The sequence below is a fragment of the Wyeomyia smithii genome, chromosome 1 (genome assembly GCF_029784165.1).
Source record: "Wyeomyia smithii strain HCP4-BCI-WySm-NY-G18 chromosome 1, ASM2978416v1, whole genome shotgun sequence".
Lineage (NCBI taxonomy): Eukaryota > Metazoa > Arthropoda > Insecta > Diptera > Culicidae > Wyeomyia > Wyeomyia smithii.
In genome coordinates this window covers 105,791,171-105,863,259 of record NC_073694.1, presented here as the reverse complement: position 1 = coordinate 105,863,259, position 72,089 = coordinate 105,791,171, and the positions used below count along the sequence as shown (strand labels likewise).

At 39.3% G+C, this 72,089-nt stretch overlaps 5 long non-coding RNA genes across 5 annotated transcripts; all 5 read left to right on the top strand.

Annotated features, from left to right (window-relative positions):
* The first annotated feature begins 51,106 nt into the window (after window positions 1-51,106).
* LOC129718463 (uncharacterized) lies at window positions 51,107-51,531 on the top strand. Its single transcript, XR_008726906.1, has 2 exons — window positions 51,107-51,232; window positions 51,297-51,531. It is a non-coding gene; the product is annotated as an uncharacterized LOC129718463 (long non-coding RNA).
* Window positions 51,532-53,003: 1,472 nt separating this feature from the next.
* Window positions 53,004-54,677, top strand: LOC129718466 (uncharacterized). Its single transcript, XR_008726909.1, has 2 exons — window positions 53,004-53,945; window positions 54,010-54,677. It is a non-coding gene; the product is annotated as an uncharacterized LOC129718466 (long non-coding RNA).
* Window positions 54,678-55,355: 678 nt separating this feature from the next.
* Window positions 55,356-57,391, top strand: LOC129718460 (uncharacterized). The gene is made up of 2 exons (XR_008726904.1): window positions 55,356-55,982; window positions 56,047-57,391. It is a non-coding gene; the product is annotated as an uncharacterized LOC129718460 (long non-coding RNA).
* A 772-nt stretch (window positions 57,392-58,163) lies between these two features.
* Window positions 58,164-58,993, top strand: LOC129718461 (uncharacterized). Its single transcript, XR_008726905.1, has 2 exons — window positions 58,164-58,694; window positions 58,759-58,993. It is a non-coding gene; the product is annotated as an uncharacterized LOC129718461 (long non-coding RNA).
* Window positions 58,994-62,814: 3,821 nt separating this feature from the next.
* On the top strand, window positions 62,815-63,740 carry LOC129718459 (uncharacterized). The gene is made up of 2 exons (XR_008726903.1): window positions 62,815-63,441; window positions 63,506-63,740. It is a non-coding gene; the product is annotated as an uncharacterized LOC129718459 (long non-coding RNA).
* The last annotated feature ends 8,349 nt before the right edge of the window (window positions 63,741-72,089 follow it).

Here is a 72,089-nt window from a genome sequence, read left to right as displayed (position 1 = left end):
GTCACGATTCCGCATGCGCCTGGCGGTATCCCAAAGAGTGCTCATCGCTGTTTCCCTCGACAACGCGTTTACGAACCGCCGCCAGTACCCGCGTTTTTTCACCTTTACTAAGCTCTTCATCTGCCTGCCCAGTGCCTCGTACTTTCGTAGTAGGTTGACAGTGCCGTACTCCCGGTAGTCCTTATACGCCGCGGACCTTCGCGCGTACAGCTCAGAGCACTCTTTGTCCCACCATTTGTTGGGAGGGCGTTGTCTAATCGTTACCCCGTGTATCGGTTTCGTCTGAGCTTGCGTCGCGGCGTCGATTATCAAGCCAGCTAAGAACGCTTATTCTTCCTCCGGAGGAAGTTCCTCGTGAGTCTCGATAGATTCCGCTGTAATAGACTCATAACGCTTCCAATCAATATTACGTGTAAGGTCGTAGGAAATATTGATTAGGTTCGGGGGAGTTGAACCATTAGCAATTGATATAACGATTGGAAGATGATCACTACCGTGGGGATCGTTGATTACTTTCCACTGGCAATCTAACGCAAGTGATGTCGAGCAGAGGGATAGGTCAAGCACGCTTTCACGTGCTGGAGGATTAGGTACACGTGTCGCTTCCCCAGTATTCAAAAGTGTCATATTGAAGTCGTCGATCAAGTTACAAATTAAAGAAGATCGGTTGTCGTCGTACAGCGACCCCCATAGCGAACAGTGAGAGTTAAAATCTCCCAAAATCAAAAAAGGTGCGGGAAGCAATTCTGCTATATCAAGGAGTTGCTTCTATTCAATCCGCGCGGATGGGGGAATATATAACGAAACAAGGCAAAGGTCTTTTCCATTCATATTCGTTTGAATGGCAACAACTTCAATATTCGAGATCGAGGGGAGGTCGATTCTGAAAAAAGAATAGCACTTTTTGATCCCTAAAAGTACCCCTCCACCGTGTGAGTCTCGATCTCGACGAATAATGTTAAAATCGTGGAAATTAAGTTGGTCATTTGAATTGAGAAAAGTTTCACAAAGCGCGAACGCATCACAATTGTATGTGTTTATCAAATGTGAAAATAAACCAAATTTGGGGATGATACTTCTGCTGTAACACACTGTAACATAGTGACAAAATTCCTAACCTCTTTCAACGTATTAGTCATCGAAAGATACGATAGCTGAAATGAGGGGCCAAGTTGCTGTGAGTTGCTTCAAAAAGGTTTTCACTGTTGGGAGAAGGGCAAGAAGAATGTTTTGAAGGGGATCTGGTATGTTGAATGTTTTAAATATCCAGTCCACAATATCAGAGAATTTTATGAACCCTGTTTCTTTTATGTCTTCTGATCGAGAAATGGGTGCACGAGGGGTTTTTGGTGCCCCAGGAAGCGGTGGGTACTCCTGGTTTGATTTGAAATTAAAACCGGGGGGTACTTGCTTCGGTTTTTCTTCACCGCTTCCTTTTTGTGTTGTCTTATTGGTCATTCCGCTAGGGGTTATCTTACGACCTTTACGAGAAAGATTAGGAGAGTTGAGCATTCTCCTCTTCCTAGATCCCTCTGGCAAGGCATAGGAACACCCTTCGACGGGATCGTCAGATGTACCCTCATCGGTTGGCAAAAAGGAAAAGATGTTTCCTGTCGAGGGTGGCTCAGCCCTCTTAAGCATTTCTGCAAAAGAGCGCTTTGATCGTTCCTTAAGGGAACGCTTAATTTTTTCCTCGCGCTGTTTGTACGCGGGACATGCCGGAAGGTCATGCCGAGTTCCCTCGCAATAAAGACACTTTTCAGTATCCCCACTGCAAGCGTTCTCAGCATGATTGCCTCCGCACTTGCTACAGCGTGCCTTGTTGCAGCAGTAGGTGGCTGTGTGACCTAACTGCTCACAGTTTTGGCAATGCATGACATGGTACGAACAGGCGTACAGGTAGACGAACCCTGTCCAAGCGGACGTAGTTCGGCAGCGCGGATCCGGCGAATGTTACTCGGAAGGAATCCGAAGGGAGGAATTTCTTCTTCCCTTCTTCGATGGATACTGAATGCAATTGCTTGCAATCCAGTATCTTTACACTTTGCATCAAGGGGTTTTTAAAACAGCCAACTCCATGACGCAAAATGTCATCGACAGTGAGATTCCCCTCGGTAACCACACCGTCGATTTCTACATCCTTGGCAGGGATGTACACGCGATACTCTCTCGTGAAGAGCTCGTAGCTAGCAATTTCGTTTGCTTGCTTCAAGCTACTCACGACAACTCGCAGTTTGTTCGGCCTCACCTTCGTAATCTCGGTTACGGCCGAAAAATGTTTTGCCAGGTCTTTGCCAATTTGAATAATATTCAATGGCTTCTTTATGGGCCGGAAAAACACAACGTAGGGACCGCCAGCGGCATCTGGGTAAGCTTTTACCCGTACTTACGGTACTCTTGGTACAGGACTTGGCAAAGGGGAGGGCACAGGGGAAGGTAGGGGTGAGCTGATGGGAGAAATTTCAATTTCTTCCCCGTTTGTTTCCACCTCCAGGAAAAGTTGCACCTGCATGTCGTCCATTTTGCGGGAGCGTTACGCTCTACCGCACACAAACGATAAATATTCGAATATGGGGGGGGGGGGTTCAAGTAGTTGATGTTAAATTTTAAAAACAATTTTTCAATCTACAATGGATCAAATAAAAAAAAAGACAGTAATACTAATTCTAATAACAATAGTAATAATAATAATAATTATTATTATAGTAATAATATTAATAATAACAATAATAATATCAATAATAATATTAATAATAATATTATAACATAGTAATAATATTGATAATAATAGTAAAAATTCTAAAGGTAATACTTCACCGAACGTCTAAGTCACGACCTCACGGCTGATAGTAGAATTAATCGAGCGTCTCCGCAGAACAAACAATGACGATCCAGCTTGGTGTTGAGACGCAGTGGCCGTGTCGTACACGCGACCTTGTAGATGCCACTTGTGTGCATAGTCGTGTTTAGGTCTCAATTCGTAGGATTTTGCTTTCATGATAACCCGTTCTACGCATATTTGTCCCATGCTCCAGATCAAACAAACGAGTGTTTAGTGGGACGAATTTGATTAGAAAATGACAAGTGGGTTAAATATGCGTGGAAAATCATTGATGGGACAAACAGGCTTAGTATTGTTTTTGCAGATTTTCGGAACGAACAATGCTATTTTTAATATATTTTGAAAAACCCCTCCCTTAGTTAGCTTAACTAACTTCAAACGCTTTTCGAAGCTGTCACAGGCGGCACGGATTCCCAGATTTTCTGGATAACCGCTTTAACCGCTTTACAAGTTGGAGATTTTGTAAAAAAAATGTTTATTGAGTTGAGATCAGGTGAACTTAGCGGCAATTTATTTCTATTCAAAAAGTCCCTCGAATTGTCCCTATACCAACTTTGAGTCAAGTTCGCAGTATGCGCTGATGCACCGTCTTGCTGGAACATATAGTAATTAGCTCCAAAGAGTTTTCGAAACTACCGTATTATAATAAACAGCCATAAATTCGGCGTCTTGTAATTGAAATTCAGAGGAAGTTTACTCGCTTGCAAATTGCTCCCGAAACCATCACTAAGCTGTACTCTGCAATCGAGGAACACTCCTTTAGAACTCTGAAATGTTGTCTCCTGCTGCTGCCCACATTCGTTTGTTTTGTGTAACCAGTCACACTCCAGGCCAAATAGTTTCTCATCAGAAACAATGAACTCGCGAACAGCGAGTTGTGAAAGTATCATTTTCACTCTATCGAGCCTCTCTTTCTAAAAGAATCGGCCAAAATATTATGGACCGATTCAAGAGATATACTCAAATGGGTGGCAATTACAAACTGAACGTTATCATTTCGCTGGACACGCTTCTTTATAACAGTCACAATTTTACGACTTGCGGCATCCTTGCAGATCGTGGCCGACAGAATTTTCAACGATCCCCCAAAGAGAATGTTTCCTTGTATTTTTCGATGGTTTAATAAACGAAATCTCGCCTAGCTTCACACGATTTGAGATGTTGAATATTGTGCAAGGGCAGTCACTGACCAATAATCGTTTTACTACGACTTTCCGGATTTATTACATCGCACATCAAGAACTAAATACAACTGACAGACCACCAACACACCAATGTGTATTCGAGAATGCATACATTCGTTCACGTACTTTCATTACCTCTATAACTCGAAAACTTGTATTCGAATATATTGAACAAAGTGTTATTACAACCATTTTAATGTGAAATTATGATATAGATTATAGTTAGACTATTTTCTACGAGAACAAGTCATTGCACATCCTATGTTTTAAAGACGTAAATTTCAAATAAAATTCAATTCATTTATGGTTCAACAATAAATTTCAAAACCCTCTTTTGTATATTTTTGGTCACTATTTAGTCTCTATTTGGTCACTATTTTAATGAAAAAGTCACTAAGGTCACTATTATTTTGCTACAAGCTCGCTACTAGCCCTGTGTGTGGCTAGCTGTATAGCGTGTGTGTATGTTCATAGCGTGTATGCATGTCTGTAGCGCGTGTGTGCATGTTTATAGCGTGTGCGGTTTGCTAAATAACGTGTGTGGCTAGCAGTATAGCGATTGAAATTTTCATATATAATTGCTAATAAATCACCTCATATAGAATTTAATTATCACCGTAAATCATTCAAAACTAAAAAAAATTGCCATGTTGAAAAGAAATTATTCAGTTTTCAATAAATTGCATTGACGAACACAATTAACCTCAAAGTTTATCTGACGATTTTCTGAGCTAGTGAGCCTGAATCACATAATTTTTCGCGCAAGTCTTACTTTATGCAGCAATCAGTTGTAAAATTATCTACGCTATCGTAAAATGCAGAAAATTGTTATTTGAACTGTTCTACTACAGATGGGGAATGCACTATTTGCCCCTGTCTATAGCCTCTTCGTAGCCACTGCCTAAATAAGATATCTTAGTGCAACTTGATACAAAAGACAGCCTCAAAACAATTCAGTTTGATTCTTGTTTTGGATACGGCAGCAAGTGAAACCGTGGTGCCGGCTACAGGTGTAAAGGTCATCTGGAGCAAAGAGACTATTAAATTAATTAACCCCAATTGAGTATATTCCCAAACCTATTCCTATGTTTTGACATAAGACAGGCTGTCGTATTCTACGTTTACTCTGTGTCTTATAAACAACTTCTTCAACTACTTTTGTTCCTGGTACAATCGAAACGCCACTGTATGTAGGTCGGACTGGATTATATATCATTTTTAATTCTACTTTTTATAGTAGGAGATTTTTCCCTGATTACCAACAGCCTCAAAAGACAAATATCTTTCAATATGAGAATTTTTGAACAGTATGATACCCAGAATCCAAAAATCAACGCCATTCTAAATTTTTGGATAGTAGCTTCCAGTTTCATTACCCAATGCGAGTTTTTCAGGAAACGGGATAATGCTTAGAGACCGAGAATCAACTCCATACTTCATTTTAAAATCCGATTTGGGACTTATGGTTTCTGGAAAACAACCTTGAATCGCCAAATTTAATCCAATAAAGGTATAATCACTCTTTGGGCTCTAGAATATTGATGTTGTCTTTGAAGTAATAATTGATGTATAAAATGTGAAAGTTGACCTAATATTTTTGCTAAAGAAATAGCGAAATAAAAAAAATGACTCCTAATTTCAAACACTTTAAGAGCTATACCTAGAACGTTCAAATAGTGCTGTAAATTTTGATCAATCAATTTCGTTTCTTTCCGTAACTTTCAAACCACATATCAAATTGTTATGTGTTATGTGTTATAAGTCGTGTAATCTTTGAGTTAATAGACTTTCGCTGTTTTCAGAACTTAATACATAACGGTTGAAATAAAAGTCCGATTATAATGGAATGAAATGGCAACCAAACCTTTAAGCTATGAGATTGTGAAGTTATTCCAGCCATCTTTGGGAAAACGAATGAATTTGAAAACTCATCGGAACATGTTCAGGGTGGCGACTACAGGGAAAAACCGGGAGAATCAAGGAATATCAGAGATTTAATTTTTCGATCAGGGAAATCAGGAAATATCAGGGAATTTAAAAAGTCATCAGCGAAAATTTCAGAGGTTTGGGATTTTTTTACGGAGTTAGTTCTGAATTGGATTTATTTATGCCAAATGAGTTAAAAATATGCAAAAAACAATCTATCATTTTTGCCTTTCTCCTAGAAAGGTATAGAAATTACTAAAACCTATAATAATCCACCTAGCGGTCAGACTCAGCCTTTCTCATTTAATCTTATTATTTGTAAAAATTAGATTTATATGACTGCTTAAATCTATTCACTCTTGGGTTCTAAAATATTGATGTTGTAATTGAAGTAAAAAATATGAAATTTGACGTTATGTTAGTGCTTAAGAAATAGCGAAATAAAAGGAATGACTCTTAATTTCAAACAATTTAATCACGAACGATACCGGGCCGCTTCCCCACTAAAACCTCCTTACTCTTCGTTTGCCTCGATTCCCCCGGGACCACTTTTAAGCGACTACTTCGGGGGGAGGCTGTGCCCTTGCACTTCTCGTTTACTCACAACTTTAGCTTACACCACTAACTTGCTGGCAATTTCTCCAGATTCTTTGCAACTCTGTCATGATTTGTGATACTGCACTGTTGACGACATTCCAAGTTTTCTGTGCACATCTGTGCTACTATTTTCTCGATATTTAGCGTTGAGATCTCCGCTCTTTCTGCTTCGAATCTTGGGCATTGAAAAACTACATGCTCCGAAGTTTCTTCAACATCCCCACATACCACGCAAAAGGGAGTCGTTGCATGCCCGAACCGATGCAGATAGTGCCGGAAGCAACCGTGACCGGACAGAAACTGTGTCAAATAAAAGTTCACCTCGCCGTGTTTTCTGTTCATCCAAATCGAAAGATCCGGAATGAGTCGGTGCGTCCAACGGCCCTTCGCCGTCCCATCCCAATCTCGTTGCCATTTGGCCATTGACTCTGGTCGTAACATCTTTCGAACTCCTTTGGTGTTTCTTGGGTGGGAACACTCACTGTCCTCCGTCAGGGTAATACCGATTGGCATCATCCCAGCTATGACACATACTGCCTCCGACGAGATTGTTCGGTACGCACTTGCGGCTCTAATGGCCATGAGCCTGACCACACTGCACAGTTTCGTCTGATTCCTCTTAGTCTTTAATGCCCCAAGCCAGGCTGGACCTCCATATCGCAGTATTGGAGATGATACACTAGCCAGTAGACGCCGCTTACTACTGCTAGGACCGTAGCTATTTGGCATGATCCTGGCGGCCGCGTTGACGGCCTTTGTCGCCTTCTCGCAGGCATAGTCGACGTGACTATCAAAGTTCAGTCGGTTGTCGATCATTACTCCTAGATACTTGAGCGCGCGCTTCGAAAGTATGACTTCGTCTCCGAAGGTGATTTCTGCCCGCTGGACCGCCTTACTGACCAATAGCACCTCCGTTTTGTGATGTGCAATCTTCAGCTTTACTTCCTGTATCCAGTTTTCGATCATTCCGATCGCCTCGGTAGCCAGCATTTCCACCTCTTCCAAAGACTCCCCTGTCACCGATAGCACAACATCATCTGCAAAACCCACAATCACCACCCCTTTGGGCAGCTTCAGGGTCAGCACTCCATTATACTTCCCGTTTCAAAGTGTTGGACCGAGAATTGAGCCTTGCGGAATTCCAACTGTGATGTTTATGGTCTTCTGTCCATCGGCAGTATCGTATACCAAGACCCGGTTCTCAAAGTAGCTACCTATAATTTTACACAGATATTTTGGTACTAGCATTTTGTGTAGCGACTCGGCGAAGGCCTCCCAGCTGGCGCTATTGAAAGCGTTCTTGACGTCTATTGTAACTACAGCGCAATAACGATTACCTCTCCGCTTCTGTTTGGCCGCCTTTTCGGCTATCTCAAGCACGGTGCGTATAGCCTCAACTGCAGACTTGCCTTTCCGGAATCCGAATTGCATCTCCGACAGGCCTCGTTCGCCTTCTGTATACTGCGTCAGCCTGTTGAGGCTAATCCTCTCCAAGAGCTTACCAGCTGTATCCAGTAGACAAATCGGCCTGTACGATGCTGGATCCCCTAGTGGCTTGCCCGGTTTCGGCAACAGCACTAACTTTTGCTTTTTCCATCTGGCCGGAAAGTGACCTTCCTCCAGACATCTTTGCATCACCGTTCTGAACATGTCCGGGAATGCTTGGACCGCAGCTTTCAAAGCTACACCGGGAATTCCATCTGGACCAGGCGCTTTTTTTGTCTTCAGCTTGTTTGCCACCTTCAGGAGCTCTTCATTGGAGACTTGCAGCCCATTGGCGTCGCTCCCATCTTCTTCACCGTAAGGTGTAGTCGGCTAAGTCACCGGATTATGTGTCGGGAAAAGTCCCTCAACGATCGTTTTCAACGTTTCTGGGCTTTGGCCCATAGCTGTCATTGGCCCTTTGACCTTCGACATCACGATTCGGTACGCTTCACCCCAAGGGTTAGCGTCCGCGTCCCGACATAGTTCCTTGTAGCTGTTCATTTTGCTTAGCTTTATTTCTCGTTTAAATGCAGCCCTTGCCGCCCGGATCGCCCTTTGGCGCTCCTCTCGGTCTGCTGCAAAGCATGCTCTCTGGACGCGTCTCCTGGCCCGGAGACAACTAGCTCGAAGGCTGCTAAGTTGCTCGTTCCACCAATAAACTGGCAGACGTTTACTCCTCGGCTCCTGTCTTCTGGGCATGGCGGCATCGCACGCCCTAGCTAGTGCATTCGTCAGCCCATCCGCATTTTGGAAGAACAGCCTTCCATCAATACGCAGGGCCTCAACAAAAAGGTCTTTATCAAAAGCCTTCGTCTTCCACTTTCGTTCGCAAGGTCTTGTTCTTTGTACTGCTATAATGTTCTGTTGACCAATGCAGTACCGAATCACCTGGTGATCGCTGTGTGTATACCTCTCACACACTCTCCAGTTCATATTTGCCCGCAGCGACGGGCTGCAGAAGGTGACGTCGATAATGGATTCTCATCCATCCCTTCGAAAAGTGCTTACGGCGCCTTCATTACATAGTGAGACTTCTAACTTCGCCAGAGCTTCTAGCAAACTGTACCCTCTAGCGTTGGTATATTTGCTGCCCCACTCCAGGGCCCAAGCGTTGAAGTCTCCGCCAATAATTACTGGTGTTCGCCCGATAATTATCTCGGTTAGATCATCCAACATTTGTTGGAACTGCTCCAAGGTCCATCTTGGTGGTGCATAGCAGCTACACAAAAAGATGCCGTTAATTCTGACAATCACAAAACCTTCATGTGAGCTTGAGATCACTTCTTGGATAGGGAATTTGCCCATAGCGTAAATCGCGGCCATTGCCGCTCTGTCCGCCACCCACTAGCCGTTTTCGCGAGGTACTCGATAAGGCTCTGCAATCATTGCAACATCGCATCCTGTTTCTGTTGCCGACTGCCACAACAGTTGCTGTACAGTGTCGCAAGATTGAGATTATTCTGCGTTACCTTCATTACTGCATTACTTCATTACTGCTGCTGTCTTTGCGTTTTTATACATAGGGCATTTGAAGCACCCCGTCACATGGCCAGTACCATCTTGCGGTCTGCAGAGCAGGCATTTTGCTGGCTTTGCGCAGTCGCTCGCAAAATGCCCATCCTCGCAACATTTTCTGCACAGTTTAGCCTTCGCAGTTTCTAGCATGGTGACCAAATCCCATGCACCTAAAACAACGCTCCATTTCCTTAGTCACCCGGAGGGCGGCTTTAAAGGGGCAAACGGACCACCCGACTTTAATCTTACCTTTTTCCAGCAAAATATTCGCAACTGTCACGGACAGGCGTATCGTCGCCGTCTGCGTCCCACCGTACGCCTTTCTCAACCGGATCGCCATCAGAACATCGGTAGGCAACTCGCATTGTTCTCTAACCGCTCCCAACAGCTCGTCTACCGTCTAAATTCTTGCACTCGATCACAGTCTCCTGGGAAAGCGCTCTAACGTTCGCTTCCTCGCCAAGGGACTTCTCGACGAGCTGCTTAAAAACCGAACTCTTCACCGCTGGGTCATTCTTCAGCTCAAAAATCATTTCACCCCTTTGGGTGCGCCTTGTCTTCACCACATTTTCACCTAGCTTCTTTAATGCCGGATCCGCTCTCACTTTCCGGAGGAAGTCGGCATAGGTAGTTCCTACCTTCATTTCCCGGATCAAGGCGTCGCCCTTGGACCGCTGTCTTATTTGTTTTTTTTTTTCTTCTGCCTTTTTTTTCTTTCTTCTTTTCTTCTTTCTTCTTTTCTTCGTTTTTGCCTTCGTCTTTTTGTTTCTTCTCGGCCTTCTTCTCATTCCTGCTCGTGATGGTCTTCCACTCTTCGCCTTCACATTCTTCATGTCTCTGCTTATCATTGTCTTCTCTTAATTTCTTTGGAATTCATCTTCACCGGGCGTATCACGATCTCTTTTATTCGCTCGGGGGTTTTCGGAGCTGTATGACGCCACACTAAGCACTTTTTCCAACTCTTTCTCGGCCTTTTCTGCCCTCGTTTTCCAGGTTTGCTGTTCCCGCTCTACAGCTAGCATACCTGTCTTCAACCCAGTCACTAAAGATCTGATTACGTGATGCACACTATGTTTCCCCTTGATGAATTCGTAGAGTTCCTCCACTTTCCGTTTCATTACTCCTACTCCTGATCTACACATTTGCAGATCTAGCCGCTCACCCTGTGGGTCACTGCTACTAGACTTAGGAGTAGACATTTCGCTCACCCCTAGATTCTAGAGCAGCTGTTATCGCTGAATATGTGAAAGGGTACAAACCCAGACACATATTCAAACACCTAAAATCGCTCGGAATCAACCGGAAATTCGTGTACCGGACCATAAATCGGTACCTAGAGACCGGAGGCACCGAGGACAAGGCACGATCTGGACGACCAAGGTCTGTGAGAACTCCAAAGCTGAAAAAGATTATAGGAGACCGGATTCGCCGGAATCCCGCCCATTCTGCACGGAAGCTGGCCAGAAACCTTAAAATGAAACGAGAATCAATCCGCCTGTTTCTGCGCAAGGATTCAAAATTTACACCGTACAAAAAACAGGTGGTTCATGGGGTTACCAAAGCTACAAAGCACAAGAGGTACCAACGGTCGTGGGAGTTGCTCGGTTGGCGCGCAGATGACGAGATTATTTTTTCGGACGAGAAGCTGTTCGTTTTGGAGCAAACAGTCAATCGCCAAAATGATCGAGTTTGAAGTGTGAGCCTCCAGCAAGCTCCTGCGGACAAGCTGAACGTTTCCCGGTTCCAAAACAAGACGTCAGTGATGGTTTGGGGAGCCATTTGCAAGAGAGGTAAACTGCCTCTTATTTTTATCGATAAAGGGGTCAAAATCAACGCAGCGTACTACCTGGACACGGTTTTGTATAAAAATGTTCTGCCGCAAGCTGAACTATTGTTTGAAGACGATTACTACTGCTTCCAGCAAGATGGCGCCCCATCCCACACCGCAAAGGTTGTTCAGGCGTGGTGTGAGGAAAACTTGACCGATTTCATTTCGAAGAATGAATGGTCTCCGTCGTCTCCGGATCTGAATCCACTGGATTATTTCGTATGAGGATACATGATGTCGAAGCTGAACGACTATAAAATAACAAATTTGGAGCAATTCAAGCGAGTTATCACGAAAATCTGGGACGAGATGCCGATGGAGCACGTGCACGCCGCTTGCGACTACTTTCCGAGACATATGAAGCTGGTTCGATCAGAGAAAGGTGGTGTAATTCCAAGATATCGTCTGTGAAGTATCTTTATGAGTTACTGAATAAAGCTATGAAAGCCATGTGTGTGTGTATGTATGAGTGTTAATATGCAGATTTTTATTCTCACTCTCTTTTCTCAGAGATGGCTGGACCGATTTTCATAAAAGTAATTGCAAATGAATGAATGCCCCATAAGCCCCTATTAAATTTCATTGTAATTGGATTTTTAGTTTAGAGGTTATGTATCAAAATGTGAAAATCATGAAACATCATGAAATATCATTATCTCAGTAACTACAAAACCGATTTGAACAGGATTGGTTTCAAATATAAAAAAAACTACACGGTGACAAAAAAGTCCGGTCACACATTTTTGGGGTCGCCTGTAGCCTACACGTTGTATCTCTCTGGCGCCATCTATATGTCAAATGAAAGGGTTAACTTTGCTACCCAAAGTGACAGAGTTTCGTTTTTGTGCAGTTTGTTTACATTGAGTTGTGAGCCATGGCAGAGTTTAGAGCAGCTGTTATCGCTGAACATGTGAAAGGGTACAAACCCGACACATATTCAAACACCTAAAACCGCTCGGAATCAACCGGAAATTCGTGTACCGGACCATAAATCGGTACCTAGAGACCGGAGGCACCGAGGACAAGGCACGATCTGGACGACCAAGGTCTGTGAGAACTCCAAGGCTGAAAAAGATTATACGAGACCGGATTCGCCGGAATCCCGCCCAATCTGCACGGAAGCTGGCCAGAAACCTTAAAATGAACCGAGAATCAATCCGCCTGCTTCTGCGCAAGGATTTAAAACTTACACCGTACAAAAAACAGGTGGTTCATGGGGTTACCAAAGCTACAAAGGACAAGAGGTACCAACGGTCGCGGGAGTTGCTCGGTTGGCGCGCAGATGACGAGATTATTTTTCGTACGAGAAGCTGTTCGTTTTGGAGCAAACAGTCAATCGCCAAAATGATCGAGATAAGACGTCAGTGATGGTTTGGGGAGCCATTTGCAATAGAGGTAAACTGCCTCTTATTTTTATCGATAAAGGGGTCGAAACCAACGCAGCGTACTACCTGGACACGGTTTTGAATAAAAATGTTCTGCCTCAAGCTGAACTATTGTTTGAAGACGATTACTACTGCTTCCAGCAAGATGGCGCCCCATCCCACACAACAAAGGTTGTTCAGGCGTGGTGTGAGGAAAACTTGACCGATTTCATTTCGAAGAATGAATGGCCACCGTCGTCTCCGGATCTGAATCCACTGGATTACTTTGTATAGGAATACATGATGTCGAAGCTGAACGACTATAAAATAACAAATTTGGAGCAATTCAAGCGAGTTATCACGGAAATCTGGGACGAGATGCCGATGGAGCACACGTGCGCGCCGCTTGCGACGACTTTCTGAGACGTCTGAAGCTGGTTCGATCAGAAAAAGGTGGTGTAATTCCGAGATATCGTCTGTGAAGTATCTTTATGAGTTACTGAATAAAGCTATGAAAGCCAGATTCAGATTTTATTCTTATTTTTTGAAATATTGAGATTTTCCTGTGTGACCGGACTTTTTTGTCACCCTATATATAGCGTGTGGCTTGAGTGTGTGGCTTGCTATATAGCGTGCGGTTAGCGTGCGTGGCTTGCAATATAGCGTGTGTGGCTTGCTATATAGCGTGTGGCTTGCGTGTGTGGCTAGCTGTATAGCGTGTGTGTATGTTTATAGCGTGTATGCATGTCTGTAGCGCGTGTGTGCATGTTTATAGCGTGTGCGGCTTGCTAAATAAAGTGTTTGGCTAGCAGTATAGCGATTGAAATTTTCATATATAATTGCTAATAAATCACCTCATATAGAATTTAATTATCACTGTAAATCATTCAAAACTAAAAAAAAATTGCCATGTCGAAAAGAAATTATTCAGTTTTCAATAAATGGCATTGACGAACACAATTAACCTCAAAGTTTATCTGAAGATTTTCTGAACTAGTGAGCCTGAATCACATAATTTTCCGCGCAAGTCTTACTTTATGCAGCAATCAGTTGTAAAATTATCTACGCTATCGTAAAATGCAGAAAATTGTTATTTGAACTGTTCTACTATAGATGGAGAATGCACTATTTGCCCCTGTCTATAGCCTCTTCGTAGCCACTGCCTAAATAAGATATCTTAGTGCAACTTAATACAAAAGACAGCCTCAAAACAATTCAGTTTGATTCTTGTTTTGGATACGGCAGCAAGTAAAACCGCGGTGCCGGCTACAGGGGTAAAGGTCATCTGGAGCAAAGAGACTATTAAATTAATTACCCCAATTGAGTATATTCCCAAACCTATTCCAGGGAATACTTTGACATAAGACAGGCTGTCGTATTCTACGTTTACTCTGTGTCTTATTAACAACTTCTTCAACTATTTTTGTTCCTGGTACAATCGAAACGCCACTGTACCCATATGTAGGTCGGACTCGATTATATATCATTTTTAATTCTACTTTTTATAGTAGCAGATTTTTCCCTGATTACCAACAGCCTCAAAAGACAAATATCTTTCAATATGAGAATTTTTGAACAGTATGATATCCAGAGTCCAAAAATCAACGCCATTCTAAATTTTTGGATAGTAGCTTCCAGTTTCATTATCCAATGCTATGAGTAATCGCCGAAATAATGCTTATAGATCGAGAATCAACTCCATACTTCATTTTAAAATCCGTTTTGGGACTTATGGTTTCTAAAAAACAACCTTGAATCGACAAATTTAATCCAATAAAGGTATACTCACTCTTTGGGCTCTAGAATATTAATGTTGTCTTTGAAGAAATAATTGATGTATAAAATGTGAAAGTTGACCTAATATTTTTGCTAAAGAAATAGCGAAATAAAAAAAAATGACTCCTAATTTCAAACACTATAAGTGCAATATCTGGAACGTTCAAATAGTACAGTAAATTTTGATCAATCAATTTCGTTTCTTTCCATAACTTTCAAACCACTTATCAAATTGTTATGTGTTATGTGTTATAAGTCGTGTAATCTTTGAGTTAATAGACTTTTGCTGTTTTCAGAACTTAATACATAACGGTTGAAATAAAAGTCCGATTATAATTGAATGAAATGGCAACTAAACTTTTAAGCTATGAGATTATGAAGTTATTCCAGCCATCTTTGGGAAAACGAATGAATTTGAAAACTAATCGGAACATGTTCAGGGTGGCGAATACAGGGAAAAACCGGGAGAATCAAGGAATATCAGAGATTTAATTTTTCGATCAGGGAAATCAGGAAATATCAGGGAATTTAAAAAGTCATCAGGGAAAATTTCAGAGGCTTGGGAGTTTTTCACGGAGTTAGTTCTGAATTGGATTTATTTATGCCAAATGAGTTGAAAATATGCAAAAAACAATCGATCATTGCCTTTCTCCTAGAAAGGTATAGAAATTACTAAAAACCTTAAATAATCCACCTAGCGGTCAGACTCAACCTTTCTCATTTAATCTTATTATTTGTAAAAATAAGATTTATATGACTGCTTAAATCTATTTACTCTTGGGTTCTAAAATATTGATGTTGTAATTGAAGTATAAAATATGAAACTTGACGTTATGTTAGTGCTTAAGAAATAGCGAAATAAAAGGAATGACTCTTAATTTCGAACAATTTAATCACGAACGATATCGTGCCGCTTCCCCACTAAACACCTCCTTACTATTCGTTTGCCTCGATTCCCCCGGGACCACTTTTAAGCGACTACTTCGGGGGGAGGCTGTGCCCTAGCACTTCTCGTTTACTCACAACTTTAGCTTACACCACTAGCTTGCTGGCAATTTCTCCAGATTCTTTGCAACTCTGTCATGATTTGTGATACTGCACTGTTGACGACATTCCAAGTATTCTCGTTTTCACACATCTGTGCTACTATTTTCTCGATAGTTAGCGTTGAGATCTCCGCTCTTTCTGCTTCGAATCTTGGGCATTGAAAAACTACATGCTCCGGATTTTCTTCAACATCCCCACATACCACGCAAAAGGGAGTCGTTGCATGCCCGAACCGATGCAGATAGTGCCGGAAGCAACCGTGACCGGACAGAAACTGTGTCAAATAAAAGTTCACTTCGCCGTGTTTTCTGTTCATCCAAATCGAAAGATCCGGAATGAGTCGGTGCGTCCAACGGCCCTTCGCCGTCCCATCCCAATCTCGTTGCCATTTGGCCATTGACTCTGGTCGTAACATCTTTCGAACTCCTTTGGTGTTTCTTGGGTGGAAACACTCACTGTCCTCCGTCAGGGTAATACCGATTGGCATCATCCCAGCTATGACACATACTGCCTCCGACGAGATTGTTCGGTACGCACTTGCGACTCTAATGGCCATGAGCCTGACCACACTGCACAGTTTCGTCTGATTCCTCTTTGTCTTTAATGCCCCAAGCCAGGCTGGACCTCCATATCGCAGTATTGGAGATGATACACTAGCCAGTAGACGCCGCTTACTACTGCTAGGACCGTAGCTATTTGGCATGATCCTGGCGACCGCGTTGACGGCCTTTGCCGCCTTCTCGCAGGCATAGTCGACGTGACTATTAAAGTTCAGTCGGTCGTCGATCATCACTCCTAGATACTTGAGCGCGCGCTTCGAAAGTATGACTTCGTCGCCGAAGGTGATTTCTGCCCGCTGGACCGCCTTACAGTTGCTGACCAATAGCACCTCCGTTTTGTGATGACTCCCCTGTCACCGATAGCACAACATCATCTGCAAAACTAACAATCACCACCCCTTTGGGCAGCTTCAGGGTCAGCACTTTGTTGTATATCCCGTTCCAAAGTGTTGGACCGAGAATTGAGCCTTGCGGAACTCCAGCTGTGATGTTTATGGTCTTCTGTCTATCGGCAGTATGGTATACCAAGACCCGGTTCTCAAAGTAGCTACCTATAATTTTACACAGATAGTCTGGTACTAGCATTCTGTGTAGCGACTCGGCGAAGGCCTCCCAGCTGGCGCTGTTGAAAGCGTTCTTGACGTCTATTGTAACTACAGCGCAATAACGATTACCTCTCCGCTTCTGTTTGGCCGCCTTTTCGGCTATCTCAAGCACGGTGCGGATAGCCTCAACTGCAGACTTGCCTTTCCGGAATCCGAATTGCATCTCCGACAGGCCTCGTTCGCCTTCTGTATACTGCGTCAGCCTGTTGAGGCTAATCCTCTCCAAGAGCTTACCAGCTGTATCCAGCAGACAAATCGGCCTGTACGATGCTGGATCCCCTAGTGGCTTGCCCGGTTTCGGCAACAGCACTAACTTTTGCTTTTTCCATCTGGCCGGAAAGTGACCTTCCTCCAGACATCTTTGCATCACCGTTCTGAACATGTCCGGGAATGCTTGGACCGCAGCTTTAAAAGCTACACCGGGAATTCCATCTGGACCAGGCGCTTTTTTTGTCTTCAGCTTGTTTGCCACCTTCAGGAGCTCTTCATTGGAGACTTGCAGCCCATTGGCGTCGCTCCCATCTTCTTCACCGTAAGGTGTAGTCGGCTTAGTCACCGGGTTATATGTCGGGAAAAGTCCCTCAACGATCGTTTTCAACGTTTCTGGGCTTTGGCCCATAGCTGTCATTGGCCCTTTGACCTTCGACATCACGATTCGGTACGCTTCACCCCAAGGGTTAGCGTCCGCGTCCCGACATAGTTCCTTGTAGCTGTTCATTTTGCTTAGCTTCATTTCTCGTTTAAATGCAGCCCTTGCCGCCCGGAACGCCCTTTGGCGCTTCTCTCGGTCTGCTGCAAAGCATGCTCTCTGGACGCGTCTCCTGGCCCGGAGACAACTAGCTCGAAGGCTGCTAAGTTGCTCGTTCCACCAATAAACTGGCCGACGTTTACTCCTCGGCTCCTCTCTTCTGGGCATGGCGGCATCGCACGCCCTAGCTAGTGCATTCGTCAGCTCATCCGCATTTTGGCAGAACAGCCTTCCATCAATACGCAGGGCCTCAACAAAAAGGTCTTTATCAAAAGCCTTCGTCTTCCACTTTCGTTCGCAAGGTCTTGTTCTCTGTACTGCTATAATGTTCTGTTGACCCACACGTAATACTCCACACGTTTACCGCAGACAATGCGATGCTGTATCACTACAGTGTTGTGCTGCTCTATATCCAGCGTATGGGGACGGCAAGTAAAGAAGCACACCATATAATCAATCTTTGCTTCTTGCCTGCAGCCCGGCGAAAGCGGGAAGAACACAAGGCACTGTCTTCATTAGAGCGTCAATATCGCTAATAATGTCACGATTTTTCTAACTATTTCTTGACTTCCGTGAATAAAAATGACTTTACTCCAGTATGTGGCAAATCCCCGTCAGGTCGCGGAAATGCTCCCGAAATTAAATCACTACTTTGACTCGTAATTCCCGCACGACGATGAAAAAAACGCACCACTGAAATATAATCGACCAACCGCGGTGAATCCACTCACTGCTCTCCTGTGTGTGTGTGTGTGTGTGTGTGTGTGTGTGTGTGTGTATGTGTGTGTGTGTGTATGTATGTATGTAACGGTCTCCCAATCTCACTCGATTTTTTCAGAGATGACTGGACCGATTTTCATGAAATCAATTGCAAATGAAAGGCCTCGTTGCCCCATAAGACCCTATTGAATATTATTGTAATCGGATTTTCAGTTTCGTGGTTATGCATCAAAATGTGAAAATCACAAAACTTCATTATCTCAGAAACCCAACAACCGATTGAACAAAATTTTTATCAAAAGAACAGGCTTGTTTTTTGAATCATTCGTAAAATAGTATCTATAATGATTGAACATGTAGTTCAAAAGTAATGCAAATAAACGTGTTTCAAACACTGTTTAATATCACTCACTTTTCTCAGAGATGGCTAGACCGATCATCACAAAATAAGTGTCAAATGGAAGGTCTTGTTGCCCCATTAGACCCTATTGAATTTAATTGTTATTGGTCTTTAACTATGTCCGTGATGTAATAATGGGAAATCAGGCTATGAAAAGAAACATTGAACTCACCCACTTTTCTCAGAGATGGATGGGCCGATTTACACAAGATGAGTTGCAATAAAAAGGTCTATTTGTTTGATAAGACCATATTGAATTTTATTACAATCGGACTGTAACTTTGTCAGTTATGTATGTTATGTATGATGGTTGCACAAAAGTTCAAAGGTTATGAAAAGAAACGTGTTCAGAAAACTTTTTAAATTCACTTGTTTTGCCAAGGTTGGCTGGACGGATTTCAACAATCTTAGTTTTAAAATAAAGGTTTAGTTTATTAATACCCGTTTTAATTTATTATAACAGTGGTTGAGAAAGTTTAATAAACTGCTGCTCTGGGGCTCACAATAGTTGCTCTAGAAAATAAAAAATCACAGGAATTGTTAAAAAGTTATAATTTCTAATTTTTTCTCAGTTTAACCTTCGGGGCCACGCTTGTGTTGACCAAGGTAAATGACTACACGACTTATCTAAAGAAAATCAAATGAACAGGTTGTTTCTCAAACTTACAAAGAAACAAAACCCAAAGGCGGTTTAAAGCTAGCTGCTTTGATAAATTATGAAATGAAATTATGAAATGAAATTATGAGTCTTTCACCAAATTTAAATATTTTTTTGCTCAATTTGTTGTCAGAAAAGCATATGTATTTCTCACATGGTGATTCGACAACTTCCTGAATTAGTTACATGGGTCTTCCCCAGGGCTCATATTTAAGCCCTCTCTTATATAATTTTTACGTCAATGACATCGATGAATGTCTTGCAAATTCATGCACGCTACGGCAACTCGCAGACGATAGCGTTGTATCCTTTACTGGAAGCGAAGCTAACGATCTGCAAGGACCATTGCAAGATACCTTAGACAATTTGTCTGAATGGGCTCTTAAGCTGGGTATCGAATTCTCTCCGGAGAAAACTGAGCTGGTCGTTTTTTCGAGGAAGCATAACCCAGCTCAGCTGCAGCTCCTACTAACGGGTAAAACGATCACTCAGGTTTTAGTCGCTAAATATCTCGGGGTCTGGTTAGACTATAAATGCACCTGGGCTTGTCATATTAGGTATCTGACACAAAAATGCCAACAGAGGATTAATTTTCTTCGTACGATTACCGGAACCTGGTGGGGTGCCCACCCAGGAGACCTTCTAAGGTTATACCAAACAACGATATTGTCAGTTCTTGAGTACGGCTGTTTCTGCTTTCGCTCCGCCGCGAACACGCACATTATAAAATTAGAGAGAATACAATTACGTTGTTTGCGTATTGCCTTGGGTTGCATGCAGTCGACCCATACGATGAGTCTTGAAGTGTTAGCGGGTATTCTTTCGTTGAAACATCGTTTCTGGAATCTATCTTACCGGTTGCTAATTCGATGCACAGTTATGAACCCATTAGTAATTGAAAATTTCGAGAGGTTGGTCGACCTTCAATCTCATTCCAGATTTATGACTTTATATTTTGACTATATGGCTCAAGATAATAATCCTTCTTTATGTTTCGTCGCACTTTTAGATACTTCTAATAATGCTATATTCTTCGACACCACCATGAAACAAGACATTTCTGGTATCCCGGATCAATTGCGACCCCAAGAGATCCCTAAGATTTTTTCCAATAAGTTTAAACATGTTAGTTATGATAAAAGGTTTTACACTGACGAATCTAATCTAGATGAGTCCACTGGCTTCGGTGTTTTCCACAAAAATTTTACCGCCTTCTACAAACTCGATGCTCCTGCTTCCGTGTACGTCGCAGAACTTGCTGCCATTCAGTACTCCCTTGGGATCATCGAAACCCTACCCATAGACCACTACTTCATCTTCACAGATAGTCTCAGTGCCATTGAGGCTCTGCGATCAATGAAGCCTGTGAAGCATACCCCGTATTTCCTGGGGAAAATACGGCGGTTTTTAAGTGCTTTAACAGATAAAAATTACCGAGTTACCTTAGCGTGGGTCCCTTCTCATTGCTCGATTTCGGGTAATGAAAAGGCTGACTCTTTAGCTAAGGTGGGTGCTATTGATGGCGATATTTATGAAAGACCAATTGCTTATGATGAATTTTATAGCATTTTGCGTCAGAGGACACTCAACAGGTGGCAATCATCATGGAACTCAGATGAACTGGGACGGTGGCTACATTCCATTTTTCCTAAGGTATCGACGAAAGCATGGTTCAAGGGGTTGGATGTAGGTCGGGACTTCATTCGCGTGATGTCTAGACTTATGTCCAATCACTACACGTTAAACACGCATCTCTTTCGTATAGGGCTTGTAGACAGTAATCACTGCGTTTTTGGCGATGGCTACCATGACATCGAGCATGTTGTTTGGTCGTGTACCGAATACTGTGGTGTTAGGTCTGAGCTTATAGATTCCCTTCGGGCCCGAGGAAACAACCGAACGTACCCGTTAGAGACATTCTGGGAAGCGGTGATCTCCAGTACATGACACAGCTATACGGGTTTATAAAAAATGCTGGCATCTAAATTTGATTTTTTTTATCTATTTGCTAGAATACAATTTCTGTCACAAACTGAAAGAGAATGATACACCCGGCTGGAGACACTAAAACGAAGACTCGGCAACTCTATGTTAACGCAGACACCTCAGACCAAAACTGCTCAAGTAGAACACCACTGGTTAGCCACGTACAAATGAATACATTCTGTAATATAAAATAGTTAAAAACAAAATTGTAACACCCCTCCTCTCACTTCAAATCCCCACTAGCTCGTAGTCGGCCGCGAGATATAAAAAATGTGCCTCCCTTTTTTCCCTGCTAATTTAGAATTTAAAAAAAAGCACTTGGCTCAGTTAAACATGAATTGTATCGTGCCGTGTCAAATAAACTATTTTGAACTAAAAAAAATTAAATTCTTTCAAATATACGATGCGATTTTGTTTTTGATCGTGGTATAATCGATTTGTACTCATATACAGCGTATAAATATTTGGATTGTTTATGTCAACTTTAGTCAGTAGATTTCAAACGATTTATAATAACAAGTTGTTTCTTATACATTAATTTGAATGATCTTATCAGTGAAAATGAAATTTTTTAACGCATATGATATATGTATATGATCGTTTCTGAATGGCATCCAATCATAGGCAAATATCAATCAATATGGGTTCTTGAAACTTGGATTATACCCAGTGGCCAGAATCCGACCTCAAACCCCATTTTTAATCCAGATGACCACTTCTGGTTGCCTGGTAATCATAAAATATATCATAAAATTGCCGAACTGCCTGATCTGGGTATTTCTATGGTGAAGATGGCGACAGTTTCCGACCAACAGTCTAATGTGACAAATATCGTCCAATACGATTTGGGGAAGCGGTATGATACCCTGAGGCCAGAAATCATCTTCAGACACCATTTTTAATTTCTAGACAGTAGCTTCCGGTTTCTGGAAACCAGTCTAAAAGGAACAAACATTACCCAATATGAGTTTTTCAGTATCCGGGATGATGCTCAGAGGCCAGGAATCAACCCCATATTTCATTTTGAAATCCGAATTTGCGACTTCCGATTTCTGGAAAACATCCTTCAATTGCCAAATATAATTCAATATAAAAATGCAGCTCTGTCTGTCTGTCTGCCTGTCTGTCTGTCTGTCTGTCTGTCTGTCTGTCTGTCTGTCTGTCTGTCTGTCTGTCTGTCTGTATGTCTGTCTGTCTGTTCCATATAGGCTTGGAAACTACTGAACCGATTGGCGTGAAATTTTGTATATAGGAGTTTTAGGAGCCTAAGATAGTTCGAGACCCCTCCCTCTTCTGGAAGGGAGGGGTCCCATACAAATGAAACACAAATTCCTGCACATCTCCAAAACTAACCAAGTAAACATAACCAAATTTGATATGTGAATGTTTTTGGGGGTAACAAGCATGTCCATACTGGTTTGAAACCCCTCCCTCTTCTGTAAGGGAGGGGTCCCATACAAATGAAACACAAATTCCTGCACATCTCCAAAACTAACCAAGTAAACATAACCAAATTTGGTATGTGAATGTTTTTGGGGGTAACAAGTATGCCCATACTGGTTTGAAACCCCTCCCTCTTCTGCAAGGGAGGGGTCCTATACAAATGAAACACAAATTTCTGTCCAACTCAAAACCTAATCAAGCAAACCAAACCAAATTTGGCATGTGGATGTTTTTAGCAGTAACAAATATGTCCATGTTAATTCGACACCCTTCCTTCTTCTGGAAAGGGAGGGGTCCCATACAAATCTAAACATATAAAAATGCAGCTCTGTCTGTCTGTCTGTCTGTCTGTCTGATTCATATAGGCTTGGAAACTACTGAACGGATCGGCGTGAAATTTTGTATATAGGGGTTTTAGGGGCCGAGAAAGGTGACTGAGATAGTTTGAGACCCCTCCCTCATCAAAGGGAGGGGTCCCATACAAATAAAACACAAATTCATGTACAGCTCGAAAACTAACCAAGCAAATGGAACCAAATTTGGCATGTGGATGTTTTAGGGAGTGACAAATATGTCCATACGGTTCGACACCCTTCATTTTTCTGGAAGGGAGGGGTTCCATACAAATGAAACACAAACTTTTGCATATCTAAATAACTAACCAAGTAAATGGAACCAAATTTGGCGGGTAGATGTTTCTTGAGGTAACAAATATATCTATAATGGTTTGACACCCCTCCTTCTTTTATAAGGGAGGGGTCCCATTTAAATGAAACACAAATTTTGCACTGCTCGAGAGTCAATCTACCAAAAAGAACCAAAATTGGCATGTAAATGTTTTCAGAGGTAACAAAAATGTCCATAACGGTTCTACACCCCTACCTCTTTTTTGAGGGAGGGGTTCTAAACAAATGAAACACAAATTTCCGCACATCTCGAGAACTAACCAACTAAATGGAACCAAATTTAGCAGGTGAATGTTTTTAGGGATAACAAATATATCCATAATGGTTTGATACCCCTCCCTTCTCTATAAGGGAGGGGTCCCATACAAATGAAACACAAATTACGCTCAGCTCGAGAACCAATCAAGCAAATACAACCAAATTTGGCAGGTGAATGTTTTTAGGTGTAACAAACATGTCCGTAATGGTTCGACATCCTTCCTTCTTCTGGCATGTCCCCAAATTCATACCATTTTGAAATCCAAGATGGCGACTTCCGGTATCTGAAAAACAGCGGCAAATGACGGTAAATACCACCCAATATGGGTATTTCCGGAATTTTTATGATGCACTGAAACCACAAATTGACCTCAGATAACATTTTGAATTGTAAAATGGTGATTTCCAGTTTTTGAAAAGCAGCCGAAAATTACGAAATTTCTTTAACCAGAATGACGCTCAGAGGCCAGAAATTGTCTCCAAATGCCATTTTGTAATCCAAGATGGCGACTTCCGGTTTTTTGAAAAACAGCCAAAAATGGCCGATTCCCATCCAATATGAGATTCTTCGGAACCAGAATGATACACAGGTGCTAGAATCGACCACAGACACCATTTTGAATTCTAAGATGGCGACTTCCAGTTTCTGGAAATCAGCCGAAAAAGACCAAATAACACCTATTATGGGTGTTTCTTGAACCAGAATGACGCTCAGGGGCCAGAAATTGTCTCCAAATGCCGTTTCAAAATCTAGGATGGCGATTTCCGGTTTCTGAAAATTAGCCTAAAGTGACCAAATACCACCAAATATGAGTGTTTCTTTAACCGGACTTATGCAAGGAGCTAAAAATTGACTTCAGACACCATTTTGAATTGTAAGATGGCAACTTCTAGGAAACAGCCAAATACTACTACATATGAATATTTCCGTAATCGAAATAATGTATATAAGCCAAGCATTGACTCTGGACATCATTTTGAATTCGAAGATGATTACTTTCAGTTTCTGGAAAACAATAATTGAATACCACACAATATGAGTATTTCCGTCATTCCGATAAAACCAATCATTTGAAACGATATAAACAAATAGCAAGAAATCAATGGATTTGGAATGTTTAAAATTATTAAATTAAACACAAAAATAAGCGGGACGAAGTTTGCCGGGTCAGCTAGTAATTCAATAAAGGTGTATTCACTCTTTGGATTTTAGAATATTGATCCGCTTGGTTCAGCAACAATTCTGGTGTTCCTCAGGGCAGCATTCTTGGGCCGCTGCTTTTCTCTTTGTACATTAATGATGTAACTAAAGATCTACTACCTGGCACACGACTATTGTACGCTGATGATACTAAAATATTTCAAATTGTTGAGAATAATGATGATTGTTGTAGATTCCAGACGTTACTCGATTCTTTCAACGACTGGTGCCTACGCTACTGTATGATGCTGAGCATTCCCAAATGTACCGTGATCAGCTTCCAGCGCAAAAAACAGCCGTTGCTTTTTGATTATCGTATCGCTGGCACTTATTTACATCGTAGGGACGTTGTCATTGATTTGGGTGTTTTGTTGGACACTAGTATGTCATTTAGGCAGCATTATTCTGCAATCATCAATAAAGCCAATCGTCAACTTGGTTTAATATTAAGAATTGGAAAGGAGATTTACGATCCTGGTACTTTGCGCACACTCTACCGCTCTCTGGTACGCACAGTTTTAGAAACTGTCTGCGTTGTTTGGAACCCGTACTACGATTTTTGGATACAGCGAATCGAGCCCATTCAAAAGCTCTTTATCCGAAATATTTGTCGCAGATTACTACGGTGGAACCCTGCCATACGAAAGCCTTTGCCTGCTGGTTAGGATAAAACCCCTTGAAGAGCGTCGTAAGGACATATTGGTCAGAACAGTGCACAAAATCCTCACTGGTTGCTATGACTGCCCCGCTATCTTGACAATGCTTCAGCTGCAATGCCCTCTTCGTCCACAACGTCATCAGCGACTGCAGACCAACGCACACCGCACGAATTATGGCCAGCATGAACCTGTTCGTCGGATGGCCCTGGTTTATAAGCGACAAAATGTTAATTTTTATTTCTAGTATAGTCATTTAATGTGCATTGTTTGTTTCGACTTTATCTATGTTATCTGTATTGGATTTTTGTAATATCTCTGTATTTGTTTTTGTTATTTTTTTTAAAGATGCTGGGTTTTTATGCCGCCTTGATAGTCGCCTACCAGTGACTTTCGAAGTGGCTTTTCTCAGCCATACACTAACTTATTCATTAAGGCTGCTAGTCGGATGGATATAATTTAATAAATAATAATAAATAATAATAATATTTATGTTGTATTTAAAGGAATAATTTGAGAATAGTATTTGAAATTTGAAGTAATATTTGTAATAAATTTTTACATTTTGATACATAACCTCTAAACCAAAAATCCGATTACAATGAAATTCAATAGCAACCTATGGGGCAACTACACCTTTTATTTGAAAATAATTTCACGGGAATCGATCCAGCCATCTGTGAGAAAAGTGAGTAAGAAAAAAAATTACACACACAGCAACCTATGGGGCAACTAGACCTTTCATTTGCAATTAATTTCATGGAAATCGGTCCAGCCATCTCTAAGAAAAGTGAGTGAGAAAAAAAAGTTGCACGTACACACACACACACACACACACACACACACACACACACACACACACACACATACATACATACACACAGAAAATGCTCAGCTCGTCGAACTAAGTCGAGTGATATACGACATTCGGCCCTCTGGAGCACTTTCATACCTTTAGTTTTTCCAGTAATTGCTATACCTTTCTAGGAGAAAGGCAGAAATGATTCAGCTAAATCTATGAAAAATGAATGAGTTTCGAAGCCACCGGGACACGTTTCTTTCAAAAATTGTTGAACCACATGTTTAATAATTCGTTTAGGATTTTCAAGACAGCCCATTTGACAGTTCATTTGCCACCAGTTTTGTTTAAATTGGTACTCACATTTTGAAACACGGTGCCTAAACTAAAAATCCGATTACAATGAAATTCAATAGGGTGTTATAAGGCCTTTCATTTGCAACTGATTTTGTGAAAATCGGTCTTACCATCTCTGAGAAAAGTGAGTGAGTTTAAGCAGGCTTTGGTATAAGCTTTGCTTTTATAACGTGATTTCACTTTTTAGCATTGTTATACTAAACAAAGGTTATAAAATCGGTCGAAAAACGCAAAATAGATCCAAGATCCGGAGGGCCGAACCGTATATACCATTCGACTCAGCTCGACGAACTGAGTAATGTCTGTTCGTGTGTGTGTGTGTATGTGTGTGTATGTGTGTATGTGTGTGTATGTGTGTTGTCTGTATGTATGTGCAGCAAAATACCAACGCACCTTTCTTCTAGAACGCAATATCCGATTTTGATGATCTTATATGCAAATGAAAGCTACTGTGCTCCCCCAGAATGCTATCGAGTGGATTTTTGATTAGTGGCTTGGATTTCGAGATATTGATCGAAAGTATTTTTTTACAAAGGATATTTAACATTAAACACCAAACGAATCTGTTGAGGGCCAACTGTTGTATACCAATCGACTCAGTTCAACTAAATGAACACTGGCTGTATATATGTCGATGTGTGTATGTACGTATGCAGGTGTGCAGGTGTAAATATGTTGTTTATCTGTGTGGTATATCAAAATCGAACAAAGAAAAACAAGAAAAAATCCCGCCATTCTTACAGAACGCATTATCCGATTCTGGTGTATACAAGTGCAAATGGAAGCTCCAAAGCTCTTCAAAAATCATACTGAGCGAGTTTTTTTATCAGCTGCTTGAATGTTAGAATATTTTAATAAGAAAGTTTAAACATAAGATATTTTACATTTTGGATCATTTCTCTCTCTATCTTTCTTTTTTTTTCTGTCTCTCTCTCTTTTTCTCTCGCTCTCTCTTTTTTCAACCGCTATTTATTTCTCAAAAGAAACTAAGAGTAAAAGACATCTGTGCTGTGTTTCATACTCTGTGTAGTGCGTCCTAACTGGGGTAAATTAATGAACCTTTTGTTTTTAAGAGCTCTTTACTAACAGTTTTCAATACCGGAGCAGGTATAAATGGTCCTGGGATAAGTATCTCGATACCAATGGGCCGTTGCACAGTGGAGCACTTAGAACATCAAACCTGATCAAAATTATTTTTATGGGTTTTTGTACTGGAAACGTATCATGGATCAATGTAGTATAATAAATAGTTGTGACTAAAAATTTCATGGATTAACCCACCTTTGAGTGATTTGTTACTTTTCTGATTATGTAATTCGGATTCAATAGTAGTTTCTTTTCTACAATAAATGACTATAGCTTTATGAATGAAACATAACTATTTTTTTTTAGATCAGTGAGGTTCGGGGCTTACACTGTTTTGTTTATTAATCAATCTGAGCACTTAGAAGAATCTGAAGAGTCACTAGTATTATTACCATTGTCCGTGTACGAACATTTCACTCCCAACATTTGCATTGCTTCGGGCGAAAAAGCTTGACCGTTTTCCTTGGATTTTGGCCTAGAGCTCGTAATCAAAGGATCGGAATTCAATAGCAACCTGTTGAGAATGTCTCAAAACACCCATCCATTACATGACAGAGGTATGTTCTTGAAACTGAGGCAACAATACTGCCGGAAGCTGAAAAGTTGAAATTTTCACAATGATGTAACTCATGAGTTCGGATTGGTTCGGATGATCTAAAACCACCAGTTTGACCAGAAACATACAGGCTTGGGGCTTTTGACTCTGTCTCTGTAGAAGTTTCAAGCGCGAAACTTCATTCGCAGGGACTTTCACCAAATTTGAATAACTTTTTGCTCAATTTGTTGTCAGAAAAGCATATGTATTTCTCACATGGCGATTCGACTACTTCCCGAATTAGTTACATAGGCCTCCCCCAGGGCTCATGTTTAAGTCCTCTCTTATATAATTTTTACGTCAATGACATCGATGAATGTCTTGCAAATTCATGCACGCTAAGGCAACTTGCAGACGATAGCGTTGTATCCATTACTGGTGGCGAGGCTAGCGATCTGCAAGGACCATTGCAAGATACCTTAGACAATTTGTCTGAATGGGCTCTTAAGCTGGGTATCGAATTCTCTCCGGAGAAAACTGAGCTGGTCGTTTTTTCTAGGAAGCATAACCCAGCTCAGCTGCATCTCCTACTAACGGGTAAAACGATCTCTCAGGTTCTAGTCGCTAAATATCTCGGGGTCTGGTTCGACTCTAAATGCACCTGGGCTTGTCATATTAGGTATCTGAGACAAAAATGCCAACAGAGGATTAATTTTCTTCGTACGATTACCGGAACTTGGTGGGGTGCTCACCCAGGAGACCTTCTAAGGTTATACCAAACAACGATATTGTCAGTTCTTGAGTACGGCTGTTTCTGCTTTCGCTCCGCCGCGAACACGCACATTATAAAATTAGAGAGAATACAATATCGTTGTTTGCGTATTGCCTTGGGTTGCATGCAGTCGACCCATACGATGAGTCTTGAAGTGTTAGCGGGTATTCTTCCGTTGAAACATCGTTTTTGGAATCTCTCTTACCGGTTGCTAATTCGATGCACAGTTATGAACCCGTTAGTAATTGAAAATTTCGAGAGGTTGGTCGACCTTCAATCTCAATCGAGATTTATGACTTTATATTTTGACTATATGGCTCAAGATATTAATCCTTCTTCATACGATTCCTCCAATGTCGCACTTTTAGATACTTCTAATAATGCTATATTCTTCGACACCACCATGAAACAAGACATTTCTGGTATCCCGGATCAATTGCGACCCCAAGAGATCCCTAAGATTTTTTCAAATAAGTTTAAACATGTTAGTTATGATAAAAGGTTTTACACTGACGGATCTAATCTAGATGAGTCCACTGGCTTCGGTGTTTTCCACGAAAATTTTACCGCCTCCTACAAACTCGATGCTCCTGCTTCCGTGTACGTCGCAGAACTTGCTGCTATTCAGTACTCTCTTGGAATCATCGAAACCCTACCCACAGACCACTACTTCATCTTCACAGATAGCTCTGCGATCGATGAAGCCTGTGAAGCACACCCCGTATTTCCTGGGGAAAATACGGCGGTTTTTAAGTGCTTTAACAGATAAAAATTACCGGGTTACCTTAGCGTGGGTCCCTTCTCATTGCTCGATTCCGGGTAACGAAAAGGCTGACTCTTTAGCTAAGGTGGGTGCTATTGACGGCGATATTTATGAAAGACCAATTGCTTATGATGAATTTTATAGCATTTTGCGTCAGAGAACACTCAACAGTTGGCAATCATCATGGAACTCAGATGAACTGGGACGGTGGCTACATTCCATTTTTCCTAAGGTATCGACGAAAGCATGGTTCAAGGGGTTGGATGTAGGTCGGGACTTCATTCGTGTGATGTCCAGACTTATGTCCAATCACTATACGTTAAACACGCATCTCTTTCGTATAGGGCTTGTAGACAGTAATCACTGCGTTTGTGGCGATGGCTACCATGAAATCGAGCATGTTGTTTGGTCGTGTACCGAATACTGTGGTGTTAGGTCCGAGCTTATAGATTCCCTTCGGGCCCGAGGAAAACAACCGAACGTACCCGTTAGAGACATTCTGGGAAGCGGTGATCTCCAGTACATACACAGCTATACGTGTTCATAAAACACGCTGGTATTAAAATATGAAACTCTTCTATCTATTTGTTAGATTACTATTCCCGCTACACGCTGAAAGAAGATGATACACCAAGCTGGCGACACTCAAACGAAGACTCGGCATCTTTATGTTCACGCAGACACCTCAGTCCAAACTGCTCAAATAGAACATCACTGCTTAGCCATGTACAAATAAATAAATCGTATAACTCAATATAGTTAAAATCAAAATTGTAACTCCCCTCCTCTCACCTTAAATCCCCACTAGCTCGTAGTCGGCCGCGAGAATAAAGAAAAGGCCTCCCTCTTTTCCCTGCTAATTTAGAATTTATAAAAAAAATGTACTTGGCTCAGTTAAACATAAATTGTATCGTGCCGTGTCAAAAAAACTATTTAAAAACTCGAAAACCGCAACCCTTCTTATTGCGAGAATATCGATAAAAGCTGTAAAACTATCGATTTTATTAAATCGTTGACCACTAAGTGTTCTTAGCGCTACCATACTGCGTTTTGCGACATGCTAAAAAACCGTTGAATCTTTTTACACATAAAGCGAAACTAGCTTGGATGTCTGTTATCTGTGTCGGTAGGTAATTCATAATTTGAAATAATTGTCTGCAACTTATGCCAATTTTTCTTTTTCACCAGGACTCGTTGGTTGGATATACGGCGAATACATTCAAAGATCTCCCGTGTCCCGGCGAACAAAGGTGAATTTCTTGAAATAAGCCTTTTTTAAAATAAAATTCATTAAAAAGGCAAAATATAATAACATCAAGTCAATAATGATAATTTTTCCGAAATTCCCTCATTGAAGCTTAAAGTACTCATTTTTTAATCAAAAATGAGTAACTTTTACGCATCGCGCATCAGGTATAATATGGGTAATATTAACTCAATTTTTATAACATTCGGTGGTACTCAAAAATGAGTAAAACAACTTTTACTCAATTTTGAGTACATATGGTTTTAGCGAAACTGAATAGGCTACTTTCAGTTCCTAAAATTATGTTAAAAGAAGGCGACGATAGATTTTGTTGAATTTCTTTCATTTTGCTTGGGCTTTTCATGCGATTGAAATTCTGACAGTAGATAAGAATTTCATTCGCATTCTGTCGAGGAAGCGAAGAAGTTTCTGCCTCAGAAGAGGGCGTCCTTACGTGCGAAAATTTGATGTACTAAATTTGTTTACACTTCCGTGAAGTTGTTGAAGACGGTGCGTGCGTTCATTTGATAAAAAATGACGATATGATTGAAGGTCGGCTACTGCTTCGGCTGGCGTGAGTCTATATTCCTGATGGACTTCAATAAAGAAGCGTTGGAGTTGTTCTGGAGATGTCGGCAGTCCTTCGGATGCGAGAAGCATTCTTATGCTGGTTGGTGTCATTCCTTCTACGCATACAGATGATGATTGATCCTTCATGAATGCGAGATATAGGCGTGTAATATGCATTACTTTTGGGTCGCGGAGTCTAGCCTTCAAAAAGCGCTCGACGCCATTCGACGATTGCTGCGTGAGTTGGACAATTGGTGGACGCATGGGGTCAAGTTCAAATTGGCTGTCTCGCGGTGTTGATTGTATGCTGGCGTTAGTTGCATTTTTTTCTGTCCGATATGGGTTGATGGTTTCGCCTTTTTGGAAATTTATAAATTTTGATGTTATGTCTGCATTCGGCGGCCCAGCAAATTGAACGCGTGCCGCTGCCAGGAGGTCTTTGTCCGAGGGTAGTGGTTGTTTTGGCATTTCAGAAATTTGAGTTTTCTTTCCGTTGCAAACGAAATGGTTTATTCCGTGTTTATAGATGTTGTTACTTATGCTGATAGAGTTTGAGTTTTCCTGCTGACGTTTGCGTTGCTGCATACGTTTACGAGCGGCCTTTTCTGCTTGCTTTTCCTGCATGCGTCTTTTACGCTTTCTGGCGTCATATTCAGTCCAGTCGCGTTTCCATACTTTTTTTATTGCCAATTAGGCGCCAGCCTGATGTGAAATTTGGTATACGGTGTTCTTCTGAGTCCGATTCTGGAAGTGGCAATGAAAGGCGAAATTCTTCAGCCAGACTGGGATGATTGTCTGTTTTTGGTTGGAGTGAATTAGATTCTTTGAGCGCTTTTAATTCAGTAATTAGTTCCTGCGCCGTTGCACTGCATTTTGTTTTCTTATTTTGTATGGCTTCTAATGAGTGTTTCATATTGTCAATTTTTGATTCTATATTAGTGAATGCTTTTTCCAGGTGCTGTTGTATATTCTTTGTATGCTGCCGATTTTGTTTACTATTGTCCGTTATATCCGATATAGAGTCATGGACATGTTCGCCGAACAGCGTCGAAATGCGATTTATGGTTTTTGCCGACGCATTGTTTGTGTTGATATTTACATTTTTAATTACCGTCTTCAATTCAGAAAGCAGTGTATTGATACTGTCCAGTGTGTCGTGCGTTACAGTCAGTTTTGGAAATTGACTGATTATTGAATGACTCAGTTTAATTTGTGATTCAATACTTTCTGTTGAAATTTTACGATGCTGGATGCTTCTGCAGTTGCAGTTGGTCCATGAATTGTTCCTGGCATTCTATGCATAAAGGCAGCATGAATGAACGCAGTAGTTCTTCTTGGTTTCTACGGGTTCCTACGCAGGCAGCGTGGAAGTGTCTTTTGCATATTCCTTCGCATTTCCACAGGAAACGGTTGTCAGTCGAAGTACAGTTGGTTATTCCACACTTTTCCATAGCACCACAGATAACAGACATCCAAGCTAGAACAAAAAACTCCAGAAATCGTGTGTAAGATTTTTTTTCAAATCTTTAATGTTGATTTTATTAAAATTTTATTTGTTTAAATTTTTAATTTTTTTTTGTGGATTTTAATAAAACAAACATATTTATCGTAAATATAAGCTGGGAAGGAATAAAATTGTCGAATGTGTACAAATTACGACTGCTCGAAATTTCTACATTAAAAACCGCAACCCTGCTTATTGCGAGAATATCGATAAAAGCTGTAAAACTATCAATTCTAATTAATCGTTGACTACTAAGTGTTCTTAGCGCCACCATACTGCGTATTGCGACATGCTAAAAAACCGTTGAATCTTTTTACACATGAAGCGAAACTAGCTTGGATGTCTGTTATCTGTGGTCTAACTTAGCTTAATATTCCTCAGGAATTTCATAACATACATTTGTTTGAATAAAGTTTATGGAATTGATTCGTTTCTCGCTTAACCCAAAAATGGCATTTGAATCGTCATAACCAAATAGGACAAATTTTCAAACTCTTTTTTCTCGAAACGTCAATTTTCGAGTTATCTAGTTTTAGCATTGAGGGGACGATATGTGTACACACCCTATATATACACGCTGGATAATGGTGGCTTCTCAAACCACCTGGCGGTGCGATTCTCGTTAAGTTTCTGGTTGTATTCACCCAACGATATCTGAATTGGATTACCGCTGGTGGGGTCCAACTCAGATCGAAGGGGAGCCGAAATAGGTAGGAACTGCAGCTAACCACTACCGCTGCCGCTGATGCCGTTGCTACTCAACGCCACCATTGCCCACTGCCATCGCTGCTACTGTCCGCTGCTGCTGCCTGCCGCTAGTAAACTGATTTGCTTGAGGAGAAGCAGTCTTTTATATAGCCCAACGAGTGTATTCCCGGCTAACTACGTACTCTATTATGTCGTCCTTTCCAGGGAAAGGCAGCAAGCGACCAATCAAAGGTTGACATTTGCGTTTCGACAAGGCTTAACAATTTTCAATAGTACAATAGTTCGAACAATCATTAAATGATTTTTCAATCGATTACTGCAAAAATGACGGAAATCGGTTGAAAATTGACTATGCTTAAAACGTTTGGAATTGGACAATTTTCGTGACGCTCTCGATGATTTCGGTTTTCGAAATTGAATCCCTGCAGTGTTACGTATGTCTTATGTATCTGTTTATACTATTTAAAGAATAGTTATAGTACAAAATTTGGGATTATTAGTTTACCATATCGTGTATAAAATCGAAAAAAAATATGCTCGGGAAAATCGATGTTTTTGAATGGTAATCATACCTAACGCCTAGTTCACCAAATGGTTATTTCTCAGTTTACTATAAACCAGATGGTCAAAACTGAAGCTGATATGGTATGTAAATGGTTATGTGACTTTTTTTATAAATGGTTAAGATACTATACGGGAAACAATTCGTGTATGGTATTTGTTTATGCGGGATCTTTATACACGCTGCTTTATTTCAACTCTAATCTGATTAGGATCTACTCAGTTTGGTATTCTTATGCAAAATGTCAAAAAGTGAGTAATCGAGTACTGGACAATTGAGTAACATGAACCCAAATTTTCATAATTACCATGTTTACTCAGTTTTTAGTTATTATCTATGATGTTCACTCACCCTGAGTATATGTATATGTCAAAAGTTTTCAACAGCAATATTATCGGTTGGCTAGCAGTAAGTATCTGATCTGTCATCAAATCAATAATTTCTTAATCAATTAATAATTTCAGCCCAACATCAGTATTGCAGAGGATTTGAAAACACCTAAAAGATCTCTTCAAAATGAACAACCGCATGTTGTATGTTCTACGATGCCGTTTAAAGCCGGACTTTTATTCGTGATAACAAACGGAAACATTTGTATTGATGTACAGTGCTCAACAATCGATGCAATTTAAATCCTTCGCAGTATTAGGTGACGAATGATGACGGATTTTCTGGCACAAAAATGTAAATCACAGTTCACGGGCACCTGTCAACCGGTTGGGTGCCACATTCAATGAAGACACGGGAATGATTTAGTAAATTTTCTAATGTTTCGATAAAAAATAAATCTGTGTTTTTGATTGTTCTGATTTTATTTTATTTATTGAGTCAGATTTACAAAAACCAGAAATCATTAAATTTCCGTATTTAGGCAAACTGGGTAACTTGTACTCATTTTCGTTAATTTCTGGTTTGCATGAACAAAGTAGATTCTACTCAGTTTTTGACGTATGACGCCCTTACTCAGAAGTGAGTAACCGTAAAAGTACCCTTATTAGGGTACCTCCACTTTTTTCAAAAGTGGGTGACATCTAACTCACTTTAGAGTAACAAAAAATGAGCGTGTACTATTTGAAGAATAGGTTTTGTACAAAATTTTGGATTACACTGTGCTACAGCGATTTAGAACTTCTGAAGTGACCTAGTGTAGGTTGTAGGTCTTTTTTTTTTATAGGGGGGTAGTTTGTAATGATTTATTTATGTACTAAAATATCTATTCAGAATTAGTATTGTGTGTTCTGCCACAAATGGTGACATTTCAACACTATTATATATATTTGTACGCTTTTTAGTATTATTGAACGTTATTAGCTTTCGCAGTTAAGATAATGTAATTGTAGGAAAATTATTAAACCTACTTGTGAAGAAAAAAAAGGAATAAAAGGAGGTTGTAGGTCTTCACACCAAATTTTCATTGCTGGAAACCAGCAAAATTTTGCTGATTTTTGGTGAGCTGTGTTTCCAGCAATCTGTTCAGCAAAATGAAATTAGCTGATTATTCAGTAATGCTCAATTGCATAAAAATGACAGATCGTTTGCTGCATGTTCAGTAAAACAAAATACAAATTGCTGGTTGTCAGCTATGACAATTTGCTGTTCATTCAGCAAATCATAAATCAATTTGCTGGTTAACCAGTTAGTTCAAGGGAACCATGTTTCCCTCAGGCACCAGCTTCTATCCGCCCATCGGATCATAGCCAAATTACTGTTGAACTAGAGATGTATGATTATCATTTCAACCTTTAAGTTCATCTAGCCCAACAGTGACTTAGCTATGGTCCAATATCCGCTATCAGGAGCTTAGAGATGATCCCGTACCAGCTGCACAGCGATTTGGCGCGTTTTACTAATGTCAGCTTGACGTAAAATATTTTGACATATCAATTCTTTCGCTGGATTCCAGCAAACCTTCATTTACTGTTTTCTGTTCAGCAAATAGATTTGCTGTATTTTTGCGAATCACTGAATCGATTACTGATTTTCAGTAAATTTATCAATGAAATACTGGTTTCCAGCAAAAATTAAATTACTGAACGAAATTCAGTAAATTGTAGAACTGAATTACAGAAAACTTTTGAAAAAATACTGTGATTCAGTAAACAAGTGATTTGCTGATACACTTTCAGCAATGTACTTTGCTGAACCATAAAGAGAATTTTTGGTGTGTGTTGAGTGTAACATTCGCTCATACTAGAAATTTTCCAAACACCCCCAAAATCTGAAGTTATGGTCAAAATACGGTTTTTTGGACCTCAGTGCATACAATTTTTTTTAACTCAGTCATTTCTCAACCGATTTTCAATATTGAGGCAGTTATGGAAAGAAGATAAACAGAGCTTTCAAAACTGAGTTTAAATATATTTTTTTAGTTTTTTTCACGCAATTTTTCAATTTAATTTGAAATTTGCCCCCTGTTTTTGTGAGAAAGATACTACAAATACACTAAACTTTTAAAATTATATTCAATGACGAATCGAACAAAAGAGGTCTTGTGAAAATCGGTGAATATTTGAGTGAGTTATACATTTTTTAAGAAAACCAGAATTTTGGCTTCTATCCCACAATTATTTCGCGGTGCTACAAATGGTGAAAAAACACAAGAACTTCTGAAGTGACCTACCGTAGGTTGTAGGTCTTGTTGAGTGTAACATTCGCTCATATTAGAAATTTTCCAAAAACCTCCAAAATCTGAAGTTATGGTCAAAATACGGTTTTTTGGACCTCAGGGCATACATTTTTTTTAACTCAGTCATTTCTCAACCGATTTTTAATATTTAGGCAGTTTTGGAAAGAAGATAAACAGAGCTTTCAAAACATTTACAGGTTTGTACTAATATCACTGAAACATGTTGAGATATTTGAGTTTAAATATAATTTTTGAGACTTTTACATGCTATTTTTTTTGATTAAAAAATGAGTACTTTAAGCTTCAATGAGGGAATTTCGGAAAAATTATCATTATTGACTTGATGTTATTATATTTTGCCTTTTTAATGAATTTTATTTTAAAAAAGGCTTATTTCAAGAAATTTACCTTTGTTCGCCGGGACACGGGAGATCTTTGAATGTATTCGCCGTATATCCAACCAACGAGTCCTGGTGAAAAAGAAAAATTGGCATAAGTTGCAGTCAATTATTTCAAATTATGAATTAGCTACCGACACAGATAACAGACATCCAAGCTAGTTTCGCTTTATGTGTAAAAAGATTCAACGGTTTTTTAGCATGTCGCAATACGCAGTATGGTGGCGCTAAGAACACTTAGTGGTCAACGATTTAACAAAATCGATAGTTTTACAGCTTTTATCGATATTCTCGCAATAAGAAGGGTTGCGGTTTTTGAGTTTTTAAATAGTTTATTTGACACGGCACGATACAATTTATGTTTAACTGAGCCAAGTACATTTTTTTTATAAATTCTAAATTAGCAGGGAAAAGAGGGAGGCCTTTTCTTTATTCTCGCGGCCGACTACGAGCTAGTGGGGATTTAAGGTGAGAGGAGGGGAGTTACAATTTTGATTTTAACTATATTGAGTTATACGATTTATTTATTTGTACATGGCTAAGCAGTGATGTTCTATTTGAGCAGTTTGGACTGAGGTGTCTGCGTGAACATAAAGATGCCGAGTCTTCGTTTGAGTGTCGCCAGCTTGGTGTATCATCTTCTTTCAGCGTGTAGCGGGAATAGTAATCTAACAAATAGATAGAAGAGTTTCATATTTTAATACCAGCGTGTTTTATGAACACGTATAGCTGTGTCATGTACTGGAGATCACCGCTTCCCAGAATGTCTCTAACGGGTACGTTCGGTTGTTTTCCTCGGGCCCGAAGGGAATCTATAAGCTCGGACCTAACACCACAGTATTCGGTACACGACCAAACAACATGCTCGATGTCATGGTAGCCATCGCCACAAACGCAGTGATTACTGTCTACAAGCCCTATACGAAAGAGATGCGTGTTTAACGTATAGTGATTGGACATAAGTCTGGACATCACACGAATGAAGTCCCGACCTACATCCAACCCCTTGAACCATGCTTTCGTCGATACCTTAGGAAAAATGGAATGTAGCCACCGTCCCAGTTCATCTGAGTTCCATGATGATTGCCACCTGTTGAGTGTTCTCTGACGCAAAATGCTATAAAATTCATCATAAGCAATTGGTCTTTCATAAATATCGCCGTCAATAGCACCCACCTTAGCTAAAGAGTCAGCCTTTTCGTTACCCGGAATCGAGCAATGAGAAGGGACCCACGCTAAGGTAACCCGGTAATTTTTATCTGTTAAAGCACTTAAAAACCGCCGTATTTTCCCCAGGAAATACGGGGTGTGCTTCACAGGCTTCATTGATCGCAGAGCCTCAATGGCACTGAGACTATCTGTGAAGATAAAGTAGTGGTCTATGGGTAGGGTTTCGATGATTCCAAGAGAGTACTGAATAGCAGCAAGTTCTGCGACGTACACGGAAGCAGGAGCATCGAGTTTGTAGGAGGCGGTAAAATTTTCGTGGAAAACACGTAAGCCAGTGGACTCATCTAGATTAGATCCGTCAGTGTAAATCCTTTTATCATAACTAACATGTTTAAACTTATTGGAAAAAATCTTAGGGATCTCTTGGGGTCGCAATTGATCCGGGATACCAGAAATGTCTTGTTTCATGGTGGTGTCGAAGAATATAGCATTATTAGAAGTATCTAAAAGTGCGACATTGAAGGAATCGTATGAAGAAGGATTAATATCTTGAGCCATATAGTCAAAATATAAAGTCATAAATCTCGATTGAGATTGAAGGTCGACCAACCTCTCGAAATTTTCAATTACTAATGGGTTCATAACTGTGCATCGAATTAGCAACCGGTAAGAGAGATTCCAAAAACGATGTTTCATCGGAAGAATACCCGCTAACACTTCAAGACTCATCGTATGGGTCGACTGCATGCAACCCAAGGCAATACGCAAACAACGATATTGTATTCTCTCTAATTTTATAATGTGCGTGTTCGCGGCGGAGCGAAAGCAGAAACAGCCGTACTCAAGAACTGACAATATCGTTGTTTGGTATAACCTTAGAAGGTCTCCTGGGTGAGCACCCCACCAAGTTCCGGTAATCGTACGAAGAAAATTAATCCTCTGTTGGCATTTTTGTGTCAGATACCTAATATGACAAGCCCAGGTGCATTTAGAGTCGAACCAGACCCCGAGATATTTAGCGACTAAAACCTGAGAGATCGTTTTACCCGTTAGTAGGAGCTGCAGCTGAGCTGGGTTATGCTTCCTAGAAAAAACGACCAGCTCAGTTTTCTCCGGACAGAATTCGATACCCAGCTTAAGAGCCCATTCAGACAAATTGTCTAAGGTATCTTGCAATGGTCCTTGCAGATCTCTAGCCTCGCCACCAGTAATGGATACAACGCTATCGTCTGCAAGTTGCCTTAGCGTGCATGAATTTGCAAGACATTCATCGATGTCATTGACGTAAAAATTATATAAGAGAGGACTTAAACATGAGCCCTGGGGGAGGCCCATGTAACTAATTCGGAAAGTAGTCGAATCGCCATGTGAGAAATACATATGCTTTTCTGACAACAAATTGAGCAAAAAGTTATTCAAATTTGGTGAAAGTCCCTGCGAATGAAGTTTCGCGCTTAAAACTTCTACAGAGACAGAGTCAAAAGCCCCCTTAATATCCATGAACGCAGAAGCCATTTGCTCTTTTCGAGCAAAGGCTAGTTGAATTTCAGTAGAAAGCAACGCTAGGCAATCGTTCGTCCCTTTGCCCCGGCGAAAGCCAAATTGAGTATCTGAAAGTAACCCGTTTGTTTCGACCCATTTGTCTAACCGTAAGAGGATCATTTTCTCCATTAATTTCCGGAGGCAAGAGAGCATCGCAATCGGCCTATATGAATTGTGATCAAAGGCAGGTTTCCCGGGTTTCCGAATAGCAATGACTTTTACCTCCCTCCAGTCATGCGGAACAATATTTAGCTCAAGAAACTTGTTGAACAAATTCAACAAGCGTCTTTTTGCAGAGTTGGGTAGATTCTTCAACAGGTTGAATTTTATTCTATCTAACCCTGGAGCCTTATTGTTGCACGACAGGAGAGCCATTGAAAATTCCAACATCGAAAATGGAGGCTCTTCCGTAGTTACTAATAACGCGTCGCGAAAGGTTTTCTGTTCCGGTACAGAGTCCGGACAGACCTTTTTGGCAAAATCGAGTATCCAGCGATCTGAATACTCCTCGCTTTCATTCGAAACGTCACGGTTCCGCATGCGCCTGGCGATATCCCAAAGAGTGCTCATCGCTGTTTCCCTGGACAACGCGTTTACGAACCGCCGCCAGTACCCGCGTTTTTTCGCCTTTACTAAGCTCTTCATCTGCCTGCCCAGTGCCTCGTACTTTCGAAGCAGGTTGACAGTGCCGTACTCCCGGTAGTCCTTATACGCCGCGGACCTTCGCGCGTACAGCTCAGAGCACTCTTTGTCCCACCATTTGTTGGGAGGGCGCTGTCTAATCGTTACCCCGGGTATCGGTTTCGTCTGAGCTTGAGTCGCGGCGTCGATTATCAAGCCAGCTAAGAACGCGTGTTCTTCCTCCGGAGGAAGTTCCTCGTGAGTCTCGATAGATTGCGCTATAATAGACTCATAACACTTCCAATCAATATTACGTGTAAGGTCGTAGGAAATATTGATTGGGCTCGGGGGAGTTGAACCATTAGCAATTGATATAACGATTGGAAGATGATCACTACCGTGGGGATCGTTGTTTACTTTCCACCGGCAATCTAACGCTAATGATGTCGAGCAAAGGGATAGGTCAAGCACGCTTTCACGTGCTGGAGGATTAGGTACACGTGTCGCTTCCCCAGTATTCAAAACTGTCATATTGAAGTCGTCGATCAAGTTACAGATTAAAGAAGATCGGTTGTCGTCGTACAGCGACCCCCATAGCGAACAGTGAGAATTAAAATCTCCCAATATCAAAAAAGGCGTGGGAAGCAACTCTGCTATATCAGTGAGATGCTTCTGTTCAATCCGCGCGGATGGAGGCATATATAACGAAACAAGGCATAGGTCTTTTCCATTAATATTCGTTTAAGTGGCAACGACTTCAATATTCGAGATCGCGGGGAGGTCGATTCGGAAGAAGGAATAGCACTTTTTAATCCCTAAAAGTACCCCTCCACCGTGTGAGTCTCGATCTCGACGAATAATGTTAAAATCGTGGAAATTGAGTTGATCGTTTGAATTGAGAAAAGTTTCACAGAGCGCAAATGCGTCACAATTGTATGTATTTATTAAATGAGAAAATAGATCGAATTTGGGGATGATACTTCTGCAATTCCACTGTAATACAGTGATAAAATTCCTAACCTCTTTCGCCGTATTAGTCATCGAAAGATATGATAGCTGAAATGAGGGGCCAAGTTGCTGCTAGTTGCATCAAAAAGGTTTTCACTGTAGGAAGAAGGGCAAGAAGAATATTTTGTAGGGGATCTGGTATGTTGAATGTTTTAAATATCCAGTCCACAATATCAGAAAATTTTATGAACCCTGTTTCTTTTTTATCTTCTGATCGAGAAATGGGTGCACGAGGGGTTTTTGGTGCCCCAGGAAGCGGTGGGTACTCCTGGTTTGATTTAAAATTAAAACCGGGAGGTACTTGCTTCGGTTTTTCTTCACCGCTTCCTTTTTGTGTTGGCTTATTGGTCATTCCGCTAGGGGTTATCTTGCGACCTTTGCGAGAAAGATTAGGAGAGTTGATCATTCTCCTCTTCCTAGATCCTTCTGGCATGGCATAAGAACACCCTTCGACGGGATCGTCAGATGTACCCTCATCGGTTGGCAAAAAGGAAAAGATGTTTCCTGTCGAGGGTGGCTCAGCACTCTTCAGCATTTCTACGAAAGAGCGCTTTGATCGTTCCTTGAGGGAACGCTTTATGTTTTCCTCGCGCTGTTTGTACGCGGGACACGCCGAAAGGTCATGCCGAGTTCCCTCGCAGTAAAGACACTTTTCAGTATCCTCACTGCAAGCGGTCTCAGCATGATTGCCTCCGCACTTGCTGCAGCGTGCCTTGTTGCAGCAGTAGGTGGCTGTATGACCTAACTGCTTGCAGTTTTGGCAATGCATGACCCGCGGTACGAACAGGCGTACAGGCAGACGAACCCTGTCCAAAGAGATGTAGTTCGGCAGTGCGGATCCGGCGAATGTTACACGGAAGGAATCCGAAGGGAAGAATTTCTTCTTCCCTTCTTCGATGGATACTGAATGCAATTGCTTGACATCCAGTATCTTTACATCTTGAATCAGGGGGTTCTTGAAGCAGCCAACCCCGTGACGCAAAATGTCATCGACCGTGAGGCTTCCTTCGGTAACCACACCGTCGATCTCCACGTCCTTGGCAGGGATGTACACGCGGTACTCTCTCGTGAAGAGCTCCTAGCTAGCAATTGCGTTTGCTTGCTTCAAGCTACTCACAACAACTCGCAGTTTGTTCGGTCTAACCTTTGTAATTTCGGTTACGTCCGAAAACTGTTTTGCCAGGTCCTTGCCGATTTGAATTATATTTAGAGGCTTCTTTATGGGCCTGAAGTAAACTACGAACGGACCTTTCGAAGCATCTGGGTAAGCTTTCACCCGTGTTGCCGGTACCCTTGGTACGGGGCTAGGTAGCGGGGAAGGTAGAGGGGAATTGATGGGGGAGATCTCAATCTCTTCCCCAGTTGTTTCCACATCCAGGAATAGTTGCACCTGCATGTCGTCCATTTTGCGGGAGCGTTACGCTCTACCGCACACAAACGATAAATATTCGAATGTGGGGGGGGGGGGTCAAGTAGTTGCTATCAAATTTTAAAAACAATTTTTCAAACTACAATGGATCAAAATAAAAAAAAGGCAGTAATACTAATACTAATAACAATAGTAATAATAATAATAATAATAATAACAATAATAATAGTAATAATAATAATAATAATAATAATAATAATAATAATAATAATAATAATAATAATAATAACAATAATAATAATAATAATAATACTATTTATAATAATGATAAAAATTCTAAAGTGAATACTTCACCGAACGTCTAAGTCACGACCTCACGGCTGATAGTAGGATTAATCGAGCGTCTCCGCAGAACAAACAATGACGATCCAGCTTCGTGTTGTGACACAGTGGCCGTATCCTACACGCGACCTTGTAGATGCCACTTGTAGTTGACTTCCACTCGCTCGATCGTATGGTGGTCTGTGCTGCTAGCGGGGTAACAGCGGTGCGGGAGAATTATTCTTGCTGATATATCAGCTGCCTATCGGATCACTGGCGGGGTAGCCTGCCCCTACCAGTGTGCAGAAGATGTTTCTGCCGATAAACTGCCGGCTATTGTTATCGCGCAGCACAAGAACTAATCGACAAAAAAACACCCGTACGATAACTCGTGTATTGTTATTTTGCGAACTCAAACGGAGATGAACAATTTGCGTCTAATCGAGACGAAAGCAAAACAACGAATGCGGTTGCGGTTTTTAATGTAGAAATTTCGTGATGTTATCAGTGTTATATCATTGCAAAAACAGCGACTCTATAACCTGTGATATTGTGGCGCCAGCACTAAATTAAAGTTCGGAAGTCGGACTTCCGACTTCCGAACTTTCTTCCGACTTTACAAACACATAGAATAAATGCGTGTTCACGGTGTTCACACAACATTAACTGCGGGAATGATTTCAATGTATTTGTTTTTGTAAGCCGTAGTGACTTCCGACTTCCGAACTTTCTTCCGACTTTACAAACACATAGAATAAATGCGTGTTCACGGTGTTCACACAACATTAACTGCGGGAATGATTTCAATGTATTTGTTTTTGTAAGCCGTAGTGACAGCGCAGTGGCGGCTGAGATGGTTGCAGTGTTGCGAGAACAACAAAAATAAACATCGGAAGTGAGCCTGACTGCCAGATCATCAGCGACGATTTGATCATTTTTATTTAAATGCACAATAATGTTCATGCGTCTGGCAGCTTTGACTGTAATCCAGCGCTGCCATCACTAAACTGGTTAGAGTCGCAAGTTGCAGAAAGATGTCGTTAGCATTCCAAACGAGTAAAAGTTTGAAATCTTACACACGATTTCTGGAGTTTTTTGTTCTAGCTTGGATGTCTGTTATCTGTGCTACCGATAAAAACTAATTTCAAACATTTCTGTTTCTTCCTTTTTTCAGACGGTTTGCTTGGTTTGCTGTTTGCTTTTAATTGCAAAAAAATAACAAAAACAACACGCAAGCACCAGTTACCCAATTTTGAGGAAATTTGCCGCCATGATCAATTTAATTCTACTCATATTTTGACGTCCTCGAACAACTGAAAAAAATGATTAAAATTCAACTCACCCGCTGAGAAGCACAGAGTGAGCGTGTGAGAGGGAGAAACGTGTGACTGTGTGAGTGTCAAAATGAACCAGAATGACTGTCATTGACTGTCAATTTGAACCAAGGGAAAAAAGCATTTTTTTGTTATGAGTATTGTTATAACTGAGAGGTAAACAATATTTATCGCCAACGGTTTTTGTATTCATTGTCGTTTTACAAAATATTTTGGTTTATTTTCACGTAAAATAATAATTTCATAAGCTTTCAGCATTGATCAGTTTAGCGTACTTCGATTATTAAACTTGCGCTTTTCTGGATTTAACGCTTTGGTTACAATTTCGAACACACTTCATCACGGTCGAATGTTGATTCTCGTTACGCAAAACAGTGAGATGCAGGATTGTAAAATTTTTGCAACTGCACGAAACCCCGAAAAATCTGGCTCACAGGTTATGCGCTCGCACACATTTTTAGAAAATTTGCGTGCGCAAATATATATAAACTCAAAATTCTGAAGAGACTTTTATACAACAGCAAATTTTTTTTTTTTTGTAAGATTTGGACCACTGCGACCATTATTTTGATCTTTTGTGGTATACCTCTTCTTTAGTCTAGGTACTCGTGGCAGACATATCACTATTGATGGAAGTGATCGTCGTTGTCCTATCGCACCCTTTCTCCCAATTAGGCACTGTATTTCGTATGAAATGTATTACCTCATTAGGATTCGCAGACCAGACCTCAAAGGCTCCAAAGTTCCTTTTCCAAAGGCTCTTATTCTGCGCTGTATTAGTGCACTGCAGTGGCAGAGCAAATGTTCTGCGGTTTCACATTCGAACCCGCAGAGACGACAAATTTCGTCATCTGACTGACCAATTTGTTTCAGGTGATGCTTACTTGGACAGTGTCCTGTAAACAGTCCGGTAATTGTCCTTAGTCCCTTTTTATTTAAACTAAGCAATTGCTGGCTTCTCTTGACGCTTGGTTTTATAAAGCGTTTAGACTGGCGTAGCCCTACTGAGCATCTCCAGTTCTCTTGTATTGTCCTATGTTCCCAGGTTTTCAATTCTGCTTTCAAGGCGCTTGATGACACCCCACAGAACGGTTCTGGGCCAATGAAATCGGTACATGACCCCTGTCTAGCTAACGTATCGGCTTTTTCATTGCCTTCCACTCCGCAGTGACCAGGAACCCAGTATAAACATACTTGGTTCCTTTCTGCCAGTTGTTTCAGTGAAAGGATGCACTCCCATACTAGCTTAGAGGTACATGTGAAGGCTTTTAGTGCTTTAAGTGCTGCTTGGCTATCAGAAAAAATGCATATGTTAGCATGCCTGTATTTCCTAGCCAAACAGACTTGTGCACATTCATAAATTGCAAATATTTCGGCCTGGAACACTGTAGGCCAACGGCCCATTGGTATCGAGATACTTATCCCAGGACCATTTATACCTGCTCCGGTTGAATCATTCATTTTTGAGCCATCTGTGTAAAAGACGACAGAGCCTTGTCGGATGTTTGGGCCACCTTGTTCCCAAACTTCCCGTTCGGTCTCTATGATTTTGAAAGGTATTTCGAAGTTTGCTTCTGTATTCATCCAATCTTCGATACCTGGTATATGTTTGCTCAGCTGAAAATGTTTGAGGATTGCCAGCTGGCCTGTCTGATCTCCATCAGGTACTTTTTTAAGGCGTGTTAGTCTCAATGCACTTTTTTCCGCCTCTAGTTGTACTACCTGGTGGAGTGGTAATAGATGCAGAATTGCATCTAAGGCTTTCGACGGAGCACTTTTCATTACTCCTGTAATTGCATTACAAATTAGCCTTTGCAACTTGCCAAGCTTGTTCTGCGTTGACCTTTCTTTTGTTTTAGGCCACCACACTAGCGAGGCATACGTTATTCTTGGTCTTATTATTGCCTGGTACAACCAATAGATCATACTTGGCCTTAGACCCCATGTTCTGCCAATAGCTTTGCTACATGCCCAGAGGGCACTCGTAGCTTTACCGATGACATATTCAATATGTGCATTCCAGCTGAGTTTCTGATCTAAAACTACTCCAAGATGTTTAGTCTCAGTGGAAAGCTGCAGTGTAGTCTCGCCCAGCTTCAGGCTCTCCAAGTTGTACCTTCTTTTCCGGGTGAAGGGAATGATGGTTGTTTTAGAGGGGTTAATGGTCAGCTCCTCTTCAACAGCAAATTGAAAAAACACAGACTCAAAAAAATTGTGTTTTACGGACAAATATGCATATTCAGTATTCCTGATATTACTTAAAACTTCGTTTGAGTCATGCATGCGTTACAGCAAGAAGATAGTTACACGCTATAAAAAAACAACGCATTTGCATATAAGATTATATAATCCCTAGATAAGTAATGTCGCTGGCGTCGCTGGATTTTTACAGGTTATTTATAGGAGTTGATCTGTTTGGGAACGTAACATCAAACGTCGTTATACTGAACGGAGTCGTCGAGTCCTTATTAGAGAATTTATTGTTCAGAAATATCAGACGGGTGAAATTAAAAAAGTCATATGAAATACTCGATGCACTAATAAGGCTGATACAAATTTTAAATTCTTTTTATGTCCAAGGTTATCAAAGTTAGCAGAGGGGTGGCAAAAAATAAATAACACCGAGACGAAAAAAAAAGAAATATCTTTGATCAAAGTTTGTGTGCAAGTTATGACGTTTGTAACTTGCACTCAAATAAATGTTGTAAAATAACACTTTATTATTATTTTTATTAATTTCGCTTGCCTTTCGATGACACTCTCGCTGTCACCTGACTTGTTTGTTGCTAAATTAAGCATTTATGCTGTCGGAAAACCAATGAAATGAACAAAACGGTTTGAGCTTGTTTTTCTTCCCCTTGCAATATTAAAGATTTTTGAAGGGAGGGGGGATGGGTGACATAAAATGAAAATAAAACTTGTAACGGCCTAATTCACATTAAATAATATGATTCGCTATGCACGCTTGTAAAAAAATATCATCAATGAAAAATTTTGCATTTATATTTTCAGTGATAGTAGTCGATAATTTTCAACATGAATTCAAGCGCATATGTGAAAGAAAATCATCCATGTCAGCTCCATCAACCCATTCCCGGCGGGTGATGCCGTATACGGTTAAATGAAGCTACCTAATTATGAGTACGAAAACTACCAGTTTTTGAGTTCGCCTAAGCGAAGCTCGATTTTGAATAACTTTAATTGAGTGAAATTGGTAGAAAAAACTCACATGATGGATAATTACAGAAACTTATTTTTGAATGAAATATTCTAGGTTGTATTAATTATGAAATTGGTAATTTCCTTCTATCCCTTCCATCAATAATTTTCGCGGCTCGAGGGGTTTTGTTTTACCGAATTTTGCCTAATTGCCAGCGCTGTCAAGAAAGAGACAGTTGTGCACAGTGTTTTTTTTTCTACGAGTGTTGAAAAATCGGTTTTTTGTGCAAAAAGGTTTGCAGTAGTATCACATACATAAGACATACGTAACACTCAGGAAGAAATCTTCCAAAAAAGTTGGTACAAAATGAACTACTCGAAAGTACCAACCTCTGTAAAAAAAAACCTCTGTTTAAGTTGTCTTTGAAGGCAGTGTGCCTGCGCAGCCCTGCATTTGTCTCGTTCCTACTCGAAAAATGCTGCATTGATTTTGTAAATAATTTTCTGACAGATCCTTATGGGATTTTCTTTGGGGCTCGATAAGGCCGAGAAAAAGAAAATTCATTTTGTTCATTATTTATCGAGCAGTTTGACAAGGCGAGGTACGGAGTACTATGGGGCAATGTGTACCAGAAAAAAACGCCAGTGTTACGTATGTCTTATGTATGTGGTAGTATTTTGATCGCTTTTATTATATTCAAAGTGAATGTAGAATCTTCATCGGTTAGCGAAAGGTAAGGTTTGAGATTTTTAATTTTTCATATATATTTTAATTTTTCATATATATATTTTAATTTTCCATATATAATAAATGCTGTTACTTGTAGACCTCCTTTCGAGAGCATAACTAACCGCACAGCAGGTGATAACGCCTGCGGGGACAACAAACCGGAGAATGAACCAGAGTGGCACGGGCCGGAATTTAGTTTTCTGGAAATCTAGAGCGTCGAAGATCCCACCAAGAAAACTAACGGCCGCACCTCGAAATCGATTGTGTGATAAGTAACTTTCGGTGGTTGAAGGGAAAATAAACAATGAAGTATTTCCTTTAGTGTTATGAGTTTTATTTATATAAAAAACCGAAATTTTCAATTTTTCACTGCAGGATTTCTCAATGCTTAATTTGAGTAGTTTGAGCTTAATTATGGGTAGTTTTTCGATCGTTGAGTAATTTTTACCCAATTTGCAGTTCATGCCAGGTTCCTTACTTTTGGGTACTCAGTACTATCGAATTGACTAAAAAGAACTTAATTTTGGGTGGAATTTTTTTTTGTGGAAATATGTCAAGCTACTTAGTTTTGGGTGAAGTTTACTCACTGATATGTTAAAACTACCCACTTTGCATTATCATTGATCTGTAAAACAAACTAGTTGTGGGTTAAATTGACGAACTTAATCGTTAAAACTACCTGTTTTTGTTAATAATCATGAACTGAAACATCCTGATATGCGTTGAAACCAGTCATTTTTGTATCTGTTATATCTCATATGCTACCAATTTTTAGGTATATTTCGTTATCCAATTATAAGTATGATCATATAACTCAAAAGTAGGTACAGTCTTTCTACTCAGCTCTTGAGTTTGTGCGCTTTAAGGGGATTTTGAGTGATTTCTACTTATGTATAGGTTTTTCCCGGTAAGCGTGTATGGCATCACCTGACATCTGAACTTGGATTACAACTTTACAATTAAACTTGATATTTTGAACGATTAAACTATTAAATGCGGTTTGAGAACAGATCATTCTAAAATACGCAACCTAGTTTGTATTAATTGAACGCGTAGTTGCTGAATAACAAGAGTTCGAAGGTCATTTTTCGAGGTAAAATCTGATTACTCTCCGCCGGGAATGGGTTAGTGAAATCATACACAAACATGAACTGTTTTACGATTCAGTTTCACACCGTTTCACTTTCGATGTGCTCGTCCATAATTTTTCCCATAGTTAATAACAATCATTTTAACTGTTCAGTGTGGGGACGGGCATGAGATCCAATTATGTAGTTCAGGTGTAAATATATTCCTAAAGAGTTTAAGTTGGGTATAATACTTTTCTTGAAATCATGCGGCGAAGACGCATAATCGAGGGCAAGGAAACAAGGCGGCACTAAGCCGCCGTGGTTTCCGCAGTCCGAGCCGGCCGCCGACCCGCCGTCGGAAGCGGCGGCCTCTCGCACCCAAACGACTGATCTACTGGTTTGCTAGGTCTACTCAAACAGAGTTTTCTTCCCTTAGTTAAGTCCGAACGAGCGGTAGCGAGTAAGGACAGCATTCGCTCGAACAGCGAGTCGGCCGAAGGCCGCGAGTGTATTGCTTTCCAAATGTCACTTTAAAACGAAATACATGTTATTGAAAGAGGTCTGTGATGATGATGACGATAATAAAATATTTCGCATGTCTTCCCCTAAGCCTTGTGTCCATTCGGCCTTGTATCCATTCGGCCATGTATCCATTCGGCCTCGCATCCATTCGGCCTCGCGTCCATTCGGCCCCGCGTCCATTCGGCCTCGTGTCCATTCGGCCTCGCGTCCATTCGGCCTCGCGTCCATTCGGCCTCGCGTCCATTCGGCCTCGCGTCCATTCGGCCTCGCGTCCATTCGGCCTCGCATCCATTCGGCCTCGCGTCCATATGCCTCGTGTCTGTATGCCTGCCGTCCATTATGCCTAGGGTACTATGCCTCGCGTCCGTATGCCTCGCGTCTGTATGCTTAACGGGGTGTCATCGTTCAGTGTTACCCTTATTTATTTGAACTGCGCAAGCAAAGGGTGATAATCAGTTCTAAAGCCTGTATTACACTCTTTGACCGAGCGTCAAATATTTGTCACTTTTTGACTTATCTTATATTTGACATAATTATTTGACATAATCTTATATTTGCATGTTATCTGTTTTGAGTGTAGTATTCGTTTCTCCCTCTCCACGGTTAAATGAAGCTACCTAATTATGAGTACGAAAACTACCAATTTTTGAGTTCGCCTAAGCGAACTGCGATTTTGAGTAACTTTGATTAAGTGAAATTTGTAGAAAAAACTCATATGATGGATCAATGCACCATATCTATGTTTGAATGAAATGTTTTGAATTTTCGCTGCTCGAGAGGTTATTGTTTACCTAATTTTGGATGAAAATTTTTAACCTGCCAGTGCTGTCAAGAAAGAAACAGTTGTGAAATCAACAGTGTTTTTTTCTACGAGTGCTTAAAACTCGGGTTTCTAGTGAAAGAAGGTTTGGAGTTGTATTTTGTTTGCTTTGAAATATTCAAAATGAATAAAATATCCTCATCGATTAGCGAAAGGTAAGGTTTGTGATTTTCAAATGCAAAATTCTCCATAGTCTAATAAAAATCCTGTTTCTTGTAGACTTCCTTCCGAAAGCAAAACCACCCGCACAGAAAGTGGTATCGCCTGCGGGGCCACTGAACCAGAGAATGAACTACTGGTGTGCGCCAGAGTGGCACGGGCCAGATTTTGGTTTTCCGGAAATTTACAGCGTTGAAGGTCCCACCAAGAAAACGAACGGACACACCTCAAGATCGATTGTGTGATAAGCAACTTTCGGTTGTTGGAGGGAATATAAACAATGTTATAAACATTATCTTTAGTGTTTTGAGTTTTATTTGTATTAAAAAACCAAAATTTTCAATTTCTGTTGCAGGAATTCTCAATGCTTATAGTGAATAGTTTGAGCTTAATTTTGGGTAGTTTTATCGATCGTTGAGTAATTTTTACCCAATTTGTAGTTCATACCAGATTACTTACTTTTGGGTACTCAATACTATAGGATTGAGTAAAAAGAACTTTATTTTAGGTTGAAATTACTTATTTTTGTAGAAATATGTCATTAGAAGCTACTTAGTTTAGGGTGAAGTTAACTCACTGATATGTTAAAACTACCCACTTGGCATTACCAATGATCTGTAAAACAAATTAGTTATGGGTTGAATTGACGAACTTAATCGTTAAAACTACCTATTTTGTTGATAATCATGAACTTAAACATCCCAATATGCGTTAAAACAAGTCATTTTTGTATCTGTTTTATCTTATATGGTACCAATTTTTAGGTATATTTCGTTATCCAATTATAGATATGATCATACAACTCAGAAGTAGGTATAGCCTCTCTACTCAAATTTTGAGTTTGTGCGCTTTAAAAGGATTTTGAGTGATTTCTACTTAGGTATAGGTTTTTCATGGTAAGCGTGGCAGGCAAACAGTGTAATACAGGCTTATCTCCTCGTTTTCAAGCAGTTTTTTTTTGGTTTTTCGAGCAGTTGCAGTCATTTTTCAAAAACATCTGGCATCTTTGACATTAACCGGTTAAAAAATTTAACTGTAGGTTACATATAAATAATTTTCTCAGTATATAATATGGGTTCACGAACGCTCATTTTTAACGAAAACTTTTTAAATGATGGAGACCAGGATGCTAATTCGGTTTTGATTGAACTTTTTTTTTTTTATAACTAATATTTATTTAGGCCCAACCGCGAAGCATAACGGGGCCGAATGTCTTTTGGAGTAGGGAAAAGCCAGCTTGAGTAGAGCCTGTATCCCGACTGCTCCTCCTCAAACAGGCATAAAAACCCTCTCATCTTTTCTTTTTTATAAATACAATTTAAAAATACATGTCATTTAAACCTACGACTAAAAATAACATTAAATTTCTTCTCTATGTTAAATATCAATTCTTAATACTATTCATTGAGGTGTGATGGTTCCTTATCTCTTCGAAATCAAAACTTATACCTTAGTTTGGTGGATCATGTCTCTCAGAAAGAAGCAATGATTCATGTTTCTCTAAAAAGAATAACACAAGAAAGAAGAAAAAAGGAACAGAATTAGTGTGAAACTTTTTGAGGGTAGTTGTGTTGGGAAAAATAAGCAGAAACAGCAAGGAGATAATCAAATTTGATATTTGATATCTTTTAAAAAGTCATAAATAGGTATTACAAGCGCGGGGTTGCGGCTAGCAAGCGCATCCCGTACCTGAATCGTAGACGTCACTTTCTGTTTTTTGAGAGAAAAACGGGGTGTCATCGTTCAGTGTTACCCTTATTTATTTGAACTGCGCAAGCAAAGGGTGATAATCAGTTCTAAAGCCTGTATTACACTCTTTGACCGAGCGTCAAATATTTGTCACTTTTTGACAGATAAAAATTTGGTAAAATATAATTGTTTGTCACTCTCCAATTTTAACATGGGGCAAACACGGAAAAACAACAACCATGATGTCAAATAAATTTGACCATTATGTCAGATGGTCAAATATTTGACCATTAGACAAAGAGTGTACTACAGACTTAAAATGATATACAATCGTTAAAAGCTAAAGTCAAGCAATGATAACACATTCATGTGCGAGCAATTTGGTTCAGTGTAGTCTGCTTTTTCTTTTGGCAGTTTTTGCCCATAACAAGGTTAAAAATAGAGGTAGGTCTACTAGATCATGATTCTCAAAGCAGTTTTCAAGTCGAATCTCGACAAATCGACTCTAGTGCTTGGGATCTTTTGTGCAACATGATTTGCCTCGAATACAATGGGCACACTAGCGACATTACTTATCTAGGGACTAAATAATCTTATATTTGCATGTTATCTGTTTTGAGTGTAGTATTCGTTTCTCCCTCTCCACGGTTAAATGAAGCTACCTAATTATGAGTACGAAAACTACCAATTTTTGAGTTCGCCTAAGCGAACTGCGATTTTGAGTAACTTTGATTAAGTGAAATTTGTAGAAAAAACTCATATGATGGATCAATGCACCATATCTATGTTTGAATGAAATGTTTTGAATTTTCGCTGCTCGAGAGGTTATTGTTTACCTAATTTTGGATGAAAATTTTTAACCTGCCAGTGCTGTCAAGAAAGAAACAGTTGTGAAATCAACAGTGTTCTTTTCTACGAGTGCTTAAAATTCGGGTTTCTAGTGAAAGAAGGTTTGGAGTTGTATTTTGTTTGCTTTGAAATATTCAAAATGAATAAAATATCCTCATCGATTAGCGAAAGGTAAGGTTTGTGATTTTCAAATGCAAAATTCTCCATAGTCTAATAAAAATCCTGTTTCTTGTAGACTTCCTTCCGAAAGCAAAACCACCCGCACAGAAAGTGGTATCGCCTGCGGGGCCACTGAACCAGAGAATGAACTACTGGTGTGCGCCAGAGTGGCACGGGCCAGATTTTGGTTTTCAAAAGGATTTTGAGTGATTTCTACTTAGGTATAGGTTTTTCATGGTAAGCGTGGCAGGCAAACAGTGTAATACAGGCTTATCTCCTCGTTTTCAAGCAGTTTTTTTTTTGGTTTTTCGAGCAGTTGCAGTCATTTTTCAAAAACATCTGGCATCTTTGACATTAACCGGTTAAAAAATTTAACTGTAGGTTACATATAAATAATTTTCTCAGTATATAATATGGGTTCACGAACGCTCATTTTTAACGAAAACTTTTTAAATGATGGAGACCAGGATGCTAATTCGGTTTTGATTGAACTTTTTTTTTTATAACTAATATTTATTTAGGCCCAACCGCGAAGCATAACGGGGCCGAATGTCTTTTGGAGTAGGGAAAAGCCAGCTTGAGTAGAGCCTGTATCCCGACTGCTCCTCCTCAAACAGGCATAAAAACCCTCTCATCTTTTCTTTTTTATAAATACAATTTAAAAATACATGTCATTTAAACCTACGACTAAAAATAACATTAAATTTCTTCTCTATGTTAAATATCAATTCTTAATACTATTCATTGAGGTGTGATGGTTCCTTATCTCTTCGAAATCAAAACTTATACCTAAGTTTGGTGGATCATGTCTCTCAGAAAGAAGCAATGATTCATGTTTCTCTTAAAAGAATAACACAAGAAAGAAGAAAAAAGGAACAGAATTAGTGTGAAACTTTTTGAGGGTAGTTGTGTTGGGAAAAATAAGCAGAAACAGCAAGGAGATAATCAAATTTGATATTTGATATCTTTTAAAAAGTCATAAATAGGTATTACAAGCGCGGGGTTGCGGCTAGCAAGCGCATCCCGTACCTGAATCGTAGACGTCACTTTCTGTTTTTTGAGAGAAAAACGGGGTGTCATCGTTCAGTGTTACCCTTATTTATTTGAACTGCGCAAGCAAAGGGTGATAATCAGTTCTAAAGCCTGTATTACACTCTTTGACCGAGCGTCAAATATTTGTCACTTTTTGACAGATAAAAATTTGGTAAAATATAATTGTTTGTCACTCTCCAATTTTAACGTGGGGCAAACACGGAAAAACAACAACCATGATGTCAAATAAATTTGACCATTATGTCAGATGGTCAAATATTTGACCATTAGACAAAGAGTGTACTACAGACTTAAAATGATATACAATCGTTAAAAGCTGAAGTCAAGCAATGATAACACATTCATGTGCGAGCAATTTGGTTCAGTGTAGTCTGCTTTTTCTTTTGGCAGTTTTTGCCCATAACAAGGTTAAAAATAGAGGTAGGTCTACTAGATCATGATTCTCAAAGCAGTTTTCAAGTCGAATCTCGACAAATCGACTCTAGTGCTTGGGATCTTTTGTGCAACATGATTTGCCTCGAATACAATGGGCACACTAGCGACATTACTTATCTAGGGACTAAATAATCTTATATTTGCATGTTATCTGTTTTGAGTGTAGTATTCGTTTCTCCCTCTCCACGGTTAAATGAAGCTACCTAATTATGAGTACGAAAACTACCAACTTTTGAGTTCGCCTAAGCGAACTGCGATTTTGAGTAACTTTGATTAAGTGAAATTTGTAGAAAAAACTCATATGATGGATCAATGCACCATATCTATGTTTGAATGAAATGTTTTGAATTTTCGCTGCTCGAGAGGTTATTGTTTACCTAATTTTGGATGAAAATTTTTAACCTGCCAGTGCTGTCAAGAAAGAAACAGTTGTGAAATCAACAGTGTTTTTTTCTACGAGTGCTTAAAATTCGGGTTTCTAGTGAAAGAAGGTTTGGAGTTGTATTTTGTTTGCTTTGAAATATTCAAAATGAATAAAATATCCTCATCGATTAGCGAAAGGTAAGGTTTGTGATTTTCAAATGCAAAATTCTCCATAGTCTAATAAAAATCCTGTTTCTTGTAGACTTCCTTCCGAAAGCAAAACCACCCGCACAGAAAGTGGTATCGCCTGCGGGGCCACTGAACCAGAGAATGAACTACTGGTGTGCGCCAGAGTGGCACGGGCCAGATTTTGGTTTTCCGGAAATTTACAGCGTTGAAGGTCCCACCAAGAAAACGAACGGACACACCTCAAGATCGATTGTGTGATAAGCAACTTTCGGTTGTTGGAGAGAATATAAACAATGTTATAAACATTATCTTTAGTGTTTTGAGTTTTATTTGTATTAAAAAACCAAAATTTTCAATTTCTGTTGCAGGAATTCTCAATGCTTATAGTGAATAGTTTGAGCTTAATTTTGGGTAGTTTTATCGATCGTTGAGTAATTTTTACCCAATTTGTAGCTCATACCAGATTACTTACTTTTGGGTACTCAATACTATAGGATTGAGTAAAAAGAACTTTATTTTAGGTTGAAATTACTTATTTTTGTAGAAATATGTCATTAGAAGCTACTTAGTTTAGGGTGAAGTTAACTCACTGATATGTTAAAACTACCCACTTGGCATTACCAATGATCTGTAAAACAAATTAGTTATGGGTTGAATTGACGAACTTAATCGTTAAAACTACCTATTTTGTTGATAATCATGAACTTAAACATCCCAATATGCGTTAAAACAAGTCATTTTTGTATCTGTTTTATCTTATATGGTACCAATTTTTAGGTATATTTCGTTATCCAATTATAGATATGATCATACAACTCAGAAGTAGGTATAGCCTCTCTACTCAAATTTTGAGTTTGTGCGCTTTAAAAGGATTTTGAGTGATTTCTACTTAGGTATAGGTTTTTCATGGTAAGCGTGGCAGGCAAACAGTGTAATACAGGCTTATCTCCTCGTTTTCAAGCAGTTTTTTTTTTGTTTTTCGAGCAGTTGCAGTCATTTTTCAAAAACATCTGGCATCTTTGACATTAACCGGTTAAAAAATTTAACTGTAGGTTACATATAAATAATTTTCTCAGTATATAATATGGGTTCACGAACGCTCATTTTTAACGAAAACTTTTTAAATGATGGAGACCAGGATGCTAATTCGGTTTTGATTGAACTTTTTTTTTTTTTATAACTAATATTTATTTAGGCCCAACCGCGAGGCATAACGGGGCCGAATGTCTTTTGGAGTAGGGAAAAGCCAGCTTGAGTAGAGCCTGTATCCCGACTGCTCCTCCTCAAACAGGCATAAAAACCCTCTCATCTTTTCTTTTTTATAAATACAATTTAAAAATACATGTCATTTAAACCTACGACTAAAAATAACATTAAATTTCTTCTCTATGTTAAATATCAATTCTTAATACTATTCATTGAGGTGTGATGGTTCCTTATCTCTTCGAAATCAAAACTTATACCTTAGTTTGGTGGATCATGTCTCTCAGAAAGAAGCAATGATTCATGTTTCTCTAAAAAGAATAACACAAGAAAGAAGAAAAAAGGAACAGAATTAGTGTGAAACTTTTTGAGGGTAGTTGCGTTGGGAAAAATAAGCAGAAACAGCAAGGAGATAATCAAATTTGATATTTGATATCTTTTAAAAAGTCATAAATAGGTATTACAAGCGCAGGGTTGCGGCTAGCAAGCGCATCCCGTACCTGAATCGTAGACGTCACTTTCTGTTTTTTGAGAGAAAAACGGGGTGTCATCGTTCAGTGTTACCCTTATTTATTTGAACTGCGCAAGCAAAGGGTGATAATCAGTTCTAAAGCCTGTATTACACTCTGACCGAGCGTCAAATATTTGTCACTTTTTGACAGATAAAAATTTGGTAAAATATAATTGTTTGTCACTCTCCAATTTTAACATGGGGCAAACACGGAAAAACAACAACCATGATGTCAAATAAATTTGACCATTATGTCAGATGGTCAAATATTTGACCATTAGACAAAGAGTGTACTACAGACTTAAAATGATATACAATCGTTAAAAGCTAAAGTCAAGCAATGATAACACATTCATGTGCGAGCAATTTGGTTCAGTGTAGTCTGCTTTTTCTTTTGGCAGTTTTTGCCCATAACAAGGTTAAAAATAGAGGTAGGTCTACTAGATCATGATTCTCAAAGCAGTTTTCGAGTCGAATCTCGACAAATCGACTCTAGTGCTTGGGATCTTTTGTGCAACATGATTTGCCTCGAATACAATGGGCACACTAGCGACATTACTTATCTAGGGACTAAATAATCTTATATTTGCATGTTATCTGTTTTGAGTGTAGTATTCGTTTCTCCCTCTCCACGGTTAAATGAAGCTACCTAATTATGAGTACGAAAACTACCAATTTTTGAGTTCGCCTAAGCGAACTGCGATTTTGAGTAACTTTGATTAAGTGAAATTTGTAGAAAAAACTCATATGATGGATCAATGCACCATATCTATGTTTGAATGAAATGTTTTGAATTTTCGCTGCTCGAGAGGTTATTGTTTACCTAATTTTGGATGAAAATTTTTAACCTGCCAGTGCTGTCAAGAAAGAAACAGTTGTGAAATCAACAGTGTTCTTTTCTACGAGTGCTTAAAATTCGGGTTTCTAGTGAAAGAAGGTTTGGAGTTGTATTTTGTTTGCTTTGAAATATTCAAAATGAATAAAATATCCTCATCGATTAGCGAAAGGTAAGGTTTGTGATTTTCAAATGCAAAATTCTCCATAGTCTAATAAAAATCCTGTTTCTTGTAGACTTCCTTCCGAAAGCAAAACCACCCGCACAGAAAGTGGTATCGCCTGCGGGGCCACTGAACCAGAGAATGAACTACTGGTGTGCGCCAGAGTGGCACGGGCCAGATTTTGGTTTTCCGGAAATTTACAGCGTTGAAGGTCCCACCAAGAAAACGAACGGACACACCTCAAGATCGATTGTGTGATAAGCAACTTTCGGTTGTTGGAGGGAATATAAACAATGTTATAAACATTATCTTTAGTGTTTTGAGTTTTATTTGTATTAAAAAACCAAAATTTTCAATTTCTGTTGCAGGAATTCTCAATGCTTATAGTGAATAGTTTGAGCTTAATTTTGGGTAGTTTTATCGATCGTTGAGTAATTTTTACCCAATTTGTAGTTCATACCAGATTACTTACTTTTGGGTACTCAATACTATAGGATTGAGTAAAAAGAACTTTATTTTAGGTTGAAATTACTTATTTTTGTAGAAATATGTCATTAGAAGCTACTTAGTTTAGGGTGAAGTTAACTCACTGATATGTTAAAACTACCCACTTGGCATTACCAATGATCTGTAAAACAAATTAGTTATGGGTTGAATTGACGAACTTAATCGTTAAAACTACCTATTTTGTTGATAATCATGAACTTAAACATCCCAATATGCGTTAAAACAAGTCATTTTTGTATCTGTTTTATCTTATATGGTACCAATTTTTAGGTATATTTCGTTATCCAATTATAGATATGATCATACAACTCAGAAGTAGGTATAGCCTCTCTACTCAAATTTTGAGTTTGTGCGCTTTAAAAGGATTTTGAGTGATTTCTACTTAGGTATAGGTTTTTCATGGTAAGCGTGGCAGGCAAACAGTGTAATACAGGCTTATCTCCTCGTTTTCAAGCAGTTTTTTTTTTGTTTTTCGAGCAGTTGCAGTCATTTTTCAAAAACATCTGGCATCTTTGACATTAACCGGTTAAAAAATTTAACTGTAGGTTACATATAAATAATTTTCTCAGTATATAATATGGGTTCACGAACGCTCATTTTTAACGAAAACTTTTTAAATGATGGAGACCAGGATGCTAATTCGGTTTTGATTGAACTTTTTTTTTTTTTTTATAACTAATATTTATTTAGGCCCAACCGCGAAGCATAACGGGGCCGAATGTCTTTTGGAGTAGGGAAAAGCCAGCTTGAGTAGAGCCTGTATCCCGACTGCTCCTCCTCAAACAGGCATAAAAACCCTCTCATCTTTTCTTTTTTATAAATACAATTTAAAAATACATGTCATTTAAACCTACGACTAAAAATAACATTAAATTTCTTCTCTATGTTAAATATCAATTATTAATACTATTCATTGAGGTGTGATGGTTCCTTATCTCTTCGAAATCAAAACTTATACCTAAGTTTGGTGGATCATGTCTCTCAGAAAGAAGCAATGATTCATGTTTCTCTAAAAAGAATAACACAAGAAAGAAGAAAAAAGGAACAGAATTAGTGTGAAACTTTTTGAGGGTAGTTGTGTTGGGAAAAATAAGCAGAAACAGCAAGGAGATAATCAAATTTGATATTTGATATCTTTTAAAAAGTCATAAATAGGTATTACAAGCGCGGGGTTGCGGCTAGCAAGCGCATCCCGTACCTGAATCGTAGACGTCACTTTCTGTTTTTTGAGAGAAAAACGGGGTGTCATCGTTCAGTGTTACCCTTATTTATTTGAACTGCGCAAGCAAAGGGTGATAATCAGTTCTAAAGCCTGTATTACACTCTTTGACCGAGCGTCAAATATTTGTCACTTTTTGACAGATAAAAATTTGGTAAAATATAATTGTTTGTCACTCTCCAATTTTAACATGGGGCAAACACGGAAAAACAACAACCATGATGTCAAATAAATTTGACCATTATGTCAGATGGTCAAATATTTGACCATTAGACAAAGAGTGTACTACAGACTTAAAATGATATACAATCGTTAAAAGCTAAAGTCAAGCAATGATAACACATTCATGTGCGAGCAACTGGTTCAGTGTAGTCTGCTTTTTCTTTTGGCAGTTTTTGCCCATAACAAGGGTAAAAATAGAGGTAGGTCTACTAGATCATGATTCTCAAAGCAGTTTTCAAGTCGAATCTCGACAAATCGACTCTAGTGCTTGGGATCTTTTGTGCAACATGATTTGCCTCGAATACAATGGGCACACTAGCGACATTACTTATCTAGGGACTAAATAATCTTATATTTGCATGTTATCTGTTTTGAGTGTAGTATTCGTTTCTCCCTCTCCACGGTTAAATGAAGCTACCTAATTATGAGTACGAAAACTACCAATTTTTGAGTTCGCCTAAGCGAACTGCGATTTTGAGTAACTTTGATTAAGTGAAATTTGTAGAAAAAACTCATATGATGGATCAATGCACCATATCTATGTTTGAATGAAATGTTTTGAATTTTCGCTGCTCGAGAGGTTATTGTTTACCTAATTTTGGATGAAAATTTTAAACCTGCCAGTGCTGTCAAGAAAGAAACAGTTGTGAAATCAACAGTGTTCTTTTCTACGAGTGCTTAAAATTCGGGTTTCTAGTGAAAGAAGGTTTGGAGTTGTATTTTGTTTGCTTTGAAATATTCAAAATGAATAAAATATCCTCATCGATTAGCGAAAGGTAAGGTTTGTGATTTTCAAATGCAAAATTCTCCATAGTCTAATAAAAATCCTGTTTCTTGTAGACTTCCTTCCGAAAGCAAAACCACCCGCACAGAAAGTGGTATCGCCTGCGGGGCCACTGAACCAGAGAATGAACTACTGGTGTGCGCCAGAGTGGCACGGGCCAGATTTTGGTTTTCAAAAGGATTTTGAGTGATTTCTACTTAGGTATAGGTTTTTCATGGTAAGCGTGGCAGGCAAACAGTGTAATACAGGCTTATCTCCTCGTTTTCAAGCAGTTTTTTTTTTTGGTTTTTCGAGCAGTTGCAGTCATTTTTCAAAAACATCTGGCATCTTTGACATTAACCGGTTAAAAAATTTAACTGTAGGTTACATATAAATAATTTTCTCAGTATATAATATGGGTTCACGAACGCTCATTTTTAACGAAAACTTTTTAAATGATGGAGACCAGGATGCTAATTCGGTTTTGATTGAACTTTTTTTTTATAACTAATATTTATTTAGGCCCAACCGCGAAGCATAACGGGGCCGAATGTCTTTTGGAGTAGGGAAAAGCCAGCTTGAGTAGAGCCTGTATCCCGACTGCTCCTCCTCAAACAGGCATAAAAACCCTCTCATCTTTTTTATAAATACAATTTAAAAATACATGTCATTTAAACCTACGACTTAAAATAACATTAAATTTCTTCTCTATGTTAAATATCAATTCTTAATACTATTCATTGAGGTGTGATAGTTCCTTATCTCTTCGAAATCAAAACTTATACCTAAGTTTGGTGGATCATGTCTCTCAGAAAGAAGCAATGATTCATGTTTCTCTAAAAAGAATAACACAAGAAAGAAGAAAAAAGGAACAGAATTAGTGTGAAACTTTTTGAGGGTAGTTGTGTTGGGAAAAATAAGCAGAAACAGCAAGGAGATAATCAAATTTGATATTTGATATCTTTTAAAAAGTCATAAATAGGTATTACAAGCGCGGGGTTGCGGCTAGCAAGCGCATCCCGTACCTGAATCGTAGACGTCACTTTCTGTTTTTTGAGAGAAAAACGGGGTGTCATCGTTCAGTGTTACCCTTATTTATTTGAACTGCGCAAGCAAAGGGTGATAATCAGTTCTAAAGCCTGTATTACACTCTTTGACCGAGCGTCAAATATTTGTCACTTTTTGACAGATAAAAATTTGGTAAAATATAATTGTTTGTCACTCTCCAATTTTAACGTGGGGCAAACACGGAAAAACAACAACCATGATGTCAAATAAATTTGACCATTATGTCAGATGGTCAAATATTTGACCATTAGACAAAGAGTGTACTACAGACTTAAAATGATATACAATCGTTAAAAGCTGAAGTCAAGCAATGATAACACATTCATGTGCGAGCAATTTGGTTCAGTGTAGTCTGCTTTTTCTTTTGGCAGTTTTTGCCCATAACAAGGTTAAAAATAGAGGTAGGTCTACTAGATCATGATTCTCAAAGCAGTTTTCAAGTCGAATCTCGACAAATCGACTCTAGTGCTTGGGATCTTTTGTGCAACATGATTTGCCTCGAATACAATGGGCACACTAGCGACATTACTTATCTAGGGACTAAATAATCTTATATTTGCATGTTATCTGTTTTGAGTGTAGTATTCGTTTCTCCCTCTCCACGGTTAAATGAAGCTACCTAATTATGAGTACGAAAACTACCAATTTTTGAGTTCGCCTAAGCGAACTGCGATTTTGAGTAACTTTGATTAAGTGAAATTTGTAGAAAAAACTCATATGATGGATCAATGCACCATATCTATGTTTGAATGAAATGTTTTGAATTTTCGCTGCTCGAGAGGTTATTGTTTACCTAATTTTGGATGAAAATTTTTAACCTGCCAGTGCTGTCAAGAAAGAAACAGTTGTGAAATCAACAGTGTTTTTTTCTACGAGTGCTTAAAATTCGGGTTTCTAGTGAAAGAAGGTTTGGAGTTGTATTTTGTTTGCTTTGAAATATTCAAAATGAATAAAATATCCTCATCGATTAGCGAAAGGTAAGGTTTGTGATTTTCAAATGCAAAATTCTCCATAGTCTAATAAAAATCCTGTTTCTTGTAGACTTCCTTCCGAAAGCAAAACCACCCGCACAGAAAGTGGTATCGCCTGCGGGGCCACTGAACCAGAGAATGAACTACTGGTGTGCGCCAGAGTGGCACGGGCCAGATTTTGGTTTTCCGGAAATTTACAGCGTTGAAGGTCCCACCAAGAAAACGAACGGACACACCTCAAGATCGATTGTGTGATAAGCAACTTTCGGTTGTTGGAGGGAATATAAACAATGTTATAAACATTATCTTTAGTGTTTTGAGTTTTATTTGTATTAAAAAACCAAAATTTTCAATTTCTGTTGCAGGAATTCTCAATGCTTATAGTGAATAGTTTGAGCTTAATTTTGGGTAGTTTTATCGATCGTTGAGTAATTTTTACCCAATTTGTAGTTCATACCAGATTACTTACTTTTGGGTACTCAATACTATAGGATTGAGTAAAAAGAACTTTATTTTAGGTTGAAATTACTTATTTTTGTAGAAATATGTCATTAGAAGCTACTTAGTTTAGGGTGAAGTTAACTCACTGATATGTTAAAACTACCCACTTGGCATTACCAATGATCTGTAAAACAAATTAGTTATGGGTTGAATTGACGAACTTAATCGTTAAAACTACCTATTTTGTTGATAATCATGAACTTAAACATCCCAATATGCGTTAAAACAAGTCATTTTTGTATCTGTTTTATCTTATATGGTACCAATTTTTAGGTATATTTCGTTATCCAATTATAGATATGATCATACAACTCAGAAGTAGGTATAGCCTCTCTACTCAAATTTTGAGTTTGTGCGCTTTAAAAGGATTTTGAGTGATTTCTACTTAGGTATAGGTTTTTCATGGTAAGCGTGGCAGGCAAACAGTGTAATACAGGCTTATCTCCTCGTTTTCAAGCAGTTTTTTTTTTTGTTTTTCGAGCAGTTGCAGTCATTTTTCAAAAACATCTGGCATCTTTGACATTAACCGGTTAAAAAATTTAACTGTAGGTTACATATAAATAATTTTCTCAGTATATAATATTGGTTCACGAACGCTCATTTTTAACGAAAACTTTTTAAATGATGGAGACCAGGATGCTAATTCGGTTTTGATTGAACTTTTTTTTTTTTTTATAACTAATATTTATTTAGGCCCAACCGCGAGGCATAACGGGGCCGAATGTCTTTTGGAGTAGGGAAAAGCCAGCTTGAGTAGAGCCTGTATCCCGACTGCTCCTCCTCAAACAGGCATAAAAACCCTCTCATCTTTTCTTTTTTATAAATACAATTTAAAAATACATGTCATTTAAACCTACGACTAAAAATAACATTAAATTTCTTCTCTATGTTAAATATCAATTCTTAATACTATTCATTGAGGTGTGATGGTTCCTTATATCTTCGAAATCAAAACTTATACCTTAGTTTGGTGGATCATGTCTCTCAGAAAGAAGCAATGATTCATGTTTCTCTAAAAAGAATAACACAAGAAAGAAGAAAAGAGGAACAGAATTAGTGTGAAACTTTTTGAGGGTAGTTGTGTTGGGAAAAATAAGCAGAAACAGCAAGGAGATAATCAAATTTGATATTTGATATCTTTTAAAAAGTCATAAATAGGTATTACAAGCGCGGGGTTGCGGCTAGCAAGCGCATCCCGTACCTGAATCGTAGACGTCACTTTCTGTTTTTTGAGAGAATCTTTAAGCTTGGTCCTTGCTCTATGATACTTTGGGCATACGAAAACTATGTGGTCGATGTCTTCGTATCCTCCACATTCGCACATATTACTATCGACCAAGTTAATTCGATAGAGGTGTGCGTTTGCAACATAGTGATTGGACATTAGGCGCGAAATAACTCGAATGAAATCCCGAGTTAAATCTAACCCTTTGAACCAAGCTTTTGTAGACACTTTGGGCGAGATCGAGTGCATCCATCGCCCAAGGTCGTCTTTATCCCACCTTTCCTGCCAGTTTGCCAGGGCCATTTGTCGAGGCAGGTGAAGATACTCGGTATAGGTGATCGGTCTATCAAATATATCTCCTTCTATGGCACCCCTTTTCGCTAATAGATCAGCTTCTTCATTGCCTGGGATTGAGCAATGAGAGGGGACCCACACGAAGCAGATAATGAAAGACCGATCAACCAGCACTTCTAATATCCGTTTAATTTCTGGGAGGAAATAGGACGGGTGCTTGACCGGTTTAATCGATCGGAGAGCTTCGATAGAACTGAGGCTGTCCGAAAAGATGAAATAATTGCCTGGTGTCTTGAGCTCGATAATTCGCAGCGAATTGTGTATGGCAGCCAATTCAGCTACGTATATGGGGCAAGGTTGTGCCAATTTGCGGGATATGCGATGATCTGTGTTGAAAACGCCATATCCGGAATGTCCATCCATTACAGATCCGTCCGTGAAGAAGGAACTATCTTCTGGAAGGTGACCAAATTTTGCCGAAAATATTGATGGCACAACTGTTGGTCTGAGGTGTTCGGGGATTCCATGGATTTCATGTTTGATTGAACTTGATAAAGGTATTATCATTTTTGAAAATACAGAATGGACAAAAAACAAATCCAATTTTCAGGTCTGCGTTCTGCGAAAATGGGAGAACAATGCGAAGCTATTATTAGGTTTCCAAAACTATTTGAAAAGTACCCGTTCCCAGTTCTTATTAACTCATCTTTCCTGAAACTGGCGGAATTTTTTCGTATTGGGTAAAACATTTCTTCTAAAAGACAGCTAGCGTAACCATTTATATTAGTTCTAATTTATCTAGATTGTGGGTTCTACGCGTTTGTCAACAAAGTGAAAAACATCTTGAAAAAATTTTGAATGTAGAAGAATTTGTGAAGCGCGTTTTCATGGTGATTCACTCAAATGACCCTGTAGCTCGGGCTTTAACATTAAGGTGAGTCTAATTTAATCGCATCTTGGCTTTTGTTCTCCTTTCGTACGTAGAAAAGCCAGATGGATACTGAGTTATTTTTTTCAGAACAAACGTTCACAAAACTGCGTCTTGAACTGTTCAACAAGTCGGTCGCGTTTTCGGTTTCGTTTGGATTGACCTTTGATTGCCTATCGCTTCATAGTTAACATATTTTTCGGTATAGTACATCTTTTGAAGACTACCTGCACACTAGGGTGGGACAAAAAATAAATTCTAGCTCCCATGCACTTTTCGTCTTCCTTATGGGTCCTATATCAAACGTGTTACTTTTCCGATCGATCGGTGTAACTTTATTTTTGCGCCCGATTTTTAAAGTTTCCATACGATTTTACATGGATAAATCAACTTTTTCAAAACTTATTCTCTAGAGATGTCCAGTTGGCTCCTAAAAACATATCCATACATGATATTTGTAGGAAATTTTCCTGGGAAAAACTCTTCTGAAGACCGTAAAACGCTACGATGCTTGTAGAAAAAGTTATTTACCTCAAACTGATTGTATGTTTGACGAGCGGCTCACCATTGAATTTTACTAGCAATACTGCTGCAGCATGCTCCTGTTGTAAATTTAATTATATGATAAGATATGATATTGTGTAAAATTCATCTTGGAGGCTTCTCCGAAGATACTATGAGCAAAATTTACACTTTCAAACTTACTTCCACGCGAAAATATTTCTCATCCTTAAGCAAGTTAGCGATAGCAGCATGCTGTAGCAGTGTTGCTGGAAAAATTCAATGGTGTGCCGTTCGTCAGATATTCAATAAGTTTGAGGTGAATAACAAATCATTCTAAATTTCAGTTTTTATTTGGTTTTTTTTTATAGCATGATTTTGCATTTTTTTAAATAACGGACTAAGTTACAAAAAACACCCGCTCATACCAAATGCTCTTTACATGTGAACGCCAATAAACGAACCCAATCATTCCAACATGTCGACCTATATCGATTTTTATTGGAATCTATAGAATGGAAATCTGAGTGTAAGATAATTGATTTTGGTATGCATGACATAGCAAATCGAAGTGTAAGACACTTGATTGTTAACTAATACACGAAGATATGAAATTATGGGTCTACTATGAAAGGCTGAAACACGTAAGGCTGAAACTCGAATGGCTAAAACTACAAAAGGCTTAAAAACACGAAAGGCTGAATCACGAAAGGCTGAAAATCATTAGGCTGAAAATTAAAAAAGTTACTTATTTTCGATTTCATCATTTGTATAAACTATTTGTGTTGATTATCAGACTGTCGCCAACATCTGTATATTTTCATGCGATGATTACCGCCGAAAATCTTCCGGTCTATGAGATATTTCAATAGCTCAATATCTGCATTTAAATATAAGGTAATAATAGAAACTACATATAATGCACCACACGCGTGGCCTTTGGCCACCTCGATTGTCCGGGGGGAATGCTGTCCTCACTCGCTACCGCTCGTTCGGACGTAAACTAGGAGATCACCCCTATGTTTGGAATAGACCTAGGAAATCCAACATATCAGTTGTTTTAGTGCACGTGGCCGCCGTTTCCAACGGCGGGTCGGCGGTCGGCTCGGGCTGCGGGAGCAGTGTCGGCCTTAGGAGCCGCCACAATCCCTTGCGGCAGAGCCGCTTCAGGTATAACATCTATGGGTACGAGAATACGAATACCTATGGGTACGGGCATACGAAGTGGTAGATTGTCTAGGGGTGGTGAGGTTTGGAGACTGGGCCGTCGATTACAAAACTCAGCCTTTTATGATTCAGCCTTTCGTACATTCAGCCTTTTGTGAATTCAGCCTTTTGTACATTCAGCCTTTCGTATATGATACATACTTTCCAGCCTTTTGAGTTTCAGCCTTCCGTTACTAATCCGAAATATTTCATCTATTAGCACAGAAGTAAGTGGAATCCACTTGACAGTAAAGTTTCGATTTTTTATAGTGTACAATGAAATTTAGTAGCAACGTATGGGGCAACTAGACCGTTCATTTGTAAACTTAACTTCAACTTCAAACACATACGAACATACATTCACACATGCAAATTACATTTAAAGACATTTGTTTCGAATGTGTTAGTCGATTTATTTTTAATATAATCGAAGGAGATTTGGGAAGCTTCAGTCCGCGTCTTCGAGCGGAAAAGTATCGCCAGTAGGATGCACCTAAAATGGCTGCGATCGCCTGGTGAGAGAATACTGGGAAACGGGTGCTGTCATTGACGAGGTAGACGTGATTTGCCGAGAGTGAGAAGCAGCTGTGTCCTATTCATTCCCATGTGAATATGAGAAGTATGTCCCCTTACTCTCACTCTTCTGTCGAACGCTGCGAAAAGTTCACAAAGGAAAGAAATATTTCGCGAGCGGCTGATGTTTGCGCCGTGTGCGAGTGCACACATCTATACACGTTCTCGCTTGTGGACATCGGATTCTTGGACGCTAGCACTCGCGAAAAAAATGAAATGATGAAAGAGTAAACACGATGATACATATCCCAGGTACAAACAACACAACAAAAATATCATTTATAGCTATTTTGGAAACAAAAATAATGTTATTTCAGGTTAAAATCTGTTTATTTTGGTTCACGAGCTGCTTGTTGCAAAATTTGCTCTTATTTGATCGTCGTTAGACGGATTTCAATTCGGTTTGTAGCAAAAGCTCAAAAACTGACTCTAAAAATCAAATCTTTGTGGTTTCCTGCGAATTCATCAGTATTTCTTTAATGGTGTGGAATGATCATTGTTGAAAATTACATTTTTTCAGGTGATCAATTTCACCCCACTGATCAATTTCACCCCATTTCGTCATTTTTTTCTTCGGGCAAATAGATTTGTTACACTATTGCACTATAACAAATATTTGGTTGAAAATTTATTTTCTCGAACGATATCAAAGGCTCTTCGCGCATTCTATAGCAAATACATTTAATGTGTTATTACTCTGCGTAGAAAATATTGCAAATCTAGTTTCCATTATCGAGCAATATTTCATCTGTCACTCGAAAATATAATTTCTATGTTTTGGTTCTTAAAGGCTACCGTTGCAATATCATATATTTTGCTTTGGGTGAGAGCCAAGAGCAATTTTGTTAAAAATTCAGTTATCAAATCCAGTAGATGTGAGAATAAATAACCGCAAAACAGAGGAATGAGGAATTTTTTTTTTTGTTCACACAACATTTATTTGACACGGCACAATACAAATTATTGTTTTACGGAGCCAATTAAGTCTAATGCCTTATGGTCTGAAATATCTTATAAGCTAAAGGTAAATTTTTTATCCTCGCTGCCGACTACGAGCTGAAACTAAATCTATTACTAAAACTAACATGTTTTTTTTTTATCCGAGATTCGTTTCGCTGTTAAAGGGGCACCTTGATGCTCTTCAAATAGCTGTAAACAAGTAGCATGTATGGCAAGTTTCGCTGAGCGAGATATCCTCGCACATAAGGCTGTATTCCTCGGGCCCTAAGGGTATCCAAAAGTAGAGATCTGTGTTATCCAGTTTTTGACGTTTAGCATAGAAATAGAAAACAGAGCAGATGTTACTCAGTTTAGGGTAAAATTGAAGGAGCGTGTTAGACATGTTGCTCGTGATTTGATCATTGGTCAAACACTGGGAGGGAGAAACGTTTGACTGTGTGAGTGTCAAAATGAACCAGAATTAACTGTCATTGGCTGTCAATTTGAACCAAGGGAAAAAAGCATTTTTTCTTGTTATGAGTATTGTTATAACTGAGAGGTAAACAATATTTATCGCAAACGGTTTTTGTATTCATTGTCGTTTTACAAAATATTTTGGTTTATTTTCACGTAAAATAATAATTTCATAAGCTTTCAGCATTGATCATTTTAGCGTACTTCGATTATTAAACTTGCTACAATTTCGAACACACTTCATCACGTTCGAATGTTGATTCTCGTTACACAAAATAGTGAGATGCAGGATTGTAAAATTTTTGCAACTGCACGAAACCCCGAAAAATCTGCCTCACAGGTTATGCGCTCGCACACATTTTTAGAAAATTTGCGTGCGCAAATATATATAAACTCAAAATTTCGAAGAAACTTTTATACAACAGCAAATTGAAAAAAAAACACAGACTCAAAAAAAATGTGTTTTACGGACAAATATGCAAATTCAGTATTCCTGATATTACTTAAAACTTCGTTTGAGTCATGCATGCGTTACAGCAAGAAGATAGTTACACGCTATAATAAAACAACGCATTTGCATGTTATCTGTTTTGAGTGTAGTATTCGTTTCTCCCTCCCAGGCAAACAGTGTGTACAGGCTTATCCCCTCGTTTTCAACCGGTTTTTTTTCGGTTTTCGAGCAGTTGCAGTCATTTTTTAAAAACATCTGGCATCTTTGACATTAACCGTTATAAGCGTTTAAATTTAACTGTCGGTATGAATACTTTTCTCAGTATATAATATGGGTTCACGAACGCTCATTATTAACGAAAACTTTTTAAATGATGGAGACCAGGATGCTAATTCGGTTTTGATTGAACTTGATAAAGGTATTATCATTTTTGCAAATACAGAATAGACATAAAACAAATCCGTTTTCAGGTCTGCGTTCTGCGAAAATGGGAGAACAATGCGAAGCTATTATTAGGTTTCCAAAATATTTGAAAAGTACCCGTGCCCAGTTCTTATTAACTCATTTTTCCTGAAACTGGCGGAATTTTTTCGTATTGGGTAAAACTTTTCTTCTAAAAGACAGCTAGCGTAACCATTTATATTAGTTCTAACTTATCTAGATTGTGGGTTCTACGCGTTTGTCAACAAAGTGAAAAACATCTTGAAAAAATTTTGAATGTAGAAGAATTTGTGAAGCGCGTTTTCATGGTGATTCACTCAAATGACCCTGTAGCTCGGGCTTTAACATTAAGGTGAGTCTAATTTAATCGCATCTTGGCTTTTGTTCTTCTTCCGTACGTAGAAAAGCCAGATGGATACTGAGTTATTTTTTTCAGAACAAACGTTCACAAAACTGCGTCTTGAACTGTTCAACAAGTCGGTCGCGTTTTCGGTTTCGTTTGGATATACCTTTGATTGCATATCGCTTTATAGTTAGCATATTTTTCGGTATACTGAGAGGTAAACAATATTTTTCGCTAACGGTTTTTGTATTCATTATCGTTTTACAAAATATTTTGGTTTATTTTCACGTAAAATAATAATTTCATAAGCTTTCAGCATTTATCATTTTAGCGTACTTTGATTATTAAACTTGCGCTTTTTACAATTTCGAACACACTTCATCACGGTCGAATGTTGATTCTCGTCACACAAAATAGTAAGATGCAGGATTGTAAAATTTTTGCAACTGCACGAAACCCCGAAAAATCTGCCTCACAGGTTATGCGCTCGCACACATTTTTAGAAAATTTGCGTGAGCAAAAAAACTCAAAATTTCGAAGAATCTTTTATACAACGGCAAATTGAAAAAAAAAAAACAGACTCAAAAAAAATGTGTTTTACGGACAAATATGCAAATTCAGTATTCCTGATATTACTTAAAAATTCGTTTGAGTCATGCATGCGTTACAGCAAGAAGATAGTTACACGCTATAAAAAAAAAACAACGCGTTTGCATGTTACCTGTTTTGAGTGTTGTTTAGTTAACCGTTTAAATTTACTGTAGATATGAATACTTTT